This window comes from Diadema antillarum, unplaced genomic scaffold (genome assembly GCF_040938485.1).
Source record: "Diadema antillarum isolate AM-2024a unplaced genomic scaffold, OU_Dant_1.0 scf00000014, whole genome shotgun sequence".
Lineage (NCBI taxonomy): Eukaryota > Metazoa > Echinodermata > Echinoidea > Diadematoida > Diadematidae > Diadema > Diadema antillarum.
In genome coordinates, this window is record NW_027270903.1 from 5,273,509 (window position 1) to 5,345,597 (window position 72,089).

General features: G+C 37.0%; 2 protein-coding genes across 2 annotated transcripts; one reads left to right on the top strand and one right to left on the bottom strand.

The window, feature by feature from the left end:
- The first annotated feature begins 13,769 nt into the window (after positions 1-13,769).
- Positions 13,770-16,331, top strand: LOC139722176 (uncharacterized). Its single transcript, XM_071633495.1, has 3 exons — positions 13,770-13,800; positions 14,027-15,778; positions 16,282-16,331. The coding sequence occupies exons 1-3, from the start codon at positions 13,770-13,772 to the stop codon at positions 16,329-16,331; spliced, it is 1,833 nt and encodes a 610-aa protein (XP_071489596.1).
- A 4,564-nt stretch (positions 16,332-20,895) lies between these two features.
- On the bottom strand, positions 20,896-51,759 carry LOC139722187 (MAM and LDL-receptor class A domain-containing protein 1-like). Its single transcript, XM_071633505.1, has 22 exons — positions 51,603-51,759; positions 50,638-50,954; positions 49,738-49,897; positions 47,825-47,968; positions 46,664-46,899; positions 45,880-46,003; positions 45,019-45,162; positions 43,379-43,576; positions 41,098-41,238; positions 40,099-40,337; positions 39,383-39,503; positions 38,258-38,404; positions 36,211-36,473; positions 35,113-35,218; positions 34,569-34,768; positions 32,522-32,671; positions 29,120-29,372; positions 27,538-27,755; positions 24,115-24,205; positions 23,399-23,652; positions 22,163-22,289; positions 20,896-21,032 (listed from the first exon to the last, which is right to left on the bottom strand). Exons 1-22 carry the CDS (start codon positions 51,757-51,759, stop codon positions 20,896-20,898), a joined length of 3,927 nt encoding a protein of 1,308 aa, XP_071489606.1.
- Between the last annotated feature and the right edge of the window lie 20,330 nt (positions 51,760-72,089).

Here is a 72,089-nt window from a genome sequence, read left to right on the forward strand (position 1 = left end):
TGCTCCACTTCAATGCAAGAAAAGATAAAACAACAAGAGAGCACATAAAATATGCAAACGATATATATTCCTGCCTCTATGTAAGGAGAGAGTCGTGAAAACTGAAGTTGACATGCAGTCTTTATCTGGTAAAGTTGTCGCAGGTGAGAAAACCCCATTGTCGACTATGCACTAGAAAATCACACACACACACACACACACACACACAAACACACACAAACAAACACAAACAAACACACACACACACAGTAATTTCCATAGTCTATTCATGACAAATGCAAAAACTCAAGTAGAAGTTATTAAAACTGGTCAAAAGTACTTTATTTCTTAAAGTGGCTCTTACGTATTAAAGAGTCATATTCTATCTATCAAAACGAAAGAAATGTTTTGAAAGAGCTTGCAACACAGAGTTTTCGAATTGTTCCATGTTTCCAGATTTGTTAGCTTTGTAGAAGATTTGCTCTTTTAGAAAATATCCAAAAGAATGCCCACTATATAAACTAAGTTGACCCATTTCACCTTATTCTATCGAAACACCAGTGCGTACAAATTTTGGTTATTTTCTACGATGCATAGTGCCACATCATGCGTACAGATAAATTAGCTCCATGAGTTCATTTTACCTGCATCCCCACTGTATCCAGAAACTGTAAGTTGATAGAAATCATCGGCAGTTCCTATAGAAAAGCTGCTGTACTTGGCATGAATCGTGTCTCCATTGTCATCTTCCAAGTCGATGCGAAGCTGCAATGTCCTGTTACCAAATATCTGGTGCACTCGCTCGAGTCCCAGCCAGTGATTTGCTCCGAGATCGCCGAAGCCGTAGGCGTAGTCTTCCCAGGAAAGGTTGAAATCGATGTCGTCGTTCGAACGGCGCTGCAAAAGCTACAGAACATAATGATCACCATGTGGGAACTATTTTCAAACAATTCCTTTTCCATTGCAGCTTTGACAGCGTGAATTCACGATACAAATTTTGATTGTTTAACATTTTTCATGTGGATATACATTGTATCACAAAATCACACCCCATCAATCGCATCAATAGCTCCATCGATTCTTCAATATTTTTTTTTTTTTTGTGATGGTCCATCAACAACGGTAAAATTGATATTACATCTTATAATAGGGGAATATGGGGCGCTTTGAAAAAGTGGCCAAGACTCGCCACTCCCAATCAGAGGACGAGTTTGATTCCAGCCCAGTGCTTACGTTCTTAGACAAGGTATTATTTTTTTACCCACTATTTCCCTCTTGGCCCAGGTGTAAGAGTGGCTACCTGGCAACGATTCGACAATAATAATGGCAGGGCCCTCTGGTAGAGCAGTGGCAACACTGAAGAGGATGCCCTGGATGAATTAGACCTTGGAATATTGAGGTGAGCTACCTGCGTTAGCAATTTGTAAAGGTTTTCTGTTTACTAAGTTGTTACTAATTTGCGCAAAGCTAATGTGGAAAAAAAAACAATTTTTAGTTTAATAGCTAATAAATAGTTCAAAGAAAACTGCTTTGCAGACAATTAGAAAAATTGACTCAGCAGAACTTGCATGTTCCCTCGCCATGTCTTTTGTTAGTCACATTTATATCACAGAAACATGCAAGTTATAAATTCTGAGTCGAGGGGAAGGTGCATTCCAATGTCTTTCGTTAAACATTTCACTACTTTAGCAATGATTGACAGATGAGGTCATCTCAGGAATATTGGTTTGGAAGGGTTTTTGACAGGCGTTCCCAAGTAATCTGAAGAAAAATAGAAGAAAAAATCGTTAAAAAAAATATATGGAATGTTTCTAGATATCCGTTTCACCGCAAAAGTGATGTTGAGGGTGTCATAAGTCAACACAAATCAATATGCAATTGGCTTTCTTGGACCCTTTAATGAAACGATGCTGTTCTGCTTCCTTGACTCTTTTTCCTGTAAAAGTCGCTAAAATCTTGAATTAGGTTTACATATCCATATTCTCAAATATTTTGACACATATGTATAAACACAGTATGAGAGAAAATACATACTTTCTATCAATTTCAATGGTTACTTTCACTTTATATTATGTATACGGATACATATGTGGCCGTGCACCACAAAACGAACAAAAAGTCGCACTCATTGATTTTACCTGAGGACTCAAAAAAGGTCAAATGGGTTGGCCAAGTCAATCTTACGTTTTTCATATTTCCTGAAAGATCTAACCTTCTTCTGCAGAATTCTTAATTTGGGGGTCATGAAATGAATGGGAAAGTGAATTTCAGCAGTTTTTCTACAAACCATTTTTTTTTTTCGTAGAGTAGTGAGATCAGGTATGTCTTAGAGGCTACTTTTCATTTCTTGATAACCCCTTGCACAAGTCTGATAACTTTTGAATAGATGACGCTGCCGCGGATACTGCTTTGAAAGTTGGCATTAATCATGGACAGAAAGTGTTGGTAGAGCGTACTCAACTTCACTTTAATTTGATAATTCCTTCTTTGTTGTTGCTCCAGTGATTTACATCCTTTTGTAATTCTTTCATCGCACAGCAAGCACGGTTTGGTATAAAAGATAAAACGCTTGAATGGACAGATAGACCCTCTACTTCAGAGCCTCTTTTCGTGGTTCTCACTTGTCCAGATTGTGTGCTTTCTTTTCTATATTTACATAGGTTAAGGGGAGTCCATTTCAATTGAGCTATACATCATTTTAAAGTTTGGAGTCTGTTCTTTCAGATTCTGCCCTTTACTAAAAATCCATGTCTGACGACTTTTTCTTGGTTTGTGATGTAGGGTCACATATACATGTGTACTATGCATATAAAACGTATAGGAACAAATGATGTATTTGGCTCTATCTAATTGTGACATCCTTTTATTCATTTTCTTGATCGATTCACATTTGATACAAACCATCCACCCGCCTCCATCAGTGTTCATATCACAATACACCTGGATTGGTTGGTCAGAATCCAAGGTCCTCACGTCGTAGACTCCACTGGTTTTAAATCCGTTTTGGTAGATATCCGAGCAATCCTTGTCATGGAAACCTGGGAAACAGTCAGAAACTAGCTGTGGGAGGGCTGTGGCATAGTGAATACAACTCCTGACTCCCGATCAGAGGACCCGAGTTCGAATCCCGCCCAGTGTTAATGTCCTTGGACGAGATGTTTTTACCCACATGTCCCTCTTGACCCATGAGGTGTATAAATGGGTACCTGGCAACGCCAGAGTAATAATAATTTTGCCCGTATACGGTATTGCAGGGCCCTCTAGTAGAGCAGTGGTAACACTCAAAAGGCTACCGTGGGTAAGTAAGACCTTATCATTATCATTTTTATTATCATGTCATAATTGCAACAAGTGATATGCATATCAATGGTATGAAATATAGAATAATGCAATTTACTTAGAATACAAAATTATAATCACAACTTACATTATTTCCATTAAAATATATTTTGTATTTTTCAGAGCATATCCTGTCAGGCAAATTAATATTTTCTTGGATAGAAACTATGTAGAACAACACAATCGTACATTATTGTATAAGTGAGGAAAATATTACGCCATGAAAAGGGGCGTGAAGGAATATTGCTCTTAATCCACATGAGAATAAATTCTAAATTGATTAGCCAATGACCTTCATACGCACCATGACAATTGCATGGAATTTTCCTGCCTTACAAACGTTGAAATACTCAGTGAACAATCGTATTTCCCAGTTTACTTCATGACTTCGTTGAAAATAATTATTCCACTCTGTTCAAGCAAACTTTACAGCGACACTTTAAACTTGAAAAAAAAAATCGTATCCCCCCTCTTTTTCTTTTTCTTTTTTTGTCATTATATTTTACTATCTCTTTTTTTTTTTTGGGGGGGGGGGTCTTCCCAGCTAAGTATCAATGAACTCTACCTCTGATTTATAAAGTAAGAATCATATAAAATGTTCAACGTGTCTTTTTTTTTCTCTTTCCAGCAAGAAAGCTGTATGCAATTGCAATGTCACGTAGGTCTTATGTTAATCAATTACAAATTCACTCGCATTCGGATCACGAACAAATACACTTCCACGCTCTGTTTCGTTGTGTAATGTTCCTTCTTTTTCTTGCTCACTTTCTTTCTGTTTCTTGTCTTTTCGTAAAAGAGAGCTTAGTCATGTTCGTCTGTTTGATTGAATATGTATGTATGTGTGTGTAAGTGTTAATTTGGGTGTTGTTTTTTTCTTATTCAACCAATTTGCTTCCATGGTGTTATAAATTCATTTCAGTAATAATTGTCCATGAGGAGACTGCAAAATTTAATTTTTCCTTTTCATCATGCCTCCTCCATTTCGAGCAATTCTTTTATTTTTATTCAGTATCATCATCAGAAAGAGATGTGCAGTATTGTTAATTCATTTTGTTCACCATGTACTAATTTGTATTAATATCGTGCCTGTACGTGTATGATTTCTTTTTTCAAATGGTTTGAAATGACATGATACGAAATGCAATGAATGAAATGACACAAAATGTCATTGTCTACTGAAAACCATGGTTTTCGACCGGTCTGTTTATATATGATGCAGTTGAATTCTATAATTAAGAGCTGTATATCCCCTCCGAATTAAGGCTGGACAGAAGGAATAGGGTGTATTGTGTTATCAAACCAGGGACGTCAAAAGTAGGACGTTTGGCCTATCCATTGAGACAAAAAGAATCATTTCAACACAAAGATTACGTCCGTACGAGTATTTCTAACACATTAAAATGTTTATAGTCAAATTATGATGCCAAACTCACATGACATTAGTTGGATACATTTCAAAATACAAAGTACAAATTCAAACATTGAAATCACATTTACTGATTATGATGCAACTGTTACTTTAATACGAAATGATAAACTCCTTTCAATACGATATTGTATGTGTACCTGTCTCAAGTGTGTGTGTGTGTGTGTGCGTGTGTATGTGTCATTCCATACTTGTATCAAATCCTAATGGTAATAATTATGAGCGCACATAAATAGCAGCAAGTAACAGAAACATTGTTAAAAAGGTAAAAAAGAAAGAAAAGATGATACTGGTATGATATTAACGTATTTTGAATAAATAATGTCATGCGCAAATTACCGAGTATTTCAATGCGAAGACCCCAGTTTACCCGTGTCTCTAGGACTGTTATTTTCACATAACGGGCACGGCGTGGTCTTGTAAATAATGTCGTCACAATGGGATCACCTCTCTGACCAATGGGGTATCCCTGTAAAATATACAATAATTCGTAAATTGTGCCATAAATCAAGATTACTGCTACAAAAGGTAAAGAGTTAAAGGTCCCGTTTAACTTTGGGAGCAGAGATTTTAAAGATATTTAAGATATCATATTTCATGCATATGTAGGTCTGTTGTACCACAAAATATCCCACCATAGATTTTTTTTTTTCAATAAAGTCTCAAATGTAAGGACATATCAGTATTTTTCTCTATGAAACGTAACTGTACACGGTTTAGTCTGGAAACATGTCTATTATAACTATTGTTCACACTTTGTATATTTAACAATATTTAGCATTGATTTTACTGATTTTAATCATTACAGAGGTTGCTTCTCCCCCTAACTCACATTTTAGAGCTACTTTAAAGCACTAATGCTAGGTTTTTGTTTAATATGCAAACTGTAAATTATGCCCTTAAGATTAGTTTTCTTATGATGTATTCTACTCATAGCTTGAATGAGGAATCCATGATAAGATAAATATAAGAAATTGTACATCCATGTATATATATATAGATAAAGAAATAAACTGATCATGAATTTCTGCAAATAAAGAATGAGTTTTGTCAAGACTCCTGAAGAAGGCGGAGGCCGCTGTAAATTTGAGTGGACTAACTCATTCTTTATTGGGAAAAAAAAATGCATTCCCAGTTTATTTCTTCATTTCTTCGTGGAGCCAATACGTGAATTCTCAACATGTTTGGATATAATGTATATTTAGACATATGTAATAAACATACGTGAATTTCAAAAAGAATAGAAGAACAAGAGGGCTTTCTGTCAGGTTATTGTTAGGAAGAAGAAAACCAAAAAAAAAAAAAACCCAAACAAACAGACAAGCAAAGAAATAAAAACCCTTTGAGATGATCTTCACGCCCACTTGGCAATTTGTTACCATGGATCGAAAGCAGCCGACTTCCGGAACCTCCTCCCATACGAAACCGTCGCTCGATAGTCCTACCTTCATCAATTTGACAGTTTCATGATATGACAGATATCGCCCTTGGGTCTGAACGCCGGTCACCCAGCGTAGAGTCCCGATGTCCACCTTGACGAAAAAGACAAAGGAGAATAACACACCGTAACAGCATCAATGATACCATGGTTTTGTGACAGGCATGTGACGATATTTATGATGATAATGATATAACGATTTATATAAATGTTAAGAATTCACGTACTAGTATTGGCTCCACGAAGACACGAAGAAATAAACTGGTAATGCATTTTTGGCCAATAAACAATGAGCGGAGGTCGCTGAAAATTCGAGTCAAATGAACTCATTCTTTATTGGTAAAAAATGCATTACCAGTTTATTTCTTCATCTCTCTCTCTCTCTCTCTCTCTCTCTCTTTCCATAAATAGATATATATATTTGCATATATACATATTATTGTGTAGGCCTATATACTTCTTTATATATGCATCAATATTCATATATAGATAGTATTCCAGAGATTCTGTCTGTGGATTTCCAGAGAATTTTACAGATTTGATTCAAGTAGTATTTGTCGTTATTTTGTTTTTGTTTTTTTCATTTGCTTTTGTTTATGTTTTTGTTTTTGTTTTTGTTTTTGTTTTTGTTTTTTGCTCTAATTATACAAAAGCAGCTTATCCTCGGGAATATTGACAGATATCAGAATAGAAAGTACCCTTATGTTCAAAATATGTAATTGTATTGATGTTCCAGTGACATTATCGGTTCAATCTTTGTCTTTTTTTAGACGGGGCGACTGTTGATACTTTTTTTTACACTTGCTGTCACACAGGTTACCTCCTTTAAAACAAAACAAAGCAAGACCGATGTATTATTATAGTACTCATTGACACATAAAGCCCAAAAAAGCGTTGTGCACACTGTTCAGACAATATAGCACAGACATGGCTTACAGTGTAAACCGAGGGACAGATTGTTTTCCATTCTGGTAGAAAATGATACGGAGAGGAGGGCAAGATTTTCCAGGGGTCATCCCACTAGACCGACACCAACGAGTCATACAGCCCACGAGTTCGACATTAAAAACAAGTCCATGAGTCATACAGCTCATGAGTTCGACACTAGGTAAAAACAGCCAACGAGTTCGACAGGTAGAACAAGGGGTTTAATATATCCGTCTCGTGGGCCTTGTTTAATAGCTTTACAGTGTCGAACTAATGGGCTGTATGACTCCTGAGTGGTATAACTCATGGGCTGTATGACTTGTGAGCTGAATGACTCGTGGGTGTCGGTCTCTTGACCTGCATTTTTGACTCACATAATAACAAAACTTCTCCTCGCTAACAGTTTGTAACACATGCGGCAAACGCAGGGGGATTTTTTTCTTTGAATACACACTTAAACGTGAAGCGTTTGCCCTCCGCAGCTAAACTTCGTATTTCGATACACGGAGCACATTTCTTTTGTGATTCTTTGTCAATTCTTTAATATATCCACCTGTGACCGTGTTTGTTATCGTGATTATAAGCAAATTTTGCAAATTTTGCATTGTAGACATTAAATAACAAATTTAGGACCTGAATCTTTACTTCATGATTACGAAATTTTGATACGTATATTCGTTCACAAGGTTATGCACTTTATCGCGATATGGGTGCGTTAAATTTTTGACATTAGTCAACGCTCAATGCGATCTTCTTCCGTTTTTTTTTTTTTTTTTCATACGGACTTGGGTTAATCAACCGATTTTCAGTTAGGACATCTAAAGTTATTATAAATGTCAAATTCATCATCCAATTTATTTGGTTAATGGTAATGAAAGCAATGTGTGTAGAAAATAGTTGGGTTTTTTTCAGAGGATACCGATAGCCTGCTCACAACCGACAAGAAATGACATTACATTTTTTTTTTTCATTTATTTGATTGTTTTAACCTGAAGTGTAAATTTACAAATGGTAGTCGTTTTAATTACAGTGTTCACTGATTTGCTTGATGGGACATTATAGCGACAAGGGGTAATGTTTCATCAGATGGAGTACGTCAGTGAGACTAAACGTACGTTTGTACGTTCATCTACGAGAGATGGAAAAAGTGTTGTTTTTTAATTCCTCAGCATAAAAAGATAAACAAGTTTTGATGATTGAGAATTGGTAATAATCATTCATGATTTTGCAGAGGAGTTTGTTCTCGATATGAAATCGCTGTTTGTTGTGAATAGAATGCGTTTCCAACTCCAGAGAACTGCATTGTTCAATACATTCTTTGTTCCGAGCGTCCGTGAGCTATATGCGAACCTCCGTGATGAAAACTATGCTATGTTTGTTGAGTTATAGAGACTGCCTACATAAGATACATCTTAAAAAAAACATCTTATTATTTGGGAGTAAGCATAAAAGTATAGGATAGTGAAATAAGACAACGTAATACTGTGTTGTTGTAAAAGGCGCGTAAATTGGAGAAAGTGTTTAGCGAAAGAGTAATATTTCAACAGAAATTACGAATTTTGTTAAATCATCAATTGTCTACCATTACGTACAGGTTGAGAATACAAGCTTAATATTCTGCCGACACATACATACAGAATTTTGTATATCCCTTAAGATATTTCGTTACGATTCTAAACTGAATCAGATGGCTGAATCCTATGTTAAATGATATTCAAATGTGTGTGCAGAATTATTCCTTACGGACGTTCACTGCTCTGGACATGGTAAACTTCCGCTGTGAATAAAAACTTGTTCCTCTGGAAAAATCCCAGTACAATTGGGCTCATATCTAGGCTTGAATTGTACTCTTTCAGGTAAGATGAATGATCTGGAATAATTCGTACTTTTGAAATTTGGCGTTGTTTTATCTCAATTGTACATCGTTCAAAATTCTGTCCCATATATTATGTATATATATATATATATATATATATATATATATATAATTATATATCAAACATACATACTCATACAATTATGGATATGACATCAACAGCTCATGTGAATTTTCATAATGACTGGTCAAGAATTTTTCTTCCTTATTTCTTATCCGATTTTCGTCATTTTTTGTATCGTTCTGCATTGAATATATTTCGCTGTCTTTGGAAGTTTATTTATTTTTCGAGGGATGGGTTTTCTCTTTAACTGATCGACACATTTACTTGCTCATTATCGGCACAAATTTTTAGTATATACCGTTCTACCGTTTGTTATGTTGCTTCGTCTAAAATGCTCTTACTTGAAACCAATCGCCCTTCTCCTGGGATCCTCTCCAACCACCGTATCCGTTGAAATTGTTCAAACGACCTTGTTGGGGCCCATACTGCTCCTCGTTGTTTTCCCTAATTGAGGATACCGACAGCTGAGCGTCCCCTATCAATCCATTCTCCACTCCCAGCGGATAGCCCATCTTTTTCTGGCAACCGATTGGAGGAAATATTCCTTTGACCATAGATATGTTGGGGAAAAATGAAAGACATTACCTCACGAAATCAACGTGGTTCCACACTGTGTTCCCCTGATACTAAAAACATATTCTCGAGATTTTTTTTTTCTTTTAAACGAATTCATATGAAATTTTCTGCGTTGAATATGCTTATTATTCCAAATGAAATACAGTCATTTCTTTTTATCCAAGATAATGGACCATCAGTACATCTGAACATAATGCTTACATTACATTGAAATTTACGTGTACAAATTAAAGAAAAGAATAAGAAAACACGTCATTTGGGAACGACTAGGGGTAAAGTGAAAGAAACTATTTGACTGAATTATGTCGCAATGTAATGGGAGTGTAAATGCAGAAGACTATCGTCAAATAACCAAAAAGCTTGAAGGTACGACAGCCTTAAAAGAGAAAGAAAAAAAGAATTGGCAGAACATACATCATGTATACTTATCGAAAAAAAAAGGAAAGTGAATAAAAAGATTCATTCTAGCATTACACTACACAACAGAAATTGTATGGATACTTCTGTACTACACAGACAATATAATTGCAGGGATTCCAGGCCATGTAATGATTTGTGTATTTTCACATTTCATTTCTCAAACATCTGATACAGAAACAGTGAGAACACCATCGACAAGCCATGGTTCTAAGAAATAAGTTTGAATTTACACTCAGTCGAACCTGCAAGAGTTAGGATATTTAAACACATGGGTTGTTTCAACACTACATTAGAAGAAATCAACAAAAAAAAAAGAAACCTCATAAGAAAGATAATAATATTCCCTTGAAAACGACACAAAAATGGCAAAAATCATATAGAAATAAGGAAAAGAAAAGAAATAGGCAAAAGAAAACAAGGAATATATGACATTTAGATTTTTTCTCTTTTTTCTCAAGTTTACTCATCTGCTTTTTCTCTTTAACATGATTTGACACGAAAAATGGTGTATATTATTGTTTTACACATTGTCACATGCAGACAGACAACAGACGTTGATGCAACACACATTCTCGTACTGAAAAGCAACCATGCCATTTCAATGATATAAAGTACCATCCTACATCAGACTGTCCCTGGCTATGTAGAACTGGATGTACTCATTATGAATCATTGATTGTGTTATTGTTTATTGAGGTCATGAACATGTACTCGCATATGAAGATCTGAAATTGTCTACGAGCTGTTGGGCATGTACGATATGAAATATCACTAAAAAATGGCTATGGTTCAATCTTCTCTGCCGAAAAAAGAAAACATTCTACGAAAGAGCGCTTACTTTCCATTTTCCTTTACAATGATGCCTTAATTGAGGCATTTCTCATTTGTATTGTATCAGCTCAAACGCGATGACTGCTCCTGGATACAATCTTAACCTTCCACTTCAATCTGGCGTTCAGGACAATTCCCTCTTGATATTGTGACGTCATCCAAAGCTATTTTCGTATCGATGTCAGTCCCTACGGTGGCCTCAAATACTACCTGTAGATTTATGTTATGATAAAGAATTCAGATGTGAAACACCTTTGTAATTTGATCGGAACCCTAAACCCCAGACGAGCCTTTGTCGTAGCCCATCGTAATTTCGATAAGATTGGATATGCAAGCACACACACATCCAAACACGTCTGCACAAACACACGCGCTAATACAGCGCACTTATGAGCTCACACACTATGCCAAATACACGGATTCGATTCCCTGTAGAGATGAATTTTTTTCAACTTGTGGGCTGAAATAGAGATTTAAAGAAGAGGAGCAGTGACGAACAGTGCGGGAGTGAAAGCACCTCCGTAAACCATTACTCCCAACTCACACCTTTCTACAGTAATAATTACCGGCTTCTCCCACAACCAAGACATCACGCAAACTCTCTTTATACCCCTCCATTGAATTACCTCCCAACAAGCAACACATCAGGCCCCTCCCCCTCCCCCCTTTCCCCCCCCCCCAAAAAAAAAAAGACTTTCCTTCACTTCTTACCGTGAAATGCTGAAATTTAGTCAGTTGTACATTGGCGTGCTTCCAATTTGTACCTTGGTGGCCAACCCGGCTCCACGAGGGGGAAAGGGAAGAAAAATCCAAACCGATGGTCCTAACATTCAAAGTAAGAGTCCCAATATCCTCGCCAAGCATGCGATACCAGAACCCAACGCAGTGGTTGCCCTTTGAAGTGAACTTGGGAGAACTTAGTAACGCCTTCTTTCCAGTCGAACCCCCCGTAGAATTGACAAACATGTAGTGCCCTGGGGCAGAAGAAGACATTTCAAATCGACTATGGTAGCCAAAGTATGATGAACAAAGACATTCTCCGGAGTATCGTGTTGCAAGGTATCACCTTGTGTTCGTAACATTATGTACACTGCCACCACGGAGGTCAAAATCTAGCAGTCGGCAATAATTACCCAACAATGGCAACTCAGCTCTGTCATTTATTTTTGGCCGTAATTACACTAATTATCATAATGATCCTTAGGTGATAACTTTTTCAAAGCATATAATGATAAATTTGGACAGCAATTTTCATGAGATCATTTTAATCATAAAGCGAACAGGAAACTGTGTTTTTAGCAGATTTTCTCAAACATTTTTTGGGTAGAATAGTGTGATAAGGTGAGTCTTTTAGACTTCCCTTTTCATTTCTTTAAAACCCTGTCCATGCTCCTGCCTTTCAACTCTATTAACTTTAGAAATGATGATGCTACTGCTTTGACAATTGGTGCTGATCATCTACACAATAAAGCATGCTGAATTTCAGCTTAATCTGATAATCCCTTTATTGTTGTTTCTCCGGCAGTTTACAGCATGTTTTGTTCCATTCATCGCATAGGTAGCAAAACTACCGAAAACACACTTTCCCGTTCATTTTATGATCCCCAAACTTGGGGGAAAATGTAGAAGAAGAATAGCTCTTTCAGAAACTAGGAAAAACTCAAGATTGACTATGTTGACCTGTTTCACCTTTATTAAATCCTTACATAAAATCAAGGGATGCAACTTTTTGTTGATTTTGTGATGGACGGTCACATATATACCACAAAGAGACAGAAGTGTGCATAATGCAAAACTGTCTAAATTACAAGATTGATGCTTCTTTTTTTTTTGGCGATTTCATCAAGCTCTAGAAGTCAAGAGTCACATATGAATAATGCAATCAATGAGTTGACCTTTACCTAGCCTTTTGCAAAGGCAGCTCGCAATGATTTGGGGACACGCATACCGAGAGCAATGGAGTCGCACGCAAAGCGCGCGAGCGACGAGCTCCCATCCGATCGCTTGCGATTGCGAACTGCCTTTACAAAATTCTTCTCATTCATCCAGTCGAAGTACAAGATCAAAGATTAGTTGAATCAAGAAACTGGAAATAAACTCACTGTTGCGACGTTTCGCCAATTATCAATTGGCTTCTTCGGGTGAATGAAGCTCCCGATGATGGAATGGCCCTTAAATAGTGCGAGATTGTGCAGAGCGCACTGGACCTTGTCCAGCGCGCGAAAGCCGTCTTTCGCGCGCTGGACAAGGTCCAGTGCGCTCTGCACAATCTCGCACTATTTAAGGGCCATTCCATCATCGGGAGCTTCATTCGCCCGAAGAAGCCAATTGATAATTGGCGAAACGTCGCAACAGTGAGTTTATTTCCAGTTTCTTGATTCAACTAATCTTTGATCTTGTACTTCGACTGGATGAATGAGAAGAATTTACATCAGTCTATCCGACACGAATTCGGTCAGGAATGTGTGAGATTGTGCAGAAACAGCGAAAAGACGGCTAGGAAAATCGCGAATTTCCGTAATCACCTGCGGTTCAATCTACGTTGTCTACACGACAACATTATACCCACCAGCGTTCAGCTAAAGAGTAATGTTCGAGGTCATAAAGCACTGAACATCTTGAAGAACGCCGAGAGGAAATTACTCAACGAAAGGGTCAGACAAATCAATCACAAGTTAGATAATTTGAAAGCACATCAAAATTGCTTGGAAAAGAAGATAGGAGAGCAGTTTCCAGCCGAGGTTGTCCGACAAATCAACGATTACACTACACATGCGCAGTTGGCACAACACGAGCTCACCAAACGGCGCCATATTGGAAAATTCTCGAAGCTCCGTGATACATGTGAATCACGAGCGGATTTGGATCATAACTGGAGACGTAGCAAGCCTACATGTGTGTCATCCACTGTCCCATCGAGTTGGGTGAGAAATCTGTCATCTAGGGAATTATCACATGAGGAAAAATCTCTCTTAGGAAAAGGTCTAAATTTTGCGACATCACCTACACAACTACCCGTATCGGAACTGATTACCGCTACTGAGTCTGCCATCCGACTATGTAACATCAAACCTGATGCTGCAGAGGAGTTACGGCATGACGTGAGTACCCTATTATGTCACTCTGAATTACCGAAACCGAACATCACAGAAAAAGAACGACGTGCTTTGGAAGAGTTAGCAGGGGATAAGAACATTGTTATTGTACCAGCAGATAAAGGGAGGTGTGTAGTTGTGCTTGACAAAGACAAGTACACTGACAAATGTTTAGATTTGTTGGACGATAAGAAGACCTATAAGACCATAGGTTACAACCCTACCAATGGATATAGGAAGACAGTAACTGGTGTCATTAACAAGATCCACAAGGAAGGTGGTTTCAGCGATAGACAAAAACAGTTCTTGACTCCACCTACAGAACCTACAGTACCAGGATTTTATGGCCTGCCAAAGGTACATAAACCTGATCCCATTCCAGTGAGACCTATTGTAAGCTGCATTGGCTCGGTGACTTACAGCCTTGCCAAACACCTTGCCAACATTCTAAGTCCCTTAGTAGGGAAGTCCCCTCACCACGTGAAAAACAGCCAAGACTTCATTGAGAAGATTTCACACATCAAACTAGCGGATAATGAAACATTAGTATCATATGATGTAAGTGCCTTATTTACATCGATTCCCTCATCAGAAGCAGTTTATGCGGTTAGGGCATGTCTTAGTCGGGATGACAGCTGGAAGGATCGTACTTCACTTTCCATAGATCAGATTGTTGAAGCGTTAGGGGTTTGTTTGAGTACAACCTATTTCTCTTTCAACGGCAAGCACTACATACAACAACATGGATGTGCTATGGGTTCACCAGTTTCTCCCATAGTGGCCAACATCTACATGCAAGAGTTTGAGGCCACAGCACTGAGTACCTACTCTGGACACAAACCACGTATCTGGCTCCGCTACGTGGATGACACTTTTGTCATCCTCCATGACGAAGAGAGTGCGTCTTTCTTTGGTCATATCAACTCCTTGGACAAGCACATTTCCTTTACACAAGAAACATGCAAGGATGGACATCTGGCATTCCTAGATGTTGAGGTCCACGTCGATTCAAATGGTACCCTCTCCACTTCAGTGTACAGGAAACCGACCCATACGGACCAGTATCTTAATTTCCAGTCACATCACCCCTTGGTTCACAAACTTGCAGTCATCAGGACCCTCTTCCACAGAGCAGACACCATAGTTCACAGTCCACCGGAGGTTGAAAAAGAAAAGACCAACATCAAAAACGCCCTGGCTGGATGTGGATACCCAGACTGGGCATTCTCTAAAGCAGACACCCCGAAACGACAAAGCAAGAACACACAGAGAACCTATGGTACACAGGGACGGAAAGTCACCATCACTATCCCGTACGTGCATGATCTGTCGGACAAGATCAAAAGGCTGTTTCAGAAACAGGGCATCACTACTGCCTTCAAGCCCCACAACACATTAAGGCAGAGATTAGTTCACGTCAAGGACCGAGTCGCCAAAGAAAAACAGAGAAACGTAGTCTATGGCATCCGATGTGCCCAGGAGGATTGCCATGATTTCTACATAGGGGAGACACAACAATCACTAAAAGCTCGCATGAACCAACACAGAAGACCCAGCAACTCAGAAAGCATCCCGGATTCAGCAGTATACACACACATCAATGCCAGCAAACATTCGTTCAACACCAATCAAGTGATTATTCTGGATAGAGAATCCAAGTGGTTTGAGAGGGGCGTCAAGGAAGCCATTTGGGAACGTGTGGAGAGACCTACACTTAACAAGAGAGGAGGTCTCCGCTTCAATTTATCGCACGCGTGGGACCGGGCCGTTCGCAAGATCCCAAGCCGTCTTTCGCGCGCTGGACAAGGTCCAGTGCGCTCTGCACAATCTCGCACTATTTAAGGGCCATTCCATCATCGGGAGCTTCATTCGCCCGAAGAAGCCAATTGATAATTGGCGAAACGTCGCAACAGTGAGTTTATTTCCAGTTTCTTGATTCAACTAATCTTTGATCTTGCCTTTACAAAAGGCTAACAATTGTTTTAATACCGCTCTCATCACCGAAGGTGTGATCATAAATCGGACGTCGGTCGTACTTCGCAGGCATTCTGCCCCATCTGACTTCACTGCTTTCAATGGTGAAATCGCAAATTCCGCTCGTCTCAAACCCACATCGGATTGGTTCTGTATGCTCGCAAGGAAAGGGACAAAGACAATAAGCTTCCAACGAATATCAAAGTGGAAAATAATTTCCTCACGAAAAAAAAAAAAAAACCGGATGTTTGACGTGAAGTAATCTATACTAGGTGGAAAAACATGTTTGTATCATTTTCAACACTCTGACCAATTTTTACAAAATTTCTTGAACAGGAGTTCATTCGGGGAATCCCATTGGCAAAAACACGTCTGATTATATCTAGCATAACATAATTTTATATGTATTTACATATTTTCTCGTTTTCGCTCGAAGCCTAATGATGACAGGGAGATATCTATAATAACATACTTTCAACATATTTATTAGCCTTCAGGTACACTTCAAATTTTGCCATCAGTTGAAGCTTTAAAATAAAAGGAGGTTCCAATTCGATGGGGGGGGGGGGTACTGTGGCCTTGCATGGCCTCAATGAAGAGAACTGATAACATCATAACACACAACCCATATCGGTAGGGGCCTATGCATTGTTCAACCTCCCAGTAGGACAACTCAGGCTAATCTGTGCATTGCTTTACTCCTTAAATTATTTTTCCCCTTCTGTAAGAAACAGAGCGCGCACCGTCCTTTACTACATTTCGTTTTTACTCGAGAGTGATGTAACATGAATTGCCAGAAAATATCAAAAGAGGTTTATATAATTATTTTTCTGTTTTTCTTTTTCAGACCAGGCATTTTGGCTTTTGTTTCAAATCATTATTTATCTGCCATAAAAAAAAACTGAGATCAATAATAATTATTGTTAGTACAGCTACCCGGAGAGAAGCTGATGTGGTTCAGTGCAAATCAAAATCGTGTTAATTAGGAGTTTAGCTCTGCAATACCTTTAAATGCGAGCGTGATCAAAAGTAGATGCCCCGGAAATATTGCAGGGAATGATGCTTGGCGTAATTGATGATGGCTGTCAAGTTCCGCTTTTGTTACTGCGTCGAGAGCGTTATGGTCAAACATACATTCCTTTTTAATTGGCTTTTCATTTCATATTATCAATAATGTTAGGAGTTAAGTTGTAAATGTGAACCTGCACCTCAAAATAAACAAAAAATCTCCAGACATGAATATTTAGTTAAGACCATATTCTGAAAGAGCAGAATTTAAGCTTTAAAATGATGTATAACTCAAATCAAATGGACTCTTCTAACCTATCTAAATATTGGAAAGAAAGTACAAACTCAGGAAAAGTGTGAACTGAGAAAAGAAGCTCTGAAGTACAGTGTCTATTCAAGCGCACAATCTTTACCAAACCGTGCTGGCTGTGCGATGAATGGGACAAAAAACAGAAGTAAACCACCAGAGTAACACAAATGAAGGGATTATCATATTAAACTGAAATTAAGCATGCCTCATTAACACATTCTGCCCATAATCAATGCCAACTTTCAAAGCAGTAGCACTATCCTTTCAAAAGTTATTAGAGTTGAAATAGAAGAGTGTGGATAAGGTTTTTCAGAAATGAAAAAGGGATTCTACAGACACACCTAATCACACTATTCTACCAAAAAATGTTCGAGATAAACTGCTAAAAAAACACACTTTCCTGCCCGTTTTATGATACCAAATTTTAGCATAATGTAAAAGAAGACCCGCCCTTTCAAAAAATATGAAAAAGTCAAGTTCGGCTAGGTTGACCCATTTCACTTATTTTCAGTCCTCACGCAAAATCAGTGTGTGCGACTTTTTGTTCGTTTTGAGGTGCACGGTCACAAATAAAATGCTTGTCCTCTCTCTCTCTCTCTCTCTCTCTCTCCCTCGCTTTTTGTTTAATCCATGATGCTACTTACCGCTTTGACATTGTCCCGGTGCCAAATAAGTATCGTCAATCGCAAACTCGCCCGTTCCCCCGTTTCCATTACCGACCGCAATGACGATTTTGAAGATGGGTGTGGGCAGTCGATTGATAGTATACTGTGATATTATTGGAATATGTACGCATCGAATATCATAGCGTTAATCTTACAAAGTGCTACGTTTTAATGTGATGAGGATATCCAAACACAAAGAGTGCAAGAGAGACAGAGACTTCAAGTTCAAGTTCGAATTTATTCGTTTTATTCGTTTTTATTCACTTCTGACAACAAAAGATAATACCAGCCCATGTTTTTAGATCTTTACTGTGTCTTTCGAGCAATTGACCTATATTCGTTCTTTAACATCAGTTGAACGTGAAATTGGGTTGGCGTCAGTCTCATCGTGTCATTCGTGAATACAAATGACTTATGCTACCTTCACACCTTGTTTCCGTCGGCCACACCAGCCAAAAATAAGTGCGCCGTGGGTAGGAAAGATATTAATCCCCCCCCCCCCCCCGTAATCTTGTCTCATTATTCCCAGTTTTCTTCACTCCAGTGAACATTTTATATGCCAGGCACTGTTTTCACCGCGTCAAGTCAGGCCTGATTATGAATATATAGAATAATATTTCCCGTCGCGTCCCACTATATGGATCGCCTCCAAGGTTTGTTACGGTCCATTACGCTCTGTCCAGTATTGCTGCGTTCACCCCGTTTCGTTACAACCTGCTATGTTTATCAATAGCACCGTGACGAGAGTGGCTTTTTTTTTTGGATATAATCATGTGACATAGCATCCGCTGCAATCACGGCATGTCACGTTTGCTAACCCCGTCCCTTGCATTGATTCACGCAAATCCCACTTTGTCCATGGTGACATGAAACAGGACTGCCCTGGCCGACGGGAACATGGTGTTAAAGTGAAAACAGAGTTTTGGTAAGGGTTGGAGAACCCGTTTTACACCATTTCATCTTTGGTTGCGATATATCGAAAGAGTTTATCAAGAAACTTACCTGGCTGACGCGATTTGGCGGTATAAGATGAGTTGTTTTGGAGTATTTTGTGATCAAAGGTTACAGTCGGTATACCGACTTTTATTCCAGAAGGATCCAGGTTAACTCGGTCTCAGGGACAACTCGGCCGTATACACGTATACAATTTTGCAGGCGTACCAAAACTATATTTTGCCTTTACCAAAGCATTAACGTTCGATAGTCCCTCACCTGTTGCATTATCCATTCGTCTCCAAGACCTCCATACACCGACAGAATTGGCTTACTATTAATATTTCCATTTCTCTTTATGTCCACTTTAGCACTGAAGTAATTGATGTCTGGACCATGTAAGAAATACCAAAACTGGAAGCAGTACCCTCTTTTATCCAAGGGAAGTTGTAACCAAGGAGTCGCCAGCCTTACATAAGTCTGCACTTCCAGTCTTGCGTAAGCATATTGACCACCTACTGGGGAGTGGGGGAGGGGATGGTGGACAAAGACAGAGCTAAAAACGTAGATCAGATCACATTAAAGTTTTTGAAGTTTTCAATATTTCAACTTGAACTGATTTTCTCCTTATTGTTCTTGCTATAGGGAGTTATTGTTCTGTGCTTAGTCCCACTTATTGGATCGAGTGCAGCGATGAGTGTATGCTCATAAATAGACGGTAAACTTATTGTCTCCTTTCTCAGTACATAGGCCTATCGTTTATTTTTCGTCTTTTTTGTCCTGAGTGTGCCTTCTCTTCCAATTACCGAGATTATACGGCTCCTCAGTTCCATTTATATAAAGTTTTTTTTATCATTTTGAAGCTCTTGGTGTGCGATTTTGAACCTGCAAGCATAACTAAATATCAATGTCTCGTGACTTTTAGTGGTTTTGTGATGCAGAGTTTATAAGGTGATGTTCATCAGGCAGACTGCAAGCACAAGACAAAGTTTGTTGATAGAAAAAAAAAGAAAAAAATTGTCGTTCAACTCCTAATTAACCAAAGTATTCTACATAGGTCAATTTCAATCGTCTTTTAAAGGGATTGTACAGTTTTGGTTGAGACCTAATTTCAGGTTTCTAACATTTTTTGGTGAAATAATGAGAAACCTCTTATGAGATATGAAAGAGCATGTAATTCTATAAGGAATTAAACGTTTATTTGATGACATTGGTTTTGAAATGGCTGAGATATCCAAAAAAGAGCGATTCTAATAAAGTGTGGGACCCACACTTTATTACGATCGCTTTGTTTTTCTTTGTTTTTGGATGTTTCAGTCATTCCAAACCAGATTTTTATCAAATAAACTTTGAATTCCTCATAAAATGGCATGCTCTGTAATAAAATATATCATAAGTGTTTTCTTGGTATCTCGCAAAAAGTTAAAAGCCCAATTCTCATCTCCACCAATACTGTACCATCCCTTTAAAGCTTGCTTTATTTCAGATAGAAATGTCACAATCACAAATCACAAATATCGCACATAAAAATATGTTTTTACGAAAGTGAGATCAACAAATTGCCAAATTTATCAAGATAAAAGCATACCGTGACATAACCTGTTTCTACATGAAAAATATCTTAATTTCTTTCAAGCAACTGGAATGATTGTTTATAAAGGAAATATTCATCAATCCCAAATTGTGTTTGCAGTCGACATGGTCTGTTATATGGTAATACCTGAACTCTCAGGAAATGATCTGCATTTGTAAAGAAAACAAATAAAAAAAAAACAAATAAAAAAACAAGGAAGAAAAAATACACATACAAATAAGATAGTGACTACGTATTACAATTTCACTTAAGTTGACATCTTTCAAAGGGATGCACTACATGCGTCCGACACACACGAGGCATACAGCCTACGAGCTTGACAACGCAAATTGTCTGAGACCAATGAGCCTGACACCAGGTAAACAAGACCAAAGATTCTGACACTGCCTGTTTCCTATCACGAAATAAACTGTAACTGATTCATCGAAACTGACGCTGTACTAACCTATTGCGGGGCTATGGAGTGGACCAGGTCGTGTGTCCGACGTTCCTAGATCATCACTTCTTCTCAACCAGCCATCACTTGGGTTCCAGTTGCAAAAGTCAAAATCAAACGAACAACCGGCCCCTATGCCTGCTGCAGTTCAAAGGCATCAAAGTTGCCATGACAACGGAAAGATAAGAAAAAGGCATCAAATATATTACCCACAGGCAAGACTCGCCATTTTAACCATAATCCAGTGACTTAAGGCCACAAAAGAAAAAGATCTAAGGCCACCAGTCTTTTTCATGGCCGCCCCCCCTTTTTTTTTTGCACCATACAAAGGATACATGAGGTGTCACCACTTTGAGCCCCCGCTCACTTTTTTTTTACCCCGGAAGTGCGTAACTGCCACTCGAAAGATATAGATAGACCTTGAAGTGTTCAGAGCGATGTAAGGTTATTTTCTTTGTTTTGGCTGAATAATAATCCATCTGTGCGAAAGCAGTCAAGCGGTGCATGTTATCCCCTCTCCACGGTCAACTACATGTGCCTTTGAAAAATGGAAATGTCGATCGAGTGCGAGGTGATAGGTAATAGAGCATACGCTGATGGGCTCACAGACTCTTTTTTTTTGTACACAATAGCAGACACCTGAATGGGATGGCGGGGGTCAGCGAACACAGAAATCTATTGAGCTCAGTTTTGATCGCTTTGTACATGTTGTACAAGCGCAAACTTGATCAGAAAAAAAGGTAAATAATACTGTGATATACGCTTTTTCGAAATAAAAGAGAACAATAAGCTGATAGAATAGAGTTTAATCTTTTCATAAAACCAATTCTGTGGGGCATTATAACACAAAGAAACATGAATTTACACCACGAGAGCAGGTACTCTTGTCTTCATCTTGGGAACCTGGTATACCAGGTTCCCGTACATCAGCTGCTCCCACGGGAACCTGGTATACCATCCGTTGGTTGCACATAATTCATTTTAATTATCACTGCCCTTGAAACTCAATAATGAATGATAACAACGCTTTCATATTTCCTACTGTGTGTATGTATAGAGAGTGTTTGTGGTAATTTTATGTACGTTGTGCGATAGGACATCAACTTAAGAATCAGAAGTATGTATAATAATGTGAGTAAGTGATAATCCTGAAATACCTGCAACAGGTTGGCGGGCGTCATTTCACAAACATACATGGAAAATACAAATCAAACGTGATATGCAAAGAAGACGAGGAATCTGCTAAAAAAGTTAATAAAAAAAGAAGCTACCTGTAGGGCATTGCCCAATTGTCAGCCTCGTGTTGTCCACCGCAATGACGTCATCATGCAAATTGCCACCTCCTGTCACGCTTATAATGACCACATAGGATTTCTGCCCGAGCAGCTGGAAATCTACCTATAGTATGATTTAGAGTATTAAGGTATGCAGAGTAAAACATCTATATTATATGTATATATATATATATATATATATATATATATATAATAAGCATTGTAGTTGTTCCGCGTATTGGCAGTACTAGAAATAGCAATAATAAAGTCACAACAGAGGAATGCAGGGAATGCATTAACAGCCAATCTTGATTTAATGAATAATCCGAATTTTCGAGGAACCTTCCTCTTCTTCAAGGATGACAGTGCGAATATGACGTTTTATATATATATATATATATATATATATATATATATATATATAATGGAGATATATGTTCACTGGTAGCCTAAAAAAAAAAATTATACTGAATGTTTGGAGTAACCAACATTCTGAATCTTCTTCGCTTGGTCTCACGCCGGTGGTATAATAGATATCATCATTGTACTCCATAAATCTGTTCAAACTTGACTATTTGAAAAAGACGACTACTCCATTCATCATTGTAGAATTATGATTCCATAGAGATTATTATAGTTTGTAAGTAAGGGCGGAAAGAAACATAAATCTTACTGTGGTATATTACGTTCTTACATTGCTTGGTTAAATTTCAGAAGGATTGAGGATTTCCATACCAGTTGAAACTCTTTTTTTTTCAACATTCAACGCTGAACCAATCTATGGATTTTTATGATTTTAAAAAAAGCAAAAAATTGAAAACCAACTAGACGTGAACACTGCAAACTACTAGAGTATTGTTATCTGTGTTGAAGTTGGAAATGAATTAATTGTATTATGGTACCATATTTGGAGAAAAAAAAAGAAAAAGAAAGATGAAGCAATACCCCTTTCCGAAAGCAAATACAGTATGGAGTAATCCGTAGGGTGATTGCTGTATAAGTTGTTAAAAGTTCTCAATAAACGTAGAAAACGCTATTTTACTATTATTATTATTTCATTGTTATTGTTATTATCATTATTATTATCATTATTATTATGAATTTGCCATCATTTAAAATACAATAACCTAATAACCGACTTATACGTACAGATAAAATGGAACTGATCACGTGTGCGTTGATATAAGATTAACCTCTCAAACACAGTTGGTAGTTATGTATGCATCTATGTACCTTTCCTTCGCGCCAGCCATGTCTTATCACTCCCTCGTCTAAATCAGTGAAGTTACCGCTGCCAATAAACTCATCGTCTCCACTCTCAGCAACGTAGACCTGAAGAAGATTTCTTCCACCTGGTGATGTGTGGTAAGCAAAGCTGAAACACAGGGCTGTATATCCATCTCCAGTCACGTGATTTTCAGGACTGACCAATCGTGCGACGTGGTTGGCGGGATGTTTATTCAACTCGACCTGAAGGTATCTTCCAGCTATAATGAAGGATTATGGAAAGACTTGATGTCGTAGACAAAAAGTGAGTGAATGCAGACTTAATAATGATCAACTAACCAACAGTCATTCTTCACAACGCCCTATACACCTAGATAGACATCAAGAACCAACAACGCACGCATACACACTTACACACCCACATACACACACAAATAGCCAAAAATTACACTTGCAAAACTGCCGCTGAGACATGCGCACAGAGGGAGCTGCAAAGTATTCATCAAACCAGGCATAATTAGGTATGCATCCACGTTGACATAAAAACATTTCTTCTTCGGTCATTTTTATTCAAGCAGCAGCAAGTACCGCTATAGTAAGGACACTTTTCCTTTCCGTATTCGTGCCTTTGCATTGCGTTTGCAAAAGTAGAGTGAATTACATGTGTTTGGGGAAAAAATGAAAATGAAAACAAAACAAAAATACAAAAAGAAGAAAATCACCTCCGGTCATGGAGCAATCCTTGGGTGGGCCTTTTCCAGACAACACGAGAAACTTTGATATCGGCGCCCAGTCGAAATCGTCCTCCACCTCCTGACGCCATCCACACAAGTTTAGATCAAAGTCGCAATCTGTTCTAGTCTCAACTGAAAAATTATATTTTTGTTTACATAAACAATGTAAATTTCGTTTTCACTTCTTTTTTTTTTTGCATGATGAAACTAGATCTTATTTGCATGTCGATTGGAACATAGCTTCATGGAGTATTTCTATTGAGTATTTCTCATCATTACTTTACCGCCCTTAAAATAACTTATATGAGTGATTATTACACGATATTAAGATCATCAAAAGTAAATATACCAATCAGAATTGCAATGTTAAACAAAATTAATGATAAGTATGTACTTCAGTTGGATGTAACACGAAAGCGTTATAGAAGTTGAATCATCCCAATGTCTTCCCTAATCCCTGACCAAAGTGGAAAACACATGCCTTTGATGATATTAGTGAAGATTTTTTTTTCGATTACACTGTTAAAAAAAAAATATATATATATATTTCTTATATTCCTCTCTGTCACTGAAAACATAATAAAGGATGCATTCATCCCTTCAGTTTATTGTAGTCAAGGCTTACTTTTAGACGAAAGAAGATAAAGTTTTCATATTGACTGAAAACGTGATTTTACTAGGGTTTTGTTGTTGTTGTTGTTGTTGTTGTTGTTGCTGTTGTTGTTAAGAATAAGATGGGACAGTTGTATGAAAGGTGATGAAATCCTCACCCACTTTAATTAGCATAATGTACTCAGAACAACAATACTACCATTGGGATACAAATGGTAATTCTTGACTTCTGGAGCTTTGTTTGACACCTAATTTTAATGAAATGTTCACAATCCTATTCGTCTGATTTTAATCGAGACATAACAGTCACCAAGAATATGATATTGAATACTTCTTGCTCGCAAGGATTCTGGATTTTAAACACCTGTGCGTTTCGGCAGCTGTATGAATATATGAACCAAAGATATGAATAAGTTATAATACCTCTAATGAATATAGAAATAGGGGAAAAAAAAGAAATATTTCAAAGTATAACATTAACCAAGCAAACTGATTACCTTGCTTGAGGCATTGGAAAGGTGTAAAGGTATCTACAGTTGACTTTTTGACTTCTTGGTGTCTGTGGAGTTTGTATATTGAAGTGTTCGCACGAAGAAAGAGGGAGTAGTGGGGTGTGAATGTGTGAATACAGAGTTCTGACGTTGGTGGTAAAAAAAAAAAAAAAACTTGATGCTATCGTCAGAACAATAAGCATTAGGCTTTTACTCTAAGATCAACTTCTCTTTTACACTTTATTCATGAACTGAATTTTGGGTACGTAATCGAAAATCCACACAAGCACACACAACATAAACTCGTAAACCATTCACATTTCACACGTACTATTTGTTTAAGTTTATTCATTTACGAACACAAACAGACAGCATACATGTATCTAAATGATTGCAATTCTACTTATAAACAATATCATGAAATAATATACGTTAATTAACACCTTAATTTGTATCATTTGCATCAGGAGGAGATAGTATGAAGACAAACTTTTAACAGTGGTTGTGTCAAAAGTCAGGGCTGCCATGAACACCATAAACATTATTACACCATAAAATCAAATACTTTCTTCTCATTTGATCAATTTCTAAACCCTCACACACGAAAAACACACACGCGCACACAATTCACATTATACACATATAAATCCACGTACTGTCTTAGTTCTTCTTCTTAGTTTGGAAAGCGTGTGTAGAAGGTAAGTCATCTAGACTTTAGGTAAACAAGACGCAGCTAAACATTTGCTTTTATTTTATCCATCTTAATTTGCACATGTACAAAGCATTGTAGCGTAATAACTATGACTGACTTCAATTGATTTCGATGTATTATTTGCGCATGACATAGGCAGCGTGAAGCTGTTTTGCATCAGTTAACATCCTACCATATAAAAATTTGATTTAAAGCCTACGATACAAGGAGATATCGCTATGATTTTAGAGGGTTCGTTAAAAAAAAGTATACATATACTTGCGTAGCATAATATATTGCACTTACTCTTCACATATTGTATATTTAACAATCATTCTTAACATTGCATACACTTATTAAAATTGTCACCTCGGTTGTTTCTACTTCTAAATCACAACCAAATTATGCAAAGTCGAATTTAGCCTTGTTTCATTGCTTTCAGATACTAAACATTCAAGAAAAGAAAATGCTACACCTCCCGAAGGCACAGCCAAACACACAAAAATGCAGATTCCATGCATACATGTAAACTATAATGAAAAGATAACCTGATGAACGTACATGTGCGTATATAATAATAATAATAATAATAATAATAATAATGATAATAAGGTCTTATTTACCCAGGGTAGCCTCTTCAGTGTTGCTACTGCTCTGCCAGTGAGGACCCTGCTATTATTATTACTCTGGCGTTACCAGGTACCCATTTATACACATAGGTCGAGGGGTACACAGTGGGTAAAAACATCTTGTCCAAGGACGTAAGCACTGGGCGGGATTCAAACTCGGGTCCTCCGATCGGGAGTCGGGAGTTTTATCCACTATGCCACAGCGCCCCATCGTCTATTATCACACAAGCATTTTTTTATTTATTTTTTTTTTTTGGGGGGGGGGGGGGTTGACACAGTATTTCACCGCTTATCGATTTCATCAGCTCCACGTTTATTAACTGCTGTTTCTGCGAATTTCTTGAAGAATCTTCTGAATATTGTATTTTTGTTAGTTAGGCCTACATTCTTGAGTACTTTTTATAGGTAATGAATGTGCACAATACGATGCAACATAATCATATTTGTAGTACATGAAATATAATGCAGCCTAGTACCCAATATGTGAAAGGAGTCCTTAGTATGGGGCATAGCCGGCGGAACGGGGGGGGGGGGGGGAACTCGGCCCCCACTTTTTTTTTTTCAATATAAATGTAGAACGGTAAACGCTTCATAAAACTAGACCTTACATAAGTTTTATCTTTCCCAATTAGGACTAGAATTGCACCAGCTTTTTCAATATCTTAAACTGTAAGTCTGCTTGCTTGCTTGATTGTTTCTTTATTTATTTGTTTGTTTGTTTGTTTGTTTGTTTGTTTGTTTCAAATGGGGTGTAGGGGGCATAATGGGGCACTCTGGCAGAGACCTGGCAAAGGTGATACAGCAAAAACGCAAGCCGTTATTATTCTAACTTCGAACAGAAACCAAAACAAACTTGGGGGCTAAAAGAGTAGTATAGGGCCTACGTGTTTTTCGTCTTTCCATATAGTAAACTGCCGCTTTTGGAGAAAAAAAAAGAAAAGAGGACAAGGCGCTCTGAAGATCTATAAAGACACTAGGTTGGCCTCACTTTCATCTCGACAAATGTGAGTATTCTGTTATTCCATAAGAGGGCATGGCCGCCCTGCTTGTCTCCGGGGTAGACGCCGTTGAGATTGGACTGGCCACACCCATTATACCACCATCCACCTGACGGACAGCACGAGTCGCAAGGGATGTCCATGTTTGGGTCGTTGATCCGTTCGGCCGTGCTGAAGGCAGAGCCATCAGAATGAGAGAGACCGTCTCCTGGATGGATGGGAACATTTTGAGAGAAGGAATTAAACTGTAGTTAATCAGAATTCCAAAACTGTCTTCATATGAAAAACGAAAACACAAATGGAGAAGCTTTTACTGACAAATGCAATTTACTGGCACAAAAAAAAAAATGAATAAAAAATCGCAGAGGAAGATAAATTGTTTCAGGAGTTCTCCCTTTTTTCCCCATTGCCTCGCGAACAATGAATTTTAAGAGAGCAGTAAACTCGTCCGTCCTAACCACCTCTTTTGACTACGTGGCAAGTCATATATGTGGATAAAAGAAAAGATATATAAACGTGTATGTGTGTTTTATTTGACCCAACATGAAAGCCTTACAGAAACAGCAAGGGACTAGTTGATGTACTTTTTTTGTCAAAGAAAATAAAGAAATAAGATACAGAAACAAAGAAGACTGTGTCAGCAGCAAAGAACTGTATAGTCATTCATAAACAAGCACTGTAATCATGTCACAGATGTTTGTGAAATGAAAAAAGGGTTGATATTGTAGAAACTAGCTATAGCAGACATTAATATTTGTATATATTTTGTTTTATTATATTGCTGAAAAAATGTAAGTAATTCCATACAGAAAATGAAAAATTATGTATCAAATCAAATCAAATCAAAAGTTTCGTTATGAACATGCAGTAGTCATCACGTGACGTAACGACAGGTGAGATTATGATGGCATTCACTTAGAGTGTACTTCCGTTAAAACGATCACTTCATTCTCCTTAATTCAACTAAATTAAGATCAGGTTCTAGAATTATCATCTATATGTATTAATACACATGACTATTCGGTTATAACTAAATTTCTTTACTAATTAAAGGAGACCGTACCGGTACCGATGTCTTCGTTATTTGTATTTTTTTCCATCTGTGAAGATGGCTGGATAGCCCATATTCAGCTATACTACGCTGGTCTTCTATGGGACCACTTGGATATTTAAAATATTTATCATCTATATGTATTAATACACTTACTATTTGGTTCTAACGAAATTTCACCGGTTTAACACCCTGCTCTTTCCAATGAATACATGAAGCGGGATCTTTGGATCTTGTACATGTATGACTTGTGACTCTCTCACACACGGGACCCTCGTATGTCCTATTCGAGAGATAGAGTGTTTTGCCTCTTAAATAGACACTGGTAGAGGGGAGGATATGAGTATACACAACGTTTGCCCAGTGGGATCCGGGAATCAAGCCGGGGTCCTCAGGATTTTGAGGCAGAGAGGCTACTGGCCAAGCTATCTCAATTCCATATTATAATGTCTATAAACTAAACGGGAGTACACTATAATATAGAAGATAGCGTTGATTTTACACTATTGCATCCATCTCACCGGCATCCCCATTGTATCCTGATATTGTCAGTCGATACACATTTTCGGCAGAGTCTATAGCGAAGCTGCTGTACTTGGCATATGTTATGGTTCCACTGTCATCTTCCATGTCGATGCGAAGCTGCAAAGTCCTGTTATGGAATATTCTGCGCACTTGCTCGAGTCCCAGCCAGTGATTCTCGCCAAGGTCGCCGAAGCCATGGGCGTAGTCATCCCAGGGAAGGTTGAAATCGGCGTTACCGTTCAAACGGCGCTGCAAAAGCTACAGAGCATAGTGACTAGTGACCAGAAAAGTAATTTCAAGCGTTGTTTCGATATTGCTTTCAATTATTAAGATAAGAGAATAGATACAAACATTTCTTTTATTAATCAAAGACAGTCTAGTTGATATGGCAACCATGACGATAATGAAAGTAAAAGTAGTATTTGCTGTTCTGCTTGAGTTCGACCTTTTTTCTCCTCATTTAGAAGTCGAATCCCTTCATCATCAGTCTTATTTAGCACTTCTTGCATTTACATGTTGACTAGTGACGGGGACAAAGCGTCATTTTGCACTTTTGAACTTTTTTTACTGAGCCTTTGTATCACATGTACACACATTTATACTGAAATATATGCATTCCGTCTTTCTAATTATTTGAAATATCTTTCAATTTATTCATTCTGTTACTCCTTTTCTTTACACACCATCCATCCGCCTCCATCAGTGTCCATATCACAGTACACCCGAATGGGTTTATTAGAATCCAGGGCCCTCACATCGTATATACCACTGGCTTCAAATCCGTTTTGATAGATATCGGAGCAATCTCTATCACGGAAACCTGAAAAAAAGACCCAGTATAACAGCTTTCTAATTTCTCTGAACAGGAGAACGAAATCTCAAGAAACAAGTGAATAAATAACACAATGCAGGCATATTTACGAAAACATATCTCAACGTTTGATTGAAAAAGCGGAGTGTCCGTTAAAAAGTCCTCATGCAGCCGTAGCTAGACTACAGCACCTTGTAATGTCATGTATGGAAAATTATACAAAGAAACTATATCAACTTAAGATTCGTAACATTTTCACGTTTCTAGCATAATGAGGTAGCAATTGACCTATACCTCTTTTTCAGAGAGCAGAGGGAATGATATCTTATATTTAACATAGGTCTGTAACAAGTCAAGAAAATGACAGATGTGTACATGAATTTTCATGAAAATGTGAAGTTTTGTGAATTTCTCTTCACGTGTTATGTATGGCTTCGTGAATACATTATTGCTCTATAATTTCATTATTACTTTTATTTGCATTATCATTACTAGTATTATCATTGGTGTTGTTAATGTTGTTCTTGATATTATTATTATTATTATTATTATCATTATTATTATTATTATTATTATTATTGTTGTTGTTATTATTCATTCATTCATTCATTCATTCATTCATTCCACCAGGCAAAGAATATTGGATACGTATCATAAACATTACGAACATAAAAACCCCACAGAATGAACATTACAAAGGAGTACACTGTACTGTAGACCTACATGTTACATAAAATGAAAATGAAATGAATGGAGACAACATGAGGGTCAGGGCACACAAAAGTAGGCATGTGAGCGATCACAGCGTAAGAGATACAGTTTTCCGTTCCTTTCCCCTTCTACATGTTGTTTTTGACAAACACCAAGTGATTTAATGGTTGATACGGCTTTCGATAAAATCAGACTTGCAGACGTGCTCTTGGTAAACTCGTACATGCTAGACCTCTAAAAAGGTCATTCAAACAAAGGTTTAGTTGCACTTTGTTCCGTATAAAGAGTTATCTTGCAAATCAAAATTGACATTTTGATAGAATTGAGGAACAGTCTCTGAATTGCAAATATTACCGCATGCCAGTGAACAAAACAAAATGTAACTAAGGAATATGTATACTTACCGAGTATTTCAGCGCGGAGGTACCCATAACGATAAGTCTGCTCAATAACGATTTTGACGTAATGGGCAAGATGCGGCCTTGGAAATAATGACGTCACAATGGCGTCACCCTTGTAACCAATAGGGTATCTCTAAAACGTGAACAATTCGTAATTTGTTAATATCAGTACCATTTCCATTATTAAAAACGTCTTCCAACAAAGTACAAAGAATTTTTTTCTGTCTTTTACATCAGATAGTCGTATTCTCTTTCTAAGCTTTAAATCAGCATATTCAAATATAACATTGATACAGAACTTCTGAATTTCAAAATCAAGGTAATATTTAAAGGAAACTAGGGGTAATGTCATGTTCATCCTGCCTTTACACAAGTTTGCTACAATAACGACAAAGAAATCAGTTGCTCCTCTTCTCCTGATAACACAACAAATGACATATCTTCTTTCTGTACATAACACTCAATATCATGCAAGGTCTTCCTAAATTCTTTATGAATGCGATACATGATGGAAAATTCAATTATCATTGTTTTTCAAACAAACAAAAAAATGATTTGAACCTTGATAAAGTATAATGCTTCTATTAAAGTGCCTTGTAAGTTTCGAGATTTATCAAACGGAAATGCATCACAAAATTCCCTATATAGGAGACATGACAGGACCATTTTAAGTTTGCCCAATAATTTTGGTGAAGACAGTAATTTCTTGAGTTGGTCTGCTTTCTCATAGAGTTCTTTGTTTCTTTCCGTATCAAATTCAAACAAAATTGCATGTACTTTTCCAAGTAAATAATTGCATATTTATGTTTACTTCACTCAAGACGAGTGAAAAGGAAAGAGAAATCTTACTGAAGAAGTCCAGGCTATTTTCATTATTTCACATCATGTAGTACATAAATTGGCAGGTCTACCTTTTAGATTCGTAGACGTAATTGGGGTCCTTGGGAAGCGAAACCAACACTTTGAAAAAAACCAACACAAATTACACTGAACAAGGAGGATGACTTTATAGCAGCTTCACCATAAGAATGCATGTGTAGGAGACTCACATATCTAAGAAATGTATCAACGTAACTCTTTCACAATACAATGCTTAACACCTTCACCTGTGTACAACGTCATACATGTTCCCACTTTTGCACTGCATTACTTGAGCGCCATACTCGTGCATTTCTATGGAAAAGTTGCTGTCATCATTCTTGTTCATTGTGACTTGTTACAAATTTTGAACGCATTATTATTCCTTATCACAATAACGTTCAATTCCTGAATCTCCTTACCCAGTATACATGTATGACTAACTTATTGTTTAATTGTAAAAGTTGGGAAAAAGGGGGTTCCGCTTGAAAGGATAAGTTAACTGAGTGGTCTCAGGTGATGTGCGTAATACGCATGAGGACCGCGCTGTCTATTTGTTTTGTACAGGATTAGCGCGCACTTTCCTGTTTTATTAGTTAAGCGTCTTTGGCCCTTACTCTGGGTAGGTCGCAGTGGGGTCCTGGCATTTCGTCCCACACACTATCGTCGTTTGACAGTGAGACCGTCACCACACGTGCACCATCTGTTGTTCCATAACCCCCCTGAGTTTGAACTCCGGTCACCCAACGTTGAATTCCGATGTCCACCTTAATAATGAATAACGATAAGAAACAAGAAAGAAAAACATAATACAAGTGCAAAGTATTGCAAACAAAAGTCGCAAATCTTGCATTTATTGATGGATCGATAAATCAATAAACTGATTCATTAATTAAATATTGATTATCAATTTTTTCCTCTTTCATACCCCAAGTAACTTCTTCTTAAAGTTTCTGGTGTTTTTTTTTCCCATCAACAATCGATAATGAGGTTAAATTTAGCTGGTCTGTAAAATAAGGTCCTGTCCTGTCCTTCAAAAACGAAAACCTTTTCAGGGACTACAAATAGTACGAATATAAAGGGTAAGAACAGCAAACTTTGTTGCACACGAGATAGGAATTGTATACGATAAGAAAAAAAGCGGTCTTCTCTCTCTCTCTCTCTCTCTCTCTCTACTTTTTCAAAATATGGTTTGTTATTACCATAAGTAAAATTTAGGAGAAAATAGAGAAAATGGCGAAAATTGAAAAAGAAAACTAATTATGTATTTATGATAACTGTGAGAAAAGATAGGCAGTTCGAAATCACCTTTGACTTAATACACAACTAGGTCGTAGAGAACAAAAATTGATGTCTACAAAATGGAACTTTATAACCATCTAAAAAAACGTTATAATTGATAAGTGAATGAGAGAGAGAAGGGCAAAAAGTTCAAAATGGTATAAGTTTAATTCGTTTTAAAGGGAAAATGTAGAAAATTCGAATATAGAGTACACAAACTATTTCTATAATACAGTCCCGAGGTAAAGTCGAGGACCTGTTCCAGCAGTTGTGCAGGGCGTGACATGCAAGTTTTGTTAATTTGATGTTTGAATACATTTGGGTTTGTTCTTAGTGTATGTAGATTGTGTTTTTTATATGGTATGTTTCTGTTTGCGATATCAGCTCTGTTGTCGTCAGTATGATCTGAAAGAGACACATGCAACGACGTTAATCGCCTCCAATATTCCTGTTTAATACTGTTTATTAGTTGGGTAACATGGAATAGTGTGTTTTCCTGTGATATCAAAAGTAATTTTCACGAGTGTACTGAATAGTTATAGTTTAGTTGTGGCCTTTATTTTCTCAGAGAGATTGTTCAAAACATATGGTCTATGCGTATCAGGGCAATCATCCCCCCCCCCCCGGCAATTTTTATTACCCCCGACTTAATACGTGTTAGTTATAAGATTAGGGTAAAGATAACAGTTAGGGTTACGTTTCGGGTAAAGAGTTTTGGTTACGCTTATGATTAAGTTCAGGATCAGGATTAGTGTTAGGGGAAGGGGAAGGGTCCGGGGTAGTTGCCCATGCAGGGGGTAATTGCCGTAGATCCGGTTCATTGTATTTAACTGACTTGAGCCACATTGTTCTGGTATCATCTAGCTTAGTAACAGCGGACTCACTTTGACAACTGGTATTACAGCGTATTTAAGATATCAAACTAAATTGCGAGTTTGAATTTATGTTCTCATAGCATGATCATTATTCTCTAAATAGTGTTGACGATTCTGCTGAGTTTATCCCTAAACTGGTTGTGACGACTGGTTTGTCTTATTTTGAGAACGTTGATTGTTCATAATGTTCATGATGTGCTACATACGCTCGTAATGTGTTTAAAAGAGAAGTTCACCTCGAATGATGAAAACAGCCAATTGCTCACATTTAGAATGTGAGATCTACACTTGAATAGATTGTCACATATCTTCATTACCTATGTATATATATATATATATATATATTTAATAGGAAAGACACAATTCTACGTCAAATGGCTCATCTCGTAGCTGCATAAGATAAGATCACCTAAATTGTGATAATCTAGAAAGTGTAGCTTTTTACTACATGTGTTACACAAAGATTGCACATAGTCACGTTCACAGAATATCTGCATCTTTGTCATACTTTATACCAGTCGAAAACTCCGTAGTTTCCAAGCCAACCGGAAGATGTCTCTGCCTCATTCAATCGGCCACGTTGAGGTGTAAACCTGTCATGGTCGTCTAATTTGAAAGATGACGCCGAAAGTGCCTGATCTCCAATCTGTCCGTTCTCCACTCCGAGCGGAAGTCCGCCATTTTTCTGGCAACCAATCTGACCAGTGTCTTTGTACAAAGATAGGTTATAGAGATCGGAACATATATAAGTAGTTCAGGTTTTTCCTCATAGGTGTGTTTTGTTTTCTGTAAGAAAAAAATATATTATTTAGCACATCCTTGAAACTCTTCGACCATTCAAGCAAAAGAGAAAGCTGGAAGAGTTTAAGGTCAACTAAACATAGAATTTTGAAAAGGGTTAGTGGAGGTATTAAACTTTTAATTTTTGAACTAGCATGTATGGTTCGCATATTTCCCTGAAAGATCACGCATTTCATTCCTCCCCCCCCCCCCCGTCTTGTTTTGCGATATTTTCGATGTAACATGATGACAGATTACTAATAACAACCAACCTTCCAACTGTGGCGCAATTCCAGAACAATGACCTCGTGAAATTGTGACGTCATCCAAAGCAATTCGGTGATCGACCTGCGGTCCAACAATGGCCTCAAACACCACCTATGGGTTAGATTATTCGTTTATCAATTTGGAGCCTTCATTCCATGGACGAGTTGATCTAAACAAAGCCATAAGCAACAGCAAACAGTACGACAAATACCATTGATGGAATCTGCCAAAATGTACGAAAAGGCTTCGGAGATGGAAGTGCATGTTTACACGAAAAAAGAAATGCTAGCTGGCACATTAACATATGCAAATTAGGTAACGTTTTGTCATTATCATCACATTATTACTTTTTGACGGCCAAACAAATACGATGATACATTTTGATAGAAATATATAATAGGCCTATATATATTTGCAGAAAATTAGGTTTTTATGAATCAGCAATGGTGACAGCTTAAATGGGGAGATAATTAGATATCGAAATTACTGAAAGCCAATTAAGCAGCATGATCTCTAATGGACTGTGGAAATGAGCTTTGTCCAAACCATTAAAAAACAAAGTTCCGCACAAAACATTAAGTTATTTGGCCAAGGGAAAAATCATTACCAGTCATGGCTAGGTACCCCGAAAGCATGTAAGCCTAGGCATAATAATTAATTATCACAGTGCAATGTAATGTAAGCACGTGCTTACCTGTGATAGGGTTAGCATACCTTGCTTTATTATAAAGTTTGTCATCATATTCTCCTATTACCCTTAATTATAGAACACCTATCACTCCGTTCCCCATCAACGTTTCACCTACTTTACCACAAACCACCCTACAACCATCGCATCGTTATAATCATCGTTACCACTTCTGCACTTTTGATCATTCTTTCCCGACCGTAGTTATTTTGTGTCCATCTACAACGAGGACAGTCGTGTTCACTTCATTACCTCCCAGATATCATCTCCATTTCTGTATCTTTCCTTCGAAACCATAATCATTCCCCCTCCCCCCTCTCTCTCTCTCTCTCTCTACCCTAACCCCCCCCCCACCTCCACAATGACAAGGTCACTATTCCCCTCTACATTAAAGTATACTTTTCCTTGCGTTTACCGTGAACTGTGTATCTGCAGAGACACTAACGGAGGCGTGCTTCCAGTCGGCACCCTGCTGACCATTCTTAGTCCATGATAGGATCGGCTTATGTGGCTCCGCCCCTATATACTTTATTCCCATAGTAAGGTTTCCGATCCCTCTGCCGAGCATATGATACCAGAATCTAACGCAGTAGCGGCCGCGCGAGGTGAACTTGGGAGAGGTCATCGTAGCTGTTTTTCCAGTCGTTCCCGCGCTGGAGTTGACAAACATGTAGAATCCTGTCACGTCAAAAAGATTTTGAATCCGATTATTGCCTGAACTGAAAGTGAAATATTATTGCTGCAGGGTAAACGAACCAAATCGTCGGCTGAGAATGATAAGGGCGTTAAGTTGCCACTTGTTGTTGTTCATTTTCCATCTGTGAAGATGGCTGGATAGCCCATATTCAGCTACACTAAGCTGGTCTTCCATGGGGTCCAGTTGGATGTGGGGTAGGACCACTTCACCGGGTTAGACACCCTGCTCTTTGCGATGAATGAATGAAGCGGGATCTTTTACGTGCATGAGCTGTGACTCTCTCATACACGGGACCTCCATTTTATGTCCTATCCGAGGGACAGAGTGTTTTGCCTCTTGCTAGAGGGGACGGTATGTTTACACACAACATTGTTCAGTCCAGACTCGGGTTCGAACCCGGGCCGCGTGATCGTGAGGCAGACGCGCTACCGACTGAGCCAACTCACCGCCACTAAAGCCAAAGTGTTCCATGTACCTTAACGCCCTTCTCATTTTCAGCCGAAGCAATATGAAAACTTGTCAGCAACAGGAGAAAGTTCTTTTTTTTTCTCCATTTCTATTCAAAGTAAACGGTGGTAAGATACCCGACAGATTGCGATACTAATCACCTCGTTAGGCAGTCTCGCGATATTTGGAAAAATCGCGAACGAAATTGCGAGATTTTTCATCCGAAATTCAAAGCGAATGATATATACATATATACATAGGCTGCAGTACAGAGGGTGCTCCTTTCATGCAACAGAGCAGGACAATTTTCGGGATTGCCAATTCCACAAAATGTACAGACATAAGCACGCGCTATTTCGATTTAATACAACTGGCACGCATGTGTAACAAAAATAACGTGTGCCGAAATTACCGGTAATACTGCAGTCCATTACTGTGAAGAAAGAACACTGGCGTTATGTAGATAGCCCTGTTCGAATAGCGTTCTAATACATTGTATTGAAAAAAAAAAGAAAATGCCGGGTAGAATCTACTATAAACGAACTATAACAATTTGTCAATCGTGTGTCTATTATTATGTGCTCATTAAACACAAACACACACACACACACACACACACACCAAAGAACAAAACAGGAAAAAAAACTCGCAAACCCTATAGTGACATGTCTGAAATAATTGAAGAGTTTGTTCGCAAAAAACCGATAAGTCCATTTTTGAAGATTTGGAAACAATGCATCCTTATACTTACAGTTTCAGATACATTTCATCAAAAATAATTTTATAAAGCCTTTTAAATTGACGTAAGGTCTTACTACTCTTGACTGTTGGAGGAAGAGTATTCCAAAGAATATGATACCTTTTAAATGATATATTGGTCACTACATATACTACATATAATAAAGGTACATTTTTGAAGTTATGGTCAAAAGAAGCAAATATTTTCTTATTATTCTCTTTATTTTTCTTGATCTTTAATCGCAAATATCTCCATTTGGCAAATATGGACTTATCGTTTTTTTTTTGCGAACAAACTCTTCAATTATAATAAGAATTATTATTATCATTATCATTATTATTATCATCACTATCATCACTACCACTTCCATTTCATATTCAATATTTTCCCATACCCTTCGTGCAGCTGGTTTGGGGTAATAAACTGAGACCAAGTATACACATTACTAGAAAGATTCGAAGTAGGCGAACTTTGAACATTCTAAAAATTAAAACATTACCGCCGTTCGGCGAATACGTCGCAATTTCGCATTAACGTATTAAAGATGGATTGCGAAGATAACATGTAAGTTCGTCTTACCACGCTCATCACCGAAGGTGTGGTCATAAAGTGGTCCTTGGATGGAAAACTCGTTTATCCCCGTAGTTCTTTCCCATCTCACGCCGCTATTTTCAACGATGAAATCGCATATCCCTATCGTCTCAAATCCGCAACGTGTCGGGTCGCCTTGTCAAGGAAGCAGAATACAAAATAAATAACGTACCTGATTAACAAGTAAATTTGATGCATTATGTCCAAGTGGTATCAATGTGATCACATATTTTGTATCTGATACAGAAATTTTAACCGTTAATGTTTATGCAACTTTCGACAAAGTCCCTCTCAATTTCCTTTTTAGCTAAATATTTATATAACCTTCCTTCTTTACTGTGGGGACATGTCAGTAGAAAGTTGTTTAATAATTAAGGCGAATTTAAATCAGTTAAAGTTTGGGTTATATACAGAGTATGATATTACTATTAACCTGTCAGTCAAAACGGACAATCTTTAATGGTTCTGTTATGATCGCATTCGATAATCTTAATTGCCTCGAAATGCACCAGCGCACACTTCAATAGCGCGACTCAAAGTCACGGCGGTGCCTTTCCGTCTCAACCTTCCACTTTGATTTTTTTCGGCGCTTGAAGAGAAAAAAAGTACATCTTGTATGCACTTTCTTTTCTAATACCACATTTCATTTTTCATTGATAGTGATTCATCATGTTTTTGCCAAATATTGGCTAGTTAAAGTGTGACCAAGAAGCATAGATGGGTGTCTGCCCCAATGTTACCGTTGCATTGCTATATAAAGCGAAATGTCGTCAGTCCAGTTGTTAGTAGGCCACCCACTTCCCGGTAAACATTAATCCAAAATAGCCCTCTAAGCATCTGGCTGGTAGGAGCTAAATAATCAACTCAAGGCCAATAAACCCTTTCAATTTGCAATACGTTCATCTTTAAGGCTTTGTGAACAATTTGTGAGCAATGACAATGAAAAGCAATAGTATCCACACTTTTATTGTAATGAAGACGAAGTCATCTTAATATAAAAAGTAACATGCCCGGGACTTTGTCAAAAGTATGGTCATAACATATCAAATGATGAGGAGCATAATAGCACTTATAATATTTTCGCTTTGATTATTTTGGTATGTTATCACGCACCCGTTTGACATGGCCCCGGTGCCAGGTACGTATCGTCAATCGCAAACTCGCCCGACTGCCCGTCTTTACTGTTGGCCTCAATGATGACTTCAAACCAAGAGTCGATTCCCGTGACAATAACCTGAAATAAAAATGGGCTTGTATTGAAATATCAAAATCTAGGGTTTGCGGAATCAGAAAGGGCAAGGGGGATGAGGAGGTTTGGGGCCGTGTGACGTGCAAAGCACACACCCACGTTCACACACATTTTTTTTTTACACAAATTCTGAGTGAACTATAAAAAAAACCACCTAGATTGCATGGTATTTTCTCACGCTAACGAAATCCTAGGATCCATATCCTGTGAAACATGACATTTATATAGGTGTATTTTATCAGGACCATAAATTGGGCCCACTGAGTTCCACCAGACCAGATTAAAGTTAGCCTGTGTCTTCTGTGGGCTATTTTGTTACTAACTGGTACTATTCCTTGTATTTTTTTTTCATGTATACTTTCTCATTCTTTGTTTATAATCAAACTGAAAAATGTATTGAACATTACCCATTGTCCCGGCCAGAGTCCTTGTGTACGAGCGGCAGACCTCCAATACATTTTTCTTTTTTTGCATAATTATCCTGGATTCGTTCTTTAGCATGAGCGACCAGTTGCCTTGCAAACATGATCGTCAGCTTTCCGAACTTTGTGATAATAGTTTGTCATCTGGAAATTCTCACCTGCTGCAATATCCACTGGTTTCCAAGATCTCCGCTCGCCGACAGGACTACACGTGTGCCTACGTAAACCCCGCCATGGTAGTAATTCAATTTGACCACAAGTTCACCGATGTGGGGCCCATGTAAGAAGTACCAAAATTTGAAGCACCAGCCGTTTGGGTCCAAAGGCATGCTTATTGGACGAGTATCGAGCCTCGAGTTCTGCTGGCCTTGCGGACTAGCGTACAAGTAATGACCGCCTGCGAGGGAGAAAACGTGCGGGAACGAGAAAGACAGACAGACAGACAGACAGACAGACAGACAGATGGAGACAGAGAAGAAGGACGTAGATTGATTAAATCACATGACAGCTGAGCGTCCTTTTGTTTCACGAAAATTCAACGAGAGAAAAATCGGTTTAGAGACATGCACTCACACGCAAGAGGTGCAGTATCCAATGGAAAACCAAGGCACTCCATGGAGAATGTCACTATAGATTAGGAAGTCCACTATAACAAGGGATTGTATTAAATTTGTTGAGACCTAACTTCAGATTTCTTACATTTTTTGTTCAGATAGTGAGAGACCTCTTTTGAAATGAACGCTATAAAACTCGCTTTGTTTTCCTTTGTTTTTGGATGTCTCAGGGATTACAAACCAATGTTCATCAAATAAAATTAGAATTCCTCTTAGAATGGCATGTTCTGTACTATTTCAGAAGTGGTTACTTAGAATCTCGCGACAAGTTAAAAACCCAATCCTCAGCTCCACCAATATTGTACCATCCCTTTAATAAGTTTTTGATTCGAATCCTTGTTTAACAAGGAAGAATGTGTTCTTCTATGATCTTGAAGCAAATCATCATCATTGATGAAAACTTGCATAGACCAAGAGAAATCATTAATCTAGGTTGTATTGATAGCGCCAAGCAGTGATGTCAATTTTGCGCATTTTTTTTAAAGGAACCAATGGAATGATTAAAAGAAATCCGCTGAAAATGGCGATATGGACCCCACTGACCTCTAGTGTGGTCACTGGTTGGACCTGTGTCGGACGTCCCCAGTTCATCTTGTCCTCTTATCCAGTCCTGATCATCATGTTGGTGTTGCACCCAGTTGCAAAGGTCAACGTCAAATGAACAGTCCAAAGTTGTGCCATGATCTAAATGTAGGAGGCATCGAAACATCGTATAGAAAATAATTCTGCGTTTACAAAAAGATCCTGTGTGATTGTCTTTAAGTAATGATTGTGGAATAAATATGCACCTACCTGAAAAAGAATTTTTAGATTTCTTTGAAATACTTAAAATGAAGAGTTTTATGGCAAAACAAACTAAATCCATTATTATTCATTTGAGATATTTGTGATTAAAGGTGTAAAAAGAAAACAAGGAAAATAAAGAACACTAAAGACATTTGTAATCATAACTTCTATAATATTCCTTATTATGTCAAAAGTGAGGTATTACTGAAACGGTTAAATTTTGCTCTATCTGATTATGGATTCACTTTAAAGTGGAAACTCATCAAATATAGACAAATCTATAAAGGAGTTCAACTTTAAACTACCTTCACGACATTGTCCAATTGTCAGCCTCGTGTTGTCCACTGCGATGACGTCATCATACAAATCGCCACCTCCTGACGCCCTTATAATGACCACGTAAGACTTGGGCCCAGGCAAGTTTAAATCCAACTTTAAATTGATTTATCGACAAAGATGCAGAGTTAGTTTGGGTTTTTTTCGGCTGTCACATTGCCATCGCTTTACGTTTGCTTTCATTCTTTGTTTGGGTCATGATAGAGAGGTAAAAACAATCACACTGTTTGTGTGTGATATGATAAACAAATGCAAGTGCAAACATTGATAGGGAAGCGGATTAGATAACAACTGAAAACACATTACCAACTAATGTTGGAGTGAACAGACTCTCAAAGACGCTGACACACACGAAAAAGTGTGTAAAGATGAACCATTGTCTCTGTAATGCACTTTGGAATTTCAATCCCTGCAAACTGTCTATTGTGAAACTGCACGCGAGATAACTGCAGCAGGATTACCAAAATTATTCTCGTTCCTTCGTATACCTTCCCTCGTGATCACGTGAATACATTCAAGATGGGCATTCCAGACGAATTTTTATATCATGAGGTACAAGGATCGATAATTCCATGTATAGATTTGCAGAATTTATTGCGGTCCTTGAGCAGAACCTAAAACTCACAATTTTGCAATTTATGCATGATTTGTTCTTTTCTTTTGCTCTCTTTCGCCCAGTCATGCATTTATGTATTCAATATGAATATATTTCATTGGTATATTGGTGCTGACGATGTTTTAATTCCAGTGTTCCACGTCCTACAGGCCTGGCTTTTTAGTGGAAAACTCTTTTCCGTCGTTGTGATAACTTGCTTTTTTGTTACCATGACAAAGTGTACATTGCTTTTATCTTTTCTAGAACATCATTCGTGCATGCACTTTATATTGCATTCGACGAAATGTCCTTATCAGATGAATGAAAGTCAAATTCACAATTTGTACCGCTTTGAACCATGTTTTATTTTTCTTCTTTGAAGGAAATAGATAACCTATTGAGATGAATTGAATTGAATTCTTACGTAAAGCTATTATGTCACCATCCTCTTTCCTTGTGATTTGGTATGGATGTTAAAAGCATGTTCTTATTGCTCATCAAAATCACTATAAATTCTGGAAGTATGTACCAAGTAATAAATATATAATATCTATACATGTTCAGTCTTCAGACTGACATAATAATCTACGTTAAAGTTTATTCATTGTCAATTCCACTAGACATCATGCATGGCTTTAGAATATCAAACACTGGAAGAATTTTTGTGGTGCAACTTGTCAGCTTGACAACCAGATTATTGGTCCTATAAAAGAATGCAAAGCTTATACGCGACACGGTCTGACATAATTATTCTAATAGATTCACTCTGAGCGACAACAATCACTAAAGTTCCCAACGATAAATGATGGAAAAGCAAAAACCCGACATTTGAAATAAATTAGAAGGTAGATAAACGAATGTCAGATAATCTACAATTTTTTTTCTGACAGAATTGATTTTTGTACCTAATAAAACATTAAGAACTGACAAAAAAAAAGGATAAGGCATATAATACCCCTTCCCCGACCTTTCCCGGTTAGTCCTCGTAGTGTGGACCTGAAAAAAAAAAACAAAACAAAAAAAAAAACGAGAGAGGGAGAGTGAGAACTACCTTTCCGTTATGCCAACTATGTCTTATCAATCCCCCGTCAGAATCACTGAAGTTACCACTTCCAAAAATCTTATTGTTCCCACTCTCAGCAACGTAGACCCTGAGCAGGCTGTTTCCACCTGTCGGCGCGTAGTAGGCAAAACTGAAACACAGTGCTGTATATCCCGTTGCAGTCACGTGGTTGTCAGGACTGACCAATCGTGCGACGTGGTTTGAAGGATGCTTGTTCAGCTCGACCTGAAGGTATCTCCCATCTGAAATGAAAGGTTTTGTGAATAAATAAGCTCTCATGACTTAATTAGCTTCCTATATAGAATCATTGCTTGGAGATTATGAAAGATTTGTTTTATTCCTTCAATTTTCTTTTGTTCCTTTTTTTCCTCTCTCTTCCTTTGTCTGTCTCTTTCTTTCTCTCTTTCTTATTCTCTCTGTATCCTCCTTTCTTTCATCCTGAAAACTGAGTTATGCCAGTTAGACTAATACAATATCCCCGTATTGAACGTAATATCGAACATATTTTAAAATGTCTATTTTGGGGGACATTCATTTTAATTCATTTTCTTACTATAATCCATCTGGTATTTAAATTTTGTTGTGCTTTCTTAGAATAAAACATTGCTTTTAGTGTTCTGATCATGACTGAGACATGATTGTGATCCTTTTCATAGAATAAGTGAATATATATAATCATATGGGGATTCCAACGTTAGGTTTTTACTTCAGATAGAGCTTTCTTTAAACAAGACTTTGAACGTATTATGAAATATTAAAATAAAGTTCATTGCCGTTTTCGAGCTTAGCCCCCCATTGAGTAGTTGATTGATTTTTATACTTATTTTAATGTAGCATGTTTTGGACATGTATATGATGGTGTAAAAGTAACAGTTGAATTTTTGAATATAGTGTACATTCGTATAATATCACTATCAATCTATCTATAGTAATTTTGATAGTAATTTCCATTTACGATTTGAAGTAACACGAGTAGTGGAGGTATAGTGGGTAAGATGCTAGAGAGAACAGGAAGAAAGTGAAATTGATTGTGATTATGATAAAAATGTATCGTTTTATGATGAGAAATCAATGGAAATGATATACCGATTTCGATAACACTCCTAATGCACAGTGATATTTTGTCGTTATAATTTCTGTTTTCTTATTCCTTAGCTAGATTTTCTAATAGATTAAGAGTTACGAGACCTGCTGATTAATATGAAGTTCCTTCTACAATTAACTAGTTTTTTTTTTATCAATTCCTGATAAAACGTGCATATGACCAATAAAATGTCTTCTTATTTTCTTTTTGAGTTCAAAACTGCAATAAAATCAAAAATTTTAGACGAATTGATATTAAACATTAAGCGTCTTAAAGTATTTCTGTGGTTGTTGTCGTTGCTGCTTTTGTATTCACTTGTTGATTCTGAAGTTTATACCAATTTCTAAGAAGTATATTTCCTACGTTAATTTATTTCGTTGTAACTAAATCATATTTCATCTATGTCATCTAAACTTTTTCCATTTTAAATGATAATAGGTTACGGGTAGGGACAATGGGAAAATTAAAAGTATCCGGGGTGCTGCAATGAAAGAGAAAGGTAAATCCCGGAATTAAGTATAAACCAAAAAAGCGAATAAAAGAACCGGTTCCACCTACAGCAACAACCATATCAATGACGAGAAAGCATAAAATACTCACATCCGGTCATGGAGCGGTCCCTGGGTGGGCCTTTACCAGACGACAAGAGAAACTTTGATATCGGCGCCCAGTCAAAATCGTCCTCCACGTCTTGGCGCCAACCGCACAAGTTTAGATCAAAGTCGCAGTTCGTTCTACCTTTAACTTGAGGATTTTTATTCAATATAAACCACGAAAATATCACTTCATCCATTTAATGCGACTAGACATGATTGTAATATTACATCTCTGCAAATCATATTGAACAAGTGTTGTGTTGAAATATTTCTGAGCTGTTTTTGCATTTCTGTTTATCATATTCATCAAGTATTATGCTGAAACATTTCTAAGCTGTTATCTTTTTCTGCATTGGTACGGATTCAAAAAGAGACAGTCTATTACATTTGAAGCGAAAGCTATGCAGCATTTTAACAGCCAAGGCACATAGCAACGCACATGCTCTTTGACAAATGATACGACATGAGCTTTTTCTTGTTACCATTCTAGTTTGGCTTTTGTGGATAACATTATGTCATATTCATCACAAGATAAATGTTAAGTCTCACTAACACAAATGTAGGCCTACATGTCTCATCAAAGTCGGATTTAAGAATATAACTGTTATGATCTAAGAATTTTTAATTTCCCTAATAGAACTACAAATCGGTAAGTTCGTAGGGAAACGGGGAGAGAGATGTAATTCGCGTCCATGTTTACGACCTATGTTACCCAACGGTTGAAACACACAACAGACTATAACTCTCGGAGTTTATCTTACACGCATTGTATGTAAAGTCCCTGATCTCACCAATTTTGGCTGATTATGCTGGATATGATACATGTTAACATGCACTTTTCGTTAGCAATTAATGATTTACTCACTCGGCGGACAAGCACCAGGTATGAGTTCGACATCGTCAACGGCAATGCAACCACTTTCCCCAGAGTCGACTTCTACTTCGAGTGTCAAATGGAGAAAGGTTCCCCGAAGAACGTTGACGTCAGCCTATCAAAGAAACGAGAGAGGTGGGAGAGAGTGTGTTTGTAAGGGAGAGAGAGAGAGGCGTGAAAATTGTCAGCGTTTATTACATGGTATCAGATCCACATAATCGATATAGAAGTAATATTTCATGTTAATTAGGTTTGAAATGAATGAAGCATCCAAATCAAAACAATCCTAATAAAAGAGGGGACCCACCATTTACTAGGGTCGGGTTTTTTTTTTTTTTTTTTGATATTTCAGACATTACAAAACCGATTTTCACGAAATTAACTTTGAATTCCTCATAGAATTAAATCTTTTTTATAACATTGTTTTTTATAAATATCTTGCAAAAAGTTCAAAGTTCAATCCTCACCTTAACAAATACTATACCATCTCTTTAATACGAAGTTTCAAGAGCATCCAAGTGATAAACTGGGAAGAAACGGACCCATGACATGCCTTTAATCCATCTACATTTCTCTGCGAAATGTTTATCGCAGAGATAAATTGAATGGGATTTTCTGCTAAATGAATTTAGTAACAATATTTTCAGACCCGAAATAGCATTCAGACAGTTTAATCATATTGAAAGTGATCCATCTTGAAATTCGATTTTTTTTTTTTTTTGGTTTTTTGTTTGGGGGCATGATGTATGTATCAAGCGAATGAACCATGTGTTACCGTAGCCTCTAGCCAGATGTTGCCTTGGTTTCCTGTTATTTCAAACACGGTCTCGTTCGCCCAATCCTCTTCTCGAATTACAAGTGCCCGGAGGTTACCGATATTGGAACCGGTCATGTAGAACCAAAAACGGAGACAAGCTACATTGTCGTTCTCGGGCATTAAATACGAAGGGCTGTTGAGTTCGGCCACCTGCTTGGATTTTCCTTCCGTATCAAGTGAGACGTATCCACCATCTGCAACAAATACGGCACATAAGACGAAACAAAACAAACCATTCATTTTCAGGCCTCTTCGAGAGGAGCTTAAAACAAAAGACAAAGTCATTGTAAAATATATGATATTTTCATCGTAACTTTACAAACTGCAGATTTTATTTTGCACTTGAAATGTCAATAGAATATATTTTGCTCTAGCTGATGATGGAATCAAATATATGGATGGAATAAAAGAATGGCGCGTATGCCATTTCGCAGTCAAACACTTCCACCTGACCAGGTAGTTTCTTTTGTTATTGTTGTTCTTGTTGATGTGATGATGATAATGGTAATATTTGAAGAGTTTGTTCGCAAAAACCGATAAGTCCATTTTTGAAGATTTTGAAGTACGGTCTCTGTCATAAAGACAAAAATAATACCTTTTAAATGATATATTGGTCATTACACATAAAGGTACTTTTTTGAAGTTATGGTCAAAAGAAGCAAATTTTCTATTATTATTCTCTTTATTTTTCTTGACATTTAATCGCAAATAACTCCATTTGGCAAATATGGACTTATCGGTTTTTGCGACCAAACTCTTCATTTGTTTTCACTATATTACAACCGCTTAACCCGACACGCGCAGGTGATTCGCTGCACCCATGGGGGGGGGGGGGGGCTGTGTCGGGCGTATACCTTTATTTATAACGAGAAGATGAACTTTTGGAATGAACACATTGTTTCAAAAATCATGATAATGGTAAGATAGCAAGCCGACTTAATTTACTTCGGCCTTGTCAGGACAAATGAATGTAAATTCGCCCTTACATTGATCCCTTTTTTTATATTCCTTTACACATACACCCAAATGAATGTACATCTATTTGAAATAAATCATTCATATGCTTGCAAATGGGGAGAGAGAGAAGTCGTGTGTAGAAAAAAAAAAGCAAACACGTACAGCCAGATGTGCGGTCATGATGCGGGCAGACGGAGGAGGGTATGAAATAGCCGCTTCCTTGAATCGACCAATCAAAATCATCCTCGTCACTCTGGCTCCACCCACAGAAGCCTTCATCAAACGTGCAGTTTATTTCTGCTAATGCTATGGATGGCAATTAACCAAAAAGAGTTAAAGTGAAAATAGGTGTTAAGTACAACTTAAAAAGAAGTAATTATAAGACAATATAGCATCTCTATGAATACATACAGTAAAAATACGAAATATCTTTCAGTTCTATTTAATGGTGAACGAACACAACAAAGAAAGGGAGAAAAGTTTTGTAATGAAGCCATAGAATCAGATAAATAGTCAGGGTGGCAAATATGAACAGAGCAAAGAAAGGTGGGTGATTTAATTTGCACTATGTCAGTAGAGGCCCTATACCGGGAGGTGAAGGGAATCTGCTCAAGCACGAATTGAAATGGAAAAGTAATTATACTAATCGAGGGAGATTACTCTAGAAGGGTTCATTAGGCTAATAGGCCTTTTTGATATTTATAGGTTCACAATCGAATGGCATAGTACACCTTCGATCTTTATTTTGAGCACAACGAACACGAGATTAAAAAGCACCATCATCAATATAATAATTTTGACCGTGTTTTGACTTAATATTCGCTTATTGCGACAGAAGCATGGCATTTGAATGGAGTAAGATATTATTGAAGAGCAAAGAAGTCAGGATGTTCCCGTGGTTAACTTTTAAGAAATAGAGAAAAGAAAGCAGGAGAGTGTCTAGTGCCTTCATGTCTGTCTTCTTGTCTGCTTATATCAACATTTTTCGGCCAGAAACTTGTTTTTTACAACCATGTTTCTAGCTTCACTTTCGCATAAAAATGGCAGTCATGATTACAATACGGTTCTGAAACATGGTTTAAAGACACATCAAGAGGTGTGATTCAAAACCGTATTGTTGTGGGGTTTTTTCAGAAATATGGTTTTGAAAAAGCTATAAACGCCATTTTCATTTCAGACACAGTTTATACGGCTTCATCGCTGGATTCCAAAGGGCAAATTATGCTCAAAATGAGATGTGAAAAGACAAAGCCGAGAGAGTTCAGTGCCTTTGAACGATATCTAAAAACAGTGATTTAAAACCATGTTTCGGAAGCATAACCTTGATGGCCACTCGCAGTGCCCACATCGTTCTAGGTTTGCCAGGATCAATGATGTTTTGCCATATCAATCTCTCTTTTCTCTCTCCCTCTCCTTTTCTACCCCCCCCCCCCTCTGTCACACACATACATACACACACACACACACGCACACACACACAAACACACACACTCTCTCTCTCTCTCTCTCTCGTTCTGATACAACACTTTCCAGCTAAATTCGAATATTTGACATTTGAATATCATGATTCATGATTATGCTTATCAATGTTGCTGGTCAACTATTATCACACAACCCTTTTATATCATCTTAAAATAAGATGAGGCTCTTTCTACATGTACTGGGTTGAACATACCTAATTATTCAGCTAAAGTTAAAGTTATAAGTTAAACTCAAAAACGTAGATCTAGGCTTCTTTGTCATGCAATGTCATATAGTACTTGTTTATGAATTATCTGATGAAGGAGGCGCCATCCGTTGCAGTATCATTCCAGGCACAAAAAAAAAATCAAATTGCCCTCCCCCTTCCCTGCAAAAGTATATTACACAAAAAGACCGCAACGTTTTATAAGCAATTTCCTCCAAAATTAGAAAACGGTAGCAGCATTCATTTAATTTCATTTCATTTCATTTCACATCATTTCATTTCATTTCCGACTAAATTATATAATAATATATACATTTACAAATAGACAAAGTAAAGTACAATGTGACATTTGCAAACGGGATTTAAATGCACGCCACTTTGTACCCACCATCCCAGAATTCAAGGGGACCCAGTCCAAGTAGCTCCATACGAAGAGTGATCTCGTCTGACCACGTCTTTGGATTAAGTCTGACGTACCGCGCCACAGGGGACGGATTGAGGGCGTGGTATATATCTATCATGTCTTGCGACGGTACTCCAGGAAAATACTGTGGAGAACGTATAAAGTTCTATATCTGTCAAGCAATAATTGTGTTAATGTAGATTATAATAATAGTAGTTGATATGATGTAGCAAGGAACAACCCAAACAAACATTATAATGTCCCGTAACATAACGAAAAGAAATCGTAAAATCTTTCATAAGACTATGAAATCATCCGTACTGGCTTTAGGAGGATCAAGGCTTTGAAGCAAGAAGGCGAAAACAAGAGCATTGATTATATTTAAAAAAAAATAAATGAATAAAGCCGTGGGAGGACAACACTGAAATATCACTGCCGGCGCCACATTTTCAATTGTGAGGGGGGGGCAGTTTATATTTCTGGTGACACTCTAGTCAGCTAACAAGCAAAAGCAAAAGCCCCCCCCCCCCCCCCCCCCCCAAAAAAAAAAAAAAAAAAAAAAATGATAATGATAATAATAAATAAATAGAATAATCATAACAAATGATATATATGATATATTCAGCGCAACTTACACCCTACAATTATTCTTATGTATTGTGCAAACAAAAAGAGGGGGCCTGAGTCCCCCTCCCCCTCATTCCGTCGCTCCTGTAGAATAGTATGTGTTTGTATGGTGTAGCTCCCTTACGAACGAGGAGACTGTTAATGTCAAATGTTCGTAACTGGAGAGAATGATGCATGGTTGCACCTAGACATACGTACACGCAGACACTTCAATAAGTATTCAAAAGTACTAACATGTAATGCAGTATTCTGGATTACCTTCACGTTTCCAAACTCATCCTTGTACGGTGTCCACACCGAACCCGAGAGTGTGTAGGTAAGGGTGAAAGAGGTCACAGAGTTATTTCCTAAAACCCTCCCACGTTGCAGCTTAACTCCCGTGATGAGGTGCGGGCAAAGAAAGTCAACTTGAAACCACTGGTAGAGATCATGCGATTCGGGATACCAGCCATCATGAAGACCCCCATATCTTCCCGCAGTCGCGTAGCCGGATCTCCCCGACGCGGTCAGCTGGCTGTCCGCCACTCTTCCGTCCTCAAGTCCCAACTCCCGTCCTGGATTCGTACAGTTATCTCCTGCACGACGAGCATTTCAAATTCTCTCAAAACTCGCGCAATTTACGTTCGACATATTTCTTAAGATATCATTTGCTTAAAGGACTACGCTGAATAATTTGATCTGTCACACACAAATAAAGTAAATAATAAAAAAGTGAAAACGTATCGCTCCATTCTTAATATACAAAAAAATATATATATTTTTCAAAAGATAATACTGTCTCGAAAACTTCAGTTTATATGAAAAATTAGAAACGAAAAAAAAATGTCGCTGCATATTATATTATATATATATGTATATTATAATGTTTGCGTATGTATTCATGTAGTTATGTAATTGTACAAAAATATTCATTTATTTACAGCATTCCTCGGATGTTGAATTAATTGTCATTCTCAACTACAATTATGAGATCTTGAATACTGAGTTTCAAGTAATCTTGGCATGTTTGGCAGTTTGGGTGTGTTCTTGTTTGTTTGTTTCTTTGTTTCTTTGTTTGGAAATCAATTGGAAACTGACTTGCCGTTCTAAGGACGTAAGTTAAGTTCTGACAAGTAATGCTCAGAACTCTGCTGTTTCCGTACCAAGAGTACAATATGAGGACAAAGGATCATGTGATTCATATTACATGTAGTTATCTTCTTTTACCAGATGCAGATACATACTGTCGCAGCATATGATACCGACGGCTGTGGAGATACTGGATGAATTGTTGAAAAGCATGCAGCTGCCAATGCCGGAAGCTGTCTGCGGACAAAGTATCCCAGATATGATCTGTGACGCCGACATCTCGGGCGGAATATCGTAGATGTCGCCGTTCATCGTCGCCCACACGCCGTCGAATCCCAAGTAGCTACAGATTAGTTGAGAGATTGAGGGCTGCCAGCGGTGAAAGCTTAGAAATAGCTGTGAGTCTTCATCGAGAGAAGAGTTAACTATCACATAACCCTGACGATGATCCCCGCCGACCAGAGTAACGTCAGTGACGAAATTTACTGGAGGAATAAAAACAAATAGTAACGTGGTGACATAACAAAGAGAGAATGAGACGAAAGCTAAGAAATCAAACACACACAACACACATTAAAGATGGAAAAGAATGCAATATCATCATTCTTTGATAGTATTTCTTGACTGTTGCATTGATCGTGATTTTCAACTAAAATCTAATCATCTATAGCACATGTGACATCACCAGTTGTAGTAGTCTTCTCATTCAGCAGGAACTGATCAGACACTTCCAAATATCATTACTTTAAACTGATTGTCCGATTTTCCTCAAACTCTCACTGATGTGTTCCAATATTGCTGCATTCACTCACTCCACATGTACATGAAGGTAGACCTGTTCTTTCCAAGTAATTAGCAGCACTCCCCATCCCCCACATTCAGCACACGTACATATTATGTCATTTCAAGTTGTATTATTTCAAATTACTACAAACAAGGACATTAGAATAATCAAATATATGAAAAACACACATACAAATCTACCTAATGGTTCAAGTTTTACCTATTTCGCAAAAACTCCCAGAAAACGGTGTTTTGCACGTGCAGGTGTAGTCCACTTGGTTTTCAGAGCATTTTCCGTCGTGAAGACACGGGTTCGGGGTACAAGCTAAGAAGAGGATTTTATCAAATTACAACTGTCTCAAAATCTTGATTTATATGGCTGTCGAAAGGAGAGATAAACATTTTGGAAGATGTGAATCTTATGTGGTATGCATCTATCACGTATCTTTGATAAACACTGTGACACTGCATGATAATATCTATTGTCTAGGTATTTCCACTGAATACGACCGTATCGACCTGGTTCGAGGAGTAGAGACCCGTATTGACTCGTATCGAACCGTATTTAAATCCTTAAATGAATCTTTTTTACCCCTATCGACCAGTGTCAACCAACTTCGTCCCGTACCGACCCGGATGTAAACCTTGTTCTCATCCGTTGCAGGAAGGCAATACTGTATACGGCAAGGGTCCATACGGTTTTAAGTTGCGGGTTGCAGCGGGTCAATGGGAGTCAATGCGGTTTAAACCGAGCAATTCGGATATCAATATGGAATTGAAATCCGTGAGAAAAATTTGAACATGACCAAAATGAAAAAAAAAAAAATCACCGCTGTATCGAGCCCCCGGAATTCATCATATATCTTAAAAGATAAGTGTACTTACGGTGATATGTGTGCCGAGGCTAATAATTAACATGGTAATAACCGAACATGTTCCAGGCCGGGAATTAGTTTCTCATTGTAATAGGCCTAAGTAATATCATGAAAATCATAATAAATATACATAAATTATGCAAGTCCTTACCCGGAGGAGCGCAGTAAAATGAGTGCTTCAAACCCAAAGGAAAAGAGGCCTTGTAGTACGGATGAGGGAATGAAAGCGCCTTTGGTATCAGTTTGACTTGTTTACCAGCCGCATCGGACAAAGCATACGGACAAAGTCCTTCCCAATCATCTTCCAGCACATGGGTGCATGTGTTTGTGACACTCTCGACGACTTGCGTAAAGACTAGAAGGTAAGCAATATTTTTGCATAGAATAATGTTGAGGCGGGAATTCACCCAGACTACCAGACGTGTAGGCCAGCAAATAAGTGAATGTCCTATACGTTGGCTTCAGGTGAGAGGTGTATTTTTTTTTCGTTCTTACATTTATCATTTTGAAGCAATTAACTTATTCATCAAATTACTGATGAGAACTGACAATTTTTTTTTTTTTTGGGGGGGGGGGAAGCTGAAAATCATGGTTTATCTTATTTTTTTCTGAACTCGCTGAGATTTGAAGCAATGGGAGTATGATAATGGGGCGTCGACTATAAATAAAAAGGATGTTCCCAGGGAATAGAAAAGCAACAGCACAGTTCGATGGACAAAAAGAAAAAACTCGAGGTCAAACTGTAGGTTACTTCCCATTTCCTATCGTCTTTTTGGTTATGAATTTGTGCTTACTTGTTTGATTGGTATAGTTCTGTCATGGCTGACCGTTCCTCACTTTCGTGGTTAATGTTCATTTCAACGGCGCAGCAGAAAAGCTGACAAATAGTTGATAGGTGTTTACCAAAAAAGGGATTGGACTAAAAAAAAAAAAGGATTGGATTCTATCAATCCACCAAGCTGTTGGCCTTCATGGGGCACTTCATAAAGCGTTTTTGGTCAGATATTTTTCTGGGAAAGTGTTACAAGCTATAGAAATCCTTGCATCTGATTGGCTGAGAGCAAATTTGTCGACAACTTTGTCAGACAAAATGCCTCATGAAATGCCCCCGGTCTTCTTGAGCCTCCTATCTCCCCCCTTGAGTGAAGTTTTTTTTTTTTTTTCGAACAGTTGTTTTCTCATCCTAATATGCGACCAAAAAATATAGTCAATAATAAAATCTCGTTCTTAGGCCAGGAACAAATTGCCACACACATTACTTCTATTCTATTGCATATTTTTCACGAAATAAAGAAGTAGAACAGATGACATATCTACCTAAGAGAGCCAGGACGGACAGGGTGACTGTCTGCAGAGCGTTTCGCTGTTCAACCTACAGATAGACCACAAGTGGAAATACTCTTTACAGAATGATAACCAAAATCATACAATTCACTTGAGTATCAACATCATGGTAATTAACTTTGAATTATGATTATCATAATTGAAGGAAAGGGATTATTAATCAGTGGGATGTGTCCATCACTGTGTCTGTTAGAAAAGTATGAAGTACGGGGTAAAAGCTTTCTTCACCTTCTCTCCCTCTGAGCAGCTGAAATTTGTAAGATCGCAATTGTTGTCAAAATGTAGATTAGCGGAACATTACATAAGGCTATTAGCTCACATAAAGACCAAATTTGCAAAATTCCTGTCCATTTGAACGTCATTTCTTGTCATTTACAGGAAAGCGTCCATGATTACAAGAAAATATATATATATATTTGATCACCAAATTTTGAAAGTTATTGTGTTCTCTCGTCAAAGATGTTTTACCAATCTTAATTTGATGTAGACAATTACACAGGAGAGCGAGGTTTCATGAACAGCGGATTAAGGAAAAATGATATATATGGAGATAATTCGACAGGTAAATAGATAAAAGTAAGCATAGTAAGAAATAACATTTTACAACGGCACATTTTTTTTCTTTTGGTCGAAACAGTTGCATTCCATAACAAATGTTGCCCTTGAGATGAAAATTTTCTACTGAAATCATATGATATCAACATGATGAAATAAACACTTAACTTTTGAAGGACATAATGTAATAATATAAAGATATCAAGAGCAGAATTGTAACAGAGAGTGGTTTGAATAAACATTTCAGTATGTTATGGCACAAGACGAGAATATGATTTAGTCGACTAGTTTCTCTGATTTAGTGTATTTTTTAAAGATGATTCGTTACAGCCCTTCACAACCTTCTGGTTCGTCCTTCTCTCCAAATAATTTGTATGCACAGAAATTAATCAATTCACGGACAATAATCAGGCAATATCATATGAGTCAGTTAAAAACCTTCACAGGCAGGAAAGCTAGCAAGCCTGGCCTTGTTCGGGGATTAAAATGTGGTCAAGCGTGCACACGGGCCGCTTCCAGTTGGATCCTAATTAGAATAGCACCTTTTGGGGGAAACCTTATTTTTCCTTGATATTTTCTCCATCAACTTTTCGCAGGAAATGTAGTTCTTTTATCCTGCAGTCCAGTTAATTGTTTTTGAGTACTAAAAATCAAACCTTTCTGTAAAAAAGAGAGAAATAAATAAATAAGATAAAAAATAATCAAACACTTCCCTTTTGTTTTGGTTGTCTTGGCTGATGAAAGAGGCTCTGTTATCATTTTCCTGCTTGAAGTCCATTTCCCAACAAAATTGCAAGAAATTTGTGTTCGCGAGCAGGAGTGAACATTTATTTGGCATGACCAATTATGTAATGCGCATGTTATACTGTTTGGTTAAAAACTTCGGCGCTTTCAATTTCTCATCCCCCCATTAAATGGGCTTTTATACAGTGTAAAACTATTGAAGTTAACTTTTACATTGATACCATCGACGATAAAGATAGGACAAAATACCAGTAATGTGCTATTCCACACAATATTTGACTCGTTTTTACCTAAAGAATTATAAAAAAAAACGAAAAGCAGCGAGAGATGTTGCATTACACATTGACTACCAGTATACGAAAATGATAGGCCTAATATCATACAATTATATTTGTCTTTGAACACCGATAGTCAAACAGTGAACAGGACGATGTGGAAATATGTTTACCTTACACATAATATTTCTTAACTCTGTATATAATGGGGAGGATTCATGTACAAAGATAAGAAAAATTTTGTTTATTATATACATATATATATATATATATACTTCGGAATGGGGCTCAATCAAAAGGTTGAGTTCTTCGAATCCACTTGAAATAGCCTCGAAATTTAGGTGGATGAGAATCTTTAACCAAAATTCATTTATAGTATAACATGACCTCTGTGTTAAAGCTGACAAAAAGGCACACTCCCTTATTTCACGTGAGGACTCAAAATAGTTGACATATCTCAACCTAGTCAATATTGTGATTTTCGTATTTTTGGAGAGAGCAATTACCCTTCTACATTCTTTTAAAGTTAGGGATCATAGAACGAATCGGATAATGTTTGGTACCGTGTTTCTTGAACACCTTTTGTTTTGATAGTGTGATAAGGTATGTCTTCATACAATCATGTTTAATTTCGTAAAAAGACCTTTACACCCTTTTCACTTTCAACTCTGATTACATTTAAAAGGATAAAGATTTTAAAGTATTAGAATGTCATTTAGAATATCGTTCACAATGTTATTTATATTGAGCATGCTCATTTTTGTAGCTTAATCTGATAAACCCTTCCCAATTGTTGCTATGGGGTTTTACATCATGGTTTCTTTTTTTTTTCTCCCATTCATTGCACAGCGCAAAGCTTGGCAGGATTTAGCGCTTGAATAGAGTCAACCCTAGTCACTTCTGAGCCTTCTTCCTCAGTACACATCTTTTGAGGGGCGTTTGTTTTCGTTCATAGGACAGTCCATTTGAATTGAGTTATACTATCATTTTAAAGCTTGGTGCCTGCTCTTTCAGAATCTCCTCTGAAATAAATAACAATGTTTGGCGACTTATTGTCGGTTGTGCTTTTCACGGTCACATATTAATAATCAATTGAATACTTTTGAAATAATAACATCATCATCACATCCTGCATTTTTTCAACGATAATACGTCGAATTTGAAATATTTACAACCATATATTTTCAAGATCCGAGTTTTGATTCAAGTGTCCTGCTTATTGAATATCTCTGATTTTTCTTCTTTAACTTAGCTTGAACAAAGATTGAACTGCCATTTGAAATGAATGTCGTAACAGACAGATACACACACGCACACACACACACACACACACACACACACAAGTCTTTACCTTTCGCATGATGATGAGAGTGGTACGCCTATAACGCGAGTCGACCAGTCGGTCCACTTTGCTGACGAAGTCTCGAATTAAGTATTGGAAAAAATTAAATTTCACGTTGAAACTTTACTGAACAACTCTTCAGCACGACCTCATGGAGGTTCTAACCCAGTGAACAAACTTGGCGTTGGTTTGGTTTTTCCCTGGAATTCTTCAAACAAGCAGAGTCTGTACTAAAGCTCAAGCTGTAATGGGGATGATTTTTATGCCCGTTATCAAAAATAAGTTATCTTGTTCCGTTCTCCGGCCTTGACACTGTTGAAGTGGGGGTGAGGTACTGTTATCCAATCGCCCCTCTTCGTTGAGACTGTCCATTAGTGATCATCTCACTATTTCTGGTCTATTTCTGTGTCGATTCCAAGGATGACAAACAATCATCAAATTTTAATGATTAGCCCATCCGTATTTGTTCAAGCGCATTGATGCAGCACGGGGTATAGCAATTATATCGATCAAATTAATTGCAATGACCAACTGAAATATTGGTTGTATACGAATCGCTCGTAAGTCATGGCTGCATCAGACCTGTGTACCCATCTGCCCTCTTTAGCAAAACAAAATGTAAAAATAAGGACACTATTAATAATAATAAATCATAAAAAAATCAATACATAATCTGATTGCTTGATAACTTTATCACGTTCTTTGAAATAAAAGTTTCGTGTCCAAATGCGGCTGATCTCTGCTAAGCGAGGTTAGAGAGAGCAAAAGTAGCGGGGAATTGCATTAGTTGCATATTTTACTGAATTAATTTGCAGGATTTATTGAGTTACTGCATACATTTTGATTGATGCATCAATCTGACATAATGCTTGCACGAGGATGGAGAATTTTTCCCCTTGATAGATCCCTTTATAAAAGTAATTAAACTCAATATGCTTGTCAGGACACAACAACGCTCGAAACACATAAAATGCAATATTATAGACACAAGAGCTTCTCTCAATCTGAACCATGGTAAATAATGTGAATGTGATTGATGGGAGAGTTTATGATTACTGACTCAGTCTTTAAAAGGGGGCAATGTGGTATATTAATAAACATTGAGCAAGAGAAGAATGAAAAGTCCAAAAATTAAACGCATTTAGGAGTGTACCACTTATTGAGAACAAATACATGACTCTCTGTATATATGTTTTGGTTTTTTTTTCGCATGTTGTTACTTTTTAAGGTAAGTCAATCGCGGGTCGGGGGGGGGGCGTACCGGGGGAGCGGTTCCCCCTTTATTTTATTTTTTTTTTTGGGGGGAGGGGGAAATGAGAAGGAAAAAAACCAAAGAAACTGAAAGAGGGCCTGTTGTTGTTGTTGTTTGGTGTTTTGTTTTTTTTTTGTCAAGACACAAAGTTGCGCTGAAGACATTTTTTTTTTGGGGGGGGATGTTTTGCTTGTTTGCTTTGTTCCTTTTTGTTGTTCTTGTTGTTGGCTCTTCTTGTTTGTCAGCTGATTAAACCCGGAATTGGCACCAAAAATATCCCCTCCCCTTTACTGTATTCTTGGATCCGCCACTGTATTCTCAAGGTTAATGTGCACCTAGATCTTCATACCTTCACAAGAAGGTACATATTTGCGTATGCAAAAATCATGACATTGTTACATCCGATATTGATGACTCTTCTAAAATGTTGGAAAAGGAAAATAAATGAAAATTAAATACAATATGATAGAAAGGACTCATGTGACTCTCGCATGAATCAGTAGTCATTCGTCTGGAAAATTATCAATCCGTTTATTTGTAATTTTTGGACATTTTGTTTATTTGCACTTGGCATGAATAAAAAGCAACTACAAATGATTTATCGTGATTTCGTTGCATGATTATTTGCTCATTGAATCGTGGGAACCGTCACGATTTTAAACGGAAGTGGTTTCTATATTTTTAAGTTAAATAACACTGCAAAACGCTCTACTTTTTTAAGGGGGAACAATGCAGCCTTGATGATACAGCCAACTCGGATTCAAACTGCAGTATCCCTCTTAGACATTTAAGTAACGACAATGATGCATTAGTCTTCAACATCTTTGCCTAATGCTCTGTGGAAAAATGACTTCACGGGAAATAAAGAATAAAGTTCTAAAAAATTAAAAACAAATGCGTTCTTATCACATGTTATTTGCAGTATGACGTAAGAGACGGGGTGGGCTTTTGCAACCTGCACAAAACACTTCTTTTTTTATGATATACTTTATTTGAATTTCATTCGTTGCTAGGCTCATGCTTACAATGAAATTAATATGAAAAAAAATAACCAACTGCATTCTCTCTTGTGTTGCGAAATCACTTTTATTTTACATACAGTTCAATATATTTCGTGTTTGTTTGTTTGTTTGTTTGTTTGTTTGTTTGTTTGTTTGGGGTTTTTTTGGTAAATCACACCATGTAGAAAAAACTGACATAAAATTCTGCATTAATCTAAAAAAAAAATACCCTGATGAACTAAATCAAGTCAATCCATATCCGATTCCTTAAAGTGCACACACACACACACACACACACACACACACACATGCATATTTCACGCACATTCATGCACACATTCAAATCAATTCAAAAACGGTCTGTTAAATTGCTTTCATATATCAAGCGTTGATAAAACAAACACACACATGATGACAATTGGTATATTCGTTTAATGTCCATACAACTAACAGACTAAACAACTAAACTTAATTGTGCAATAGTCTTAAACTAGAATTAGAAGATATGTCAGTGTAAACTATTCAGAATATAAAAAAGAAAGCATACCCTTGCCTGCCATGCAGAATGGCACAAGGCTTGCAGGCTCTAAAAACAGGCAAGGGCCCTTGAGCCGGGCAGGTGATGATAGTAGTGATTCGTTTATGTCATGCTAGAACGTATTCGTTTGATCAAAACTAAAAAACCTGTCATTTAAAATGTAAACATTTATTAATGTTAAATGTTAATTAATGAAACTTATAAGCATAAAGATCTTCTGTACTAATTTCAGAAGTTCTGAAATATGATAGCAATTGGTGTGTGGAAAATGTGCCATGAATGATTATACTATATAAAATAAGAAAATAGAATATCTCCCTATTTTGATCTGGAGCACCTGATTTAGCAAGGTTTAAAGCGAGTTTTAAACCCTAAGGTGGTGTCAGTCGTTTGCAGGTTGGCTCTCTATTTTATGACATATCAACAATACAACAAAATTAGAATAGAAACAGTTTTCTTTTCAATTGAGGTGGTTGCAAGTGGTGGCAAAATAAAAAGAGACAATGCTTTACATGATTTCGACTCACCGAGTTCGTATTTTCTTCATTTATTTACTTAAGTTGTGATGAATAAAATAACAAAAGAAGATACAGAGAATGTGACTTGGGGAGATTTGAACTATGATTGTTAGTAACATGAAAATTTGTCAATTAATCCTATTAATTCGATTGAAAATCTGTTTCTTTTAACACGAATAGTGCATAAGCCGACGAGGGTTACAGGAATATCATCAAAGTACTCCCTCATAAACATACCGTCAGAAAGTAGTAAAGATTCTTGTCTTATATATGTGTTGACATGAGGATAAGTAATGACAGCAACTATAAATAAATTGTCTTCCATGATTTTTAAATGTATGATGAGATAATATTTTTGAGAGTGTTTTTTTTTTTTAAGTTAATGATTTCCCGCAGGAGGCAGAAGGAATAGTTGAAAATGGGGAAAAAATGGAAAACTATATTTTTGCAAGCCTGTGATAATAGCAACTTTGTCAGTGCATGACAAAAGATATTGTAATATTGATTCATAAAAAGAGATTATTTAAAGAAAAATGTGAATCCCAATCTTGTTTCAAGAAGGAATATCAAAGAGTCCGAAACAGTATTACAAAACTTAGACGAAGTAATACAAACAAATATGTAAGAATGTTATGTTAAATGAATGTAAACATGAAACAAGTGTGGCGGGAATTGAAGAGAGTAACGGGTAGAAAACTTAAAAAAAACAACGTTACCATGGTTCCCATGGAATTAACTGCTGATACATGCATGGAATGAATGTCAAAATTGAATGTTGGCAAAGAAACAGTAGAAGATGGTAAAAGTGTTCTTGAGGAACTCATTCTGAGTTTATGAGTTTATTTTTTATTGTGTTTCTGTTGATAGCATTCGTGGTTCTCTCATGAGTCTTGGTAAAGATAGCAACCTCGATATTTTGAATTTTGATTGTAAGTTATTATGTATAGCTGCTCCGATTATTTCTGAAAACATGTTATCATAATATATAGTAAGAGTTTGACTGATAGATTTTTTTTTTTTTAACTGTGTGGTAAAAGACTAAAACAACACCTACATATAAGGGTAAAGGTAGAAAAATCGTCTTTCAGATTAAAGACCAATTTCTGTCGTTTGTCGTGTATCCAAAATTTTGAAAAGCAGATCAAAAATCAGTTATTGGCATATTTTCAGCAAAATGATTTGATTAACAAGGATCAAGCCGCATTCTTGCCCCATCATTCAACAAAATACTTGTGTCAATCGAGCTTTTTTATGATTATTTGGACTATCTTTATGATGGGGAAGTAATTGCTGCATGTATCGTGATATATCTAAGAGTGTTAATTCAATTGACCACACATTATTATTGTATAAGCTGGAATGTCATGGCATAAAGGGTAAACAATTTGAATGGTTTTTTGATTATTTAACTGGTAGGAGTCAAAATGCTGTTCTTGTTTTTGTTTTTGTTTTGTTTTTTTTTTTTTGGGGGGGGGGAGGGGTTTACCATGACTAGCTCTCAACGTCCAAAAGTATTATGAAAGAGGTACCGCAAGGGAGTGTTCTTGGGCCTGTACTTTTCCCCATATTTATAAATTACATTTCTGAGTCTGCATGTCCATGTTCCTGTAATGTATATTCGCAGATGGTGTAGCAATTTATTGTTGACAAAAGGATACTGATAAAGTTACATTAATGTTGCCAATTTATTTAAATTCTATGCATATATGGTATGAGAGCAACAAATCATGTACTAATCTAGATAAAACTAATGTAATGTTATAGGTTCACGGTGCTCCCTAAGTTACGAAATTTTCATTAACAGAAAAAGTATTGAATAACTTCATAATTCCAGGTATTTGAGTGTTATACTAATAATTCACGACTATCTTCTCTGGGATAAAACATTAAAATCTTGCCACATCTATTCCTATAAAATTATTTATGCAACGCCAAGTGAGTCAATATTTTGATATAAAGACACTAAATCCTTTGTATTCACGATCATTTGATATTCAATGTTTTTTTATTCACAGTATTCAATACACGATTATTTAACCGTGTATGGATTATTCATGTTCTGTCTGGGGAAATTCCTCTGTGAAAAATGTAGATACTCTTTTTCGTTTACATAAGAGGGCAGCACGAATTAATACATCCAAGGTTTTGAATTTACAAGCATTTGGAAACAGAGGATATTGTGGGGTTTTTTTTCAACGGTCATGTATAAATGCATCCCCGGATATCCCCCGCCCAAATCGGCAATAATATTGAGATTAACTTTGATAGGCATGGGTTTAATACAAGAGCTCCTGAACCTTTGAAAATTGTACCACCTAAACCAGTGAACCGAATGTAGAGAGTTTTAAAAGCTGTGGTAGATATGCAGGATGAAATGTATGGAACTCACAATCAAATACCTTAAAGAAATCAAAGTCACTATCAGCTTTTAAAGCATTATACAAGAAACGTATTTTTTTCTGATTGCATGTGTATTATACTTTATTCTTGAAACACGCTGTATTACCAAACTTGTCTTGTGCAATGTTAGTGCGTGAGTGCTTGAATGTGTCGTACGGGTATATACAAGCTTTTTATCGTTTGAGTTTAATGGGCATTGCAGTGTATGTAATTCATTCACTGTCGATTCTTATACAGGCACCTTTTTTTGCTCGTATCATTGTGGGCTCATGTATTCAAGGGCATGTATACAGAGTTTTTAAGCTCATTTGTACGCTTATGGTTAATTGTACATATTTACCATTTTTAAAATGCTGTCAAATATGTTGAAATAGATGAATGAATGAATGAATGAATGAATGAATGAATAAATAAATAAATAAATAAATAAATAAATAAATAAATAGATAGATATTAGTATAACCGCGAAACCGGTAATGGCAGGTAAGTTCAATAAACTACTGGGCTGGGGAATCTTAAAGGCCTTTAAAATAGTTCTAAAATGTGAGCTAGGGATAATAACAGCCTCTGTAAAAATTTTAATCGGTAAAATTGATGTTAAGTATTGTTAAATATAAAAAATGTGAATAATAGTTATAATTGAAATGTTTCGAGACTAAACCGTCTACAGTTACGGTTTATTGACAAAAATACAAATATCTCCTTTTATTTTAGGCTTTATCGCGAAAACTTTATATGACAGGATGTTTTGTGGTACAACAGACCTACACATATGCATCAAATGTCATATTTTGATTTTTTTTTAAATCACTGTTCCCAAAGGTAAACAGGACCTTTAAACTTGGGCGCACAACACCTTTTTCCTTTCACGTAACCAGAAAGAAGACGTAGAGTTTGCTGGTTTATGCAAACTTTCTGTTTAATTGCAGAGCTTTGTTTGTATCTGAAAGTGCAATTTTCTTTTATCCCGTCTGAGTTTCCATTGATAAATAAAGTGAATGTGAAATCAAAAGAATGGTAAATAATCCACACGATTTCAGTAGATTTTCTTTACCAATCAATGATATCAGCTAGCAGATTACCTACTAAACCCGTACTCTATTTTTAAGATATTGACGGTAGTTTGTACAGACCTTTCAAAAGTGACAGAGCGTAGACAGAAAGAATTTATAGCTTTTCCATCACCGAACGGAGGCAAAGGCAATTTTGATACCTAACAAATATTACGCCTCTTTTTGACCTCCCGTTTTTATTAATTTAACTTCCGCTTTAAAGAAAGGAAAAGAGAAGTTAGTCCCGCTTCCCAAATTCAGCATCGCTTGAATTAACATGTCACTAAATTGGCCTTAGTTTCATCTCGACAAAAGTCATCATTCTGAAATCCCTTTGCAGGTCTTCGCCGTCCTTCGTGTCTCCGGGGTAAACGCCGTTAAGATTGGATACCAGGGTACAGCCACCATACCACCATCCACCTGACGGGCAGCACACTCCGCAAGGGATGTTCAGATGCGGGTCGTTCCTCTGGTCGACCGTGCTGAAGGGACAGCCATCAGTCAACCGTAAACCGTCCTCTAATTGCATTTTGAAATGGTAGGAGAAAAATGATATTCAACGAAAGTAGCTAAACATCAAACATGCCAGATTGTACAAATTACCATTTTCTGCTCATAAGCAAAGTGAAATAGTGGACTTGCTTATTGTGCTCTACTTCAGTGCAAAACAGAGATGTCGGCAATCAAATAAAGCTCTGAGAAAACAAACTTGATATTAAATGGTAGTCTTTATCGGGAATCATGGTGCGAGGAGAGACGATTCGTGTAATAGACTAAGTTGCGAGTTTCTTAATCTCATCTCACCTGCATCCCCACTGTATCCAGAAACTGAAAGTCGATAGAGATCATCGGCAGTTCCTATAGCAAAGCTGCTATATTTGGCATAAATGGTGGCGCCGAGGTTGTCTTTCAAGTCGATGCGAAGCTGCAATGACCTGTTACCGAATATCGGGCGTACTTGCTCGAGTCCCAGCCAGTAATTCCCGCCAAGATCGCCGAAGCCGTAGACGTTATCATCCCAGTAAAGGTTGAAATCGGTGCTCTTGTTTAAACGGCGCAGCAAAACCTGCAGAGCATAAGGATTACTACGCTAGGTATTCAATGTAGGGCGATTTTTCTTCGCAATGAATATCAAAAATGAATAAAAAGAAATAACAGTCACAGCAATTAATCAAGAATTTCATGAGTTTGTTGTGTCACATATATTGTACATCCCTCTGTTCTAAATGTTCAAAAACTGTAACGATAATGCGATATTTTTGTACGGCTTGCCATAGTTACTGAACAGTTGCTAAAACCTTCGAAACGATTCTTTTATATTTGTACGTGAAATGTTTGACAAATATTTCAGCTGATGACATTATCACATCGTAAAGATTATACTCTTTGACTAGATACAATAAAAACCCAAAATATGTATTCGAAATTTGCGAGGCGTCTTTGTGAGGTTTTATTTGTTTTCGTTGTTTTTGTGTGGATATGTTATAGAAAAGGGCAATTAATCCGTCACTATAGAGAACTTAGAGTTTGGAAAATTTAATGGTGCCTTAATCTATAAAGATGTGGAGAACTTTATCGAACTTTGTGGTTTAATAGGCAACGCACACACACGCACACACACACACACACACACACACACACAATGAAAATGCACTAACATACGCACACAGTCAAGTTAACGTAAATACGTTTTTCTCTTATTTTATCCATTTCATATGGAGTTTGACACACACCATCCATCCGCCTCCTTCAGTGACCATATCACAATACACCTGCATGGGTTGGTCAGAATCGAAGGGCAATACGTCGTATATACCACTGGTGTCATTTCCCTGAAACATGTAAATATCGGAGCAATCACGGATGGCTGTAAAAAACAAAAGACAAATAGATATGTTATCATACATAAATAACTGACACAAGTGACGTCTATAGGAGCTATCAAAGGTGAAATGACCTACAGAGTCATTGTGGATAAATGTAACCTTACTATTACCGTAACGTTACATTGCAACGATGTCGTAATTTACATTACTCTGAGACTTTGTTAGTGAGTACCTTTCATTACGCCTTTTTCTATAGTCAAAAGACATGTTTTTTTTTTTCTCTCTCTCTCTTTTTTGGGGTTTGTTTGTTTTCTAGTTGTTTTGTTGTTTGTTTGTTTGTTTTTGGTTTTTGTTTGTTTGCTTTTTTGGGGGGGGGGGTACTGGAAAGAGCACAGTGTCCCATTGCGTATTCACACTGTTAAAACGCTTAAATGTAACAATGTGGAGAAATTTCACACTGTGTTCACACTGTGTTTCTCACACTTTGGAACACTGTGTTCTTTCCAGCACGGAAACTACCATGGTAACTAATATATTTGTTTTATTGTATTCATTATTTCCTACATAATGAAAAATATTGAAATTTGGATTTTTCCTATTTCGGCAACTACTTGAACCATTTGAAGACTCGCGATAACTTAGACCTCCCCAATAGTGACAGAATATTCAGCAAAATGATTGTGGTCACTGTCACGAAACAATAAGGATGAACATGTTTTAAAATCATTTTGACCCTAGATGAATACATTTCGTAGTAAAGGCAAATATGTCAATTTGCTTAATGTAACGTGAACCTGATAGCGGAATTGTCCAAATACATAATTATCGTATTAATTTTGTACAATATGGTTATAAGAACTACCTTTTTCGCAATTTTTTCCAGTATACAAAGGTTTGCACGAGCAGGTGAAGTCCAGTTGGGTTTCAGAATACGTTCCGCCGTGAAGGCACGGGTTCGGGATGCAGGCTAAAAGGAAGACAAATGATTTGACCAAATTACAATCGTCTTAAGATCTTTTTGTATGGCCGTCACAGGAAGAGAATTGATAATGTGCATCTGAATACATATTTCTTACGTCTCCTTGAAGTAGACAATAACATTGAATATTGTTCGGGTACTTTCAGTGAAACTAAACAATCTGACACGTTAAAGATTATTGTTCTTATATGTGTGTCAAAGCACACTATTATTTAAAATTTCTGCAACTACTTGAACCATTCGAAGACTCGCAATAACTTAGACCTCCCCGATAGGGACAGAATATTCAGCAAAATGATTGTGGTCACTGTCACGAAACAATAAGGATGAACATGTTTTAAAATCATTTTGACCCTAAATGAATACATTTTGAAGTAAAGGCAAATCTGTCAATTTGCTTAATGTAACGTGAACCTGACGGCGGAATTGCCCAAATACATAATCATCGTATTAATTTTCTACAATATGGTATAAGAACTACCTTTTTCGCAAATTTTCCCAGTAAAAAATGGTTTGCACGAGCAGGTGAAGTCCAGTTGGGTTTCAGAACACTTTCCGCCGTGAAGGCACGGGTTCGGGATGCAGGCTATTAAAAGGAAGACAAATGATTTGACCAAATTACAATTGTCTTAAAGGGAAGCAGTCCTGAGATTTTCACTGTACTTATAATTAAGAAGAGTAAAAAATATAACCTTTCACCAATTTATACGCGTGGACATCAAAAATTGTCTCCGTACGCAATTCTTAGAAAATAATTCCTGCAAGCGATCGTGTAAGAGCCTGCCAAAACGTGCAACATCATTGATGCCCTACTCTCACGTTGACAGCCGTGCCTCAGAAAACCAATTTAAGTGTTCAAAATGATCATATCTGATTTTTTCATAAAGTGTGACAATATGTGGTTTTATTATTTCAAACAAAATATTTCAAGCTTATTTATATGTACAATTAATATAAAAATAAATAGTAAACATGTATTTATAAATAACTAGAGATGACGAGCAGAACACCGCTGGAAAGAGTTGTGCATCGATGACGTATGACTCTCCGCCAAGACTTGCTCATTTGCAGAGTCACACTTTTTTATCCGAAATGTACGAGCTTATTTGGTGATTTGAAAGTTTGCTTTTGATGAAAGTAGTTCATTGGAGGTACCAACAACATATTTTGTTTTAATTTCGTGAGGACTGCGTCCCTTTAAGATATTTCTGGTATGGCCGTCACAGGCAGAGATGATGTGCCTCTGCATACATAGTTTTTCACGTCTCCTTGAAGTAGATAATAACATTGAATATTGTTCGGGTACTTTCAATGAAACTAGACATTCTGACACGTAAAGATTAGTGTTCTTATATGTGTGTCCATGCACACTATTATTTAAAATTTCTGCAACTACTTGAACCATTCGTAGACTCGCAATAACTTAGACCTCTCCGGTAGTGACAGAATATTCAGCAAAATGATTGTGGTCACTGTCACGAAACAATAAGGATGAACATGTTTTAAAATCATTTTGACCCTAAATGAATACATTTTGAAGTAAAGGCAAATCTGTCAATTTGCTTAATGTAACGTGAACCTGACGGCGGAATTGCCCAAATACATAATCATCGTATTAATTTTCTACAATATGGTAGATAAGAACTACCTTTTTCGCAAATTTTCCCAGTAAAAAATGGTTTGCACGAGCAGGTGAAGTCCAGTTGGGTTTCAGAACACGTTCCGCCGTGAAGGCACGGGTTCGGGATGCAGGCTATTAAAAGGAAGACATAATGATTTGACCAAATTACAATTGTCTTAAGATCTCTCTGTATGGCCGTCACAGGAAGAGAATTGATAATGTGCATCTGAATACATTTTTTAACGTCTCCTTGAAGTAGACAATAACATTGAATATTGCAACTGATTTTCATGAATTTGAACATTGAATATTGTTCGGGTACTTTCAATGAAACTAGACAATCTGACATGTAAAGATTAGTGTTCTTATGTGTGTCAACGCACACTATTATTTAAAATTAAAAATGGAACATGTTTCGAGTCGTGACTTACTTTTCTTTACACAGAAGTAATGCAATGAAGAAAGTAAGAAACATAATGAAAAGTTCTTACCCGGAGGAGCACAGTAAAAGGACTGCTTCAAACCGGTAGGAAAAGGGGCCTTGTAGTGTGGAGGAGAAAATGAAACTGCCTTTGGTGTCACATTGACTCGTTTACCAGTCGCATCGGAGAAAGCATACCGACATAATCCCTCCGGATCTTTCTGTAGCACATCGGTGAAGGTATTGGTGACACCTAGGACGACTTGCGCAAAGACTACAGGGTAGGCAACTTTTGCCCAAATGTATAGAGAGGTGGGAATTCACGATTAGATGTTGACTGGAAAGTGACGGGAGACACATGTATGTTGACAGGCACAATCCTCATTCATTGAATGTCCAAAATCTTAACAGGGAAGAGGCGCATTTTCTTGCACATAATAAATTAATCAAATTAGATACGAAAATTGGATGCATTTTTATATCAGTTATCGAAGTACAGTGGCTGCAGCAATTATAATTATCTTATCATTACATTTCAGCCGCTAGACTTCACTGCCTTGTCTATATTTTAGGCAGGTTACAGAGCGAACATTTTGACTCTTCAAAGAGTAAATCATATAAATTGTTCGTTCTTTTAAATTATAATTGACATCTTCAAATCTACAGATGAAAGAGATATAACATTTAAAAACAAAAATGGGTTCCTTGAAGCGAAGTCTTATTGTTGTTTTCGACCTTTTTCGTCAACCGTGAATAGTGAAGATAAAAATAGAAATATATACTTCATATATCTGCATTACCAACTTTCAATAGTGTGTTTTCCTAGACTCAGCGAGCTTTGAAACAATAGAAATAATCGTACGTCCTCAGTTACAATAACTATAGGCTTATGTGACTCAGGAATGTAAAGAAATAGGTGCATAACAGCAAAGATAAAAAAAATAAAAAAGTAAAACTCAAGATCAAATCATGAAGTACTCCCCATTATCTCTCACCACTTTCTTTGTAAGCTGTAGAAAATCATGAATGTAGTTTCTTGGGTTGGGTTTTTGTCACCATGCATTTTATTCAGTTGTTTATTTCACACTATTATAGAACTGACGACATTTAACTCGTTGCATATCTACCTATGATAGCAAGAGACAGTGTGACCGTCTTCAAGGTGTGTTGCTGTTCACTCTGTATATTGAAAAGAAGAAAAATATTATTGACGAAATAGAGAAAGGAAATCCCTTGAATATCAGCATCATAGTAATCATTTCTTGATAACAGTATACTTTTGTAACGGACAAAGTGAAGGCAAAGAGACTGTAAAAGGATTTCGATGTTTTTGAATGGAGAGCAGAAAGAACTGAAATGCTGACAGACGATAGGATAAGTGATCAGAAAAAAAAACTGCAAAGTACCATCGCATCTAAAAATAGGTCATAACACCCCAGTTGTCAGATTGAATACCACCTCCGCTTACAATGTTTCAAGAATCTTGGGTATTATATTCCTGTATGATATAATTATACATAATGCATCTTATATATATTCATAATACACTGAATACATTATGCGCATATTACACGTATAATGTATACATTGCATTAAATAATAGAGTTATGACGTTATAGAAAACGCATAGATTTGTCACGTCACATGGTGTTTCACATACTACGCCAGCAGTCTCGTTTTATTTGCCAAAAGTAATTTATGCTTTGAAATTAATAACTGCTTGAGCGTGTGGTGGCCAACCGGACGCTGCGTTTCTTAAACACGTTTTATGGTAAAAGATGTCTCCAAAAAAAAAAGATACATCATCATCATCTTAACCATATCAAAGACTGTTATAAACAGAAAATAAACAAGAAAAATACGATTTATCCTCTTTGCGCCATTATTTTCAGTTAGTATAAAAAAGATGGCAAATTAAACTTAATGACATAAAAAAGTAAAAACAGCATAGTCAAAAAGAAAATGAAATTTATAGACGTAAATGTGTAAAGTAAAAGAAATATCATACAGTACAAAGTTTATTGTAAATGAAGATATCGGCGGGAAGGGGAGAAATGTCGTTTGTAAGTTTGCAGAGAATGTTCATATCAAAGAAGGTCTATAAATGTTTTCACAGTAGTATATGATGAAATAAAGTCAGCGAACATGAAGATATAAAGTTCATTATTCGACAGTGTCTTCTACTTATGTTTCAATGGTATTTATATTTCATTGACATCAAGGCTTAATCTTGCAAACAAAAAAGTATAGATATAATCAATTTACAAGTCCATGTATTTTCTCTTAAAAGATTTTTTTTTCTTAATTTGTCTTTTCCTGATTTCTCTACTCGCTAGAATTTGATACATTATCGACTTTACTCGTCGAAACTACGTAAATGGAATAATTTCTGCCAAAAAGTCCAATTCAAGGAAAAAATAATTTTAGGACTTAAAAACAAAACTCTTCATAATCACAGGGTTGTGTTTTCAGAATCAACTTAAATCAGTCTTGTAATATCGGCGTGGATATCTTGCAGTGTTTTTTTTTTGTGGGGGGGGGGGTCGAAATCCTTAATGAAAATATATTAACATTATATTTGTAACCTATAAGATGATTTTCAAGTTATGACATCTTTACTAAATTCACTCTGATTTTTGAGGGAAATATGTCAAATGTTAAATTTCGACATTATTTTTAAGATCCTTGTGTGACTAAACTATCCAACTTATGTAATGTATGAGATTTCACTCTTCTTCGTTAATTTTGCCACAACAAAGTGTGGATTACCTTTTGAAATAAAGATCGTACACACACACACACACACACACACCTATACAAACACACAAACACACACAGACTGTAGTCGTGTTTTCAAGTGATGACATCTTTACTAGATTCACTTTAATTTTGAGGGAAATATGTCAAATGTTAAATTTCGACATTATTTTTAAGATCCTTGCGTGACTGAACTATCCAACTTATGAAATGTATGAAATTTCACTCTTCGTTAATTTTACCACTACAAAGTGTGGATTACCTTTTGAAATAAAGATCGTACACACACACACACACACACAAACAAACACACACAGATCGTAATCGTGTTTTCAAGTGATAACATCTTTATCGCCACT

What these genes read in the sequence shown, in the direction of transcription:
- LOC139722176 (XM_071633495.1), top strand. Translation starts at nt 13,770, where the DNA reads ATGTGTGTCATCCACTGTCCCATCGAGTTGG. An exon ending in CCACTGTCCCATCGAGTTGG is followed by an intron (nt 13,801 to 14,026) that starts GTGAGAAATCTG and finishes CGAACATCACAG; the next exon opens with AAAAAGAACGACGTGCTTTG. An exon ending in TCTTTCGCGCGCTGGACAAG is followed by an intron (nt 15,779 to 16,281) that starts GTCCAGTGCGCT and finishes TTTCTTGAACAG; the next exon opens with GAGTTCATTCGGGGAATCCC.
- LOC139722187 (XM_071633505.1), bottom strand. Translation starts at nt 51,759, where the DNA reads ATGAACGGCGACATCTACGATATTCCGCCCGAGATGTCGGCGTCACAG. An exon ending in AACCAGTGACCACACTAGAG is followed by an intron (nt 40,338 to 41,097) that starts GTCAGTGGGGTC and finishes TCTCCCTCGCAG; the next exon opens with GCGGTCATTACTTGTACGCT. An exon ending in ATGGCTGGCGCGAAGGAAAG is followed by an intron (nt 22,290 to 23,398) that starts GTACATAGATGC and finishes ATCATACTATAG; the next exon opens with GTAGATTTCCAGCTGCTCGG.